This window comes from Corvus hawaiiensis, chromosome 14, assembly GCF_020740725.1.
Source record: "Corvus hawaiiensis isolate bCorHaw1 chromosome 14, bCorHaw1.pri.cur, whole genome shotgun sequence".
Classification (NCBI taxonomy): Eukaryota; Metazoa; Chordata; class Aves; order Passeriformes; family Corvidae; genus Corvus; species Corvus hawaiiensis.
The window spans coordinates 16,133,698-16,205,786 of NC_063226.1; the positions used below are offsets into that span (position 1 = coordinate 16,133,698).

Consider the following 72,089-nt stretch of genomic DNA (forward strand, 5'->3'; position numbering starts at 1 on the left):
TGGTGCCAAGGGCTCCGATAGCTTCTGAAATTCCAGGATCAGGCCCTAAAAATAACAACACATTTGACCCAACATAGCCAGCAGAGCCAGAGGAGATGATAGGCTGCACAGCATAGTTCTAAGCCAGCTTTCCTAAACTGCAAACCCATTAAATATTTAGGTGGCCATATGCAAATCATTTAAATTCTGTTTCTCAGAAGCACACCATGGTGTACAGATGTGCTTTGTGCTGAGATCCTCATCTGAAGCTTTCAGCAACTATTTATTTTAAACCAGTAAAGGACTTAATTAATGGCTAATTGTGAGCTACCTTTTTTAAAAGGGTATTTATTTATGAGGGAGGAGAGGGAGGAAGCAGAAATGCAAAGACCTGAGTTTCTGTCTGAACAAACTCACATAGAAGAAAACACACTTTTGTGACTGTACCAAAGAAAACCCCAGGATTGCTCAGATATTTGCAACCCCCTCCACGGGTACCAATTTGCTAATTCAACAAATAAACAGCCCTTTATGTAGGAGCTGTCTCATGGACACTGTGAACACTTTAGAGACCAGGGCCCCAGATCTTCTTTTCTTAATGTCACTGTGAATTTGCTTGTGGAAGTGTATGACACCATGCGCGGAGCGAACAGCTGAGCTCATGCTTCAGGCATTCTCCCAGGACCGAGGGGGAGGGGGCTCTCCGCCAGCTCTCGGCCGCCTCTCCCCTCGCATTTACACACACACAAATCATGTTATCATAGTGAAAATATGTAAGAATTCCAGGAAGCAGAGGAAGTTTGTGTGTTGACCTTAATTTATTTTTTTCCAGAGGAAGATCACTCCAAATGTTAAAAGGATGGTGGACTCTAGCTAAATTAGTTTGCAGATATTTTAATTTTCATTGCAACACTTTCTTCTGCTGTATTTTGTCTTCAAGGATTAATGCTGTTTGTATTTTATCTCATGTGGCTTTTTTGACTGAGAGAACTGAAATCACTTGGTGAGAGGTCTACAGGACCTATTTGGACTCTAAAAAAATTTGGTAAAGGAGGTCCCAGTGCATTCTGGTTCCTATTTTCCATTACAGTACAGTAAAATTGGGTGAGACTGTTTCTGGAGGGGAGGGAAGGAAAGGGTGGATGAAAGAGTGGGCTAACACATTAGGCTTTGGCACATGGAGGCCTGGGTTTATTTTGCTTTACAGTTCTGGGCTGGAACTCTTTAAAATGCTGATCAGTTTGGCCCCAAACTCAATTGCACTTCTAAAAACACACTTAACTTTAAACCTGCAAATGCCTTTGGAAGACGGTGGGACCTAAGAAGTTGCTGTAGTGGGAAGTGCAGTTACCTGCACTGGCTGGTGCACAGCACCTTGCAACATCCAGCCACTCCTCTCTCCATATTCTGTGGACAATGTGGTCACACAGAGACTTGTAAAATGGCAAAGATACCCCATACCTCTTAACTGGCCAACAAGGAACCCAAGTATGGAAAATACTTCTGTTTAATTGCAGGGGTCAGTTGTCCCTCAGCCTGGCAGCCTCCATGAGGAACACCAGCCCTGTGCCCCCAGCACACCTGAGCCTGGTGGTTATTCCTGAGGAACCCCACACCCTGCTGTGTGCTAGGGCTCTTTGGGTTTTGTAAAATTTGCTTTGACCAGCATGTTTAACTTGTAATATGACTGGGCATTAATCCTGGACACCTCTTGAAGAGTTTGGTTTGAGAATTTATCCGATTGCTTAAGATTTCTTTGCAAACTATTTCATTCCATATGTTACTCTGTTGCAAACTTAAGCTTGAAGCCTGATTCAATTTTAAATGAGCAAGCCTGTTCTTCTAGCTAGCAGGCAGCCTGTGATGTATATTTGGGCCAGGCATCCCCACCCAACAGCTCTGCTCAAACAAGTAGGGCCATCACAGCAGAATCTCCTGAGCAGCTCAGTGTTGGCAGCCTCCCTGAAATCAAGGGATATGTCACTGAAGCTGTCAGTGTAGGACTTGTCCCACAGAATTTATTGCTCTATTCAAGTTTTTCTTTATTCTTTTCTACAGGTTTTCTGAATGCACTTCTTTCTCTCTCCCTCCGCTTGCCCCCTGTTTTATTCTCTTGTCACATATTTCAAATGCACACCTGCCTTCCCTGCCACAGCTCTGGAGGGCTCAGGCAGAAGGTGGCAGGAAAAGTAGTATTTGAATTATATTTTGGTTTTCAGACTATTCAGACGTTGAAGTAGGCAATGCAAGCCTGCTACTTTGCATGTTGTGGTGCTGAGGCTTTCTTCTTTTTAAGCATACAACCCCCACCAGCTGCAGTCTAGATTTACACCATGGGGAAGAACACAGTAGAACCAGATTGGAGATTAATCAAAGCAAATTCTGGCCCACTGTTACATGTGTCTCAAAGATTTAAGAAGTAAAAATAAAAAACGAGGAGGTTTTTCTTTGGTAATAAACATTACAACAGAAAGGCACAACTTTCCCAAATATGCTGTGAAGAGAAGACAGATGCCTTCTAAGGCTTCTTGGTGTCTCTGGCCATTGCTGTGGATTCGAGGCTGTGTGCTGCCAAAACGGAGGCTGCTGGGACTGCCCAAGCCTGCTCCCAGCACATGGAGTGTCTGACCCCCCCACTGGGGCTGCCCCAGCAGGGTCCAGCATTCCTGGCTCCAGCACATGCTGTAAACATCCAGCACATTCTGGGGTGTCCAAGGCAGACCACAGAGCCCAGCTCACCTGCCTCCTGGTCACTGGGAAAATTAATGATCCAGAGGTTTTGGTCTAAGTTAACCACGCTGCCCAGGAGAGAGCCAAAAAACCCCCTGGGATCTTTTCTACACAGAAATCCCTTCTAGTCACTTGTTTGTTACTCTAAATTGTATAGATTGTGCATAATAAAAAAAAAAGGTCACATACAATGATAAACTATCAGTTATCTTGAAATGTGAGATATTCTTCAGCTTTTAGGGGTATTTTCATTCTACAGGAATTACAAGCAGGTGAAAGTTTTTAGTTAGCAATAAGCAGAGTAACTGCTAGTCTTCATTAAGAACATCTACTTAAACTTCTGGGCTACCACCCTCAGTTGGCATAAACTACCACAGCTCCATTTAAGTTAATGCAGCTCTACTTAGCTGCATCTTCTGGGGAGCCAGCTTTTGGTTTCTTGGGAAGAGAAAAAACTGAAGAATTAGTAGGGTGAATATTTTCTCTTTTTGAAAAATATATTCACAGGTGGCACAGGTAAATCATTGTATTTAGATGTAAGAACTGAGAAGATGCCAGGACTTGTGAAAACCATCTGTATCTAGAAGAAGGAAATGCTCCCATCCTTACTGGCCTGTATGAGATATTTTAAAGACATCACAAATGGTTTTAAGCATCTTCCTCAGCGAAGACATGGCTGAATTGGCCCATGTGTGTAATCAGGGCAGGGTTATACAGTAAGGCCCCGATTCAGCAAAGTGCTGGAGCACACCTTCAGCTTTTAGTGCATGAGTGGCTTCATTGAAGTCCTTAGTAATTACATGTTTTGCTGAATCAGGACCTGAATTTATTTGGGGCAGGAGCACCTTAATATCTTCCAAGGAATTATACTTATTAAAGTGGACAGTCTATAAATTAGTGTTTAAGTTAAAATCAATTTCTCGATAATACATATCCCTAAAAGACAGAATGTTAGTTTGTATGAGCTTTGTAACAAAACTTTAATTAAACCCTTTTTAAATAAAACCTGTCGTACATTATACTGCTAATTGACTTGACCTGGTACAAAGAGGACTCTGCCAGCTAGAGGAGACTAAAGGAGATTATTCTGTCTGGTGCTGCAGTGATTGTGTGTTAATAAAATTTATTTCTGCAGTCTTGCCCAACTCCCTATTGTGTATTCAAGAAATGTGTGGGCTCGCAGCCAGTCATCACAAAGCAAAAAGTAATAAAACCTCAAAAGCTGACTTTTTCTACCTCATTCTGCTGCTTTGCTGTAGCGCAGAGTACATGGTACAGTCTGCTTGCATGTACATCTCAGAGTTCTCTTTTAAAATTATTTTAATTCATTTTTTCAATTATGTTAAACTCTGCACCTTATTAATGTGAGCACAGTAACAAGCGAAGGACAATTAAAGGATCCAAAAAGCTTGGTGATGAAATAGTCTGGGTGTGGCAATTATATTTTATTGCCACTACACTGATTACATACAATATAACACATCTAGCAATTAGAGAAACATGTTAATCCTCCTGGCCCAGACCTATTTCACACAGAATTCATTTCAATGGGCCAAATTCTTCCTTTACCCTCATGTAAGTAAATCTGAAATAGCTTCTTGCCAATCAGTAGAATAATTTGGATTGACATTCATGTAAATGACAGCAAAATACGACCCGCTGACTTCACAGAGTTATTCCTGATAGATGCTGGGTGCAATCACAAAAAAGTAATCACAAGAACTTATGCACGAAATACATGGAATAAACAGGAGGACTTGGAAGTTTTAATACGTGCTCAAAATTATGAATTAATTGGCAGAAGAAACTTGTTGGGATAATTCACATGACTAGAATATTAATATATCTAGTGGAGCTAGAAGGAGTGGAGAAGGACGAAATGCTGTCCACAGACACATTCATCCCACAGTGTAAAACACGGGAAGAGATAACCAGTTGAAAATCCCTAGCTAATAATAACAGAGGGAGTGAACACAGGTGCTGTCACGATGTGGGGGTTGGGGTGTACAGAGTAAAGCCACAAAGAACAGATGGACAGAGCTCCTTCTTTTGGAGGGCAACAAGATGAATCATACACACATCCAGGCCACTGGGCTTGGAGACGATGGAGGCACTTGGCAGGAGGCTGATGGAGATGCCTGCTGGGACACAGGGACCACAGGACAAACTCCACACTGCCAGTGTCCTGCAGGAGACAAGGCTGGAGAAGCAACTGAAGGGAATGCTCTTTAGTCTTCATTTTAAGAGTCAGGAGAAACAGGTTTAAAAAATAAGCAAACAGAATGCAATTTGGTGACAGTTATCATGGAAGGAGAAAATCCACTGCTCCTGGAAGGGAAAATGAATAGCAAATAGAAGCAATAGACTTGAGAAAAGGCAGATTAAATAAAATCTGAGAATTTTAAGTATTATCTCATGGGGAATACACTGAGAGTAAGCTGATAGTTCCTTAAAATAGTTCTATTAACAGCATGAGTGCAAATTATCCCAAAGCAGCAAAACCATTTGAAGTGTTGCAAGAAACCACCTTAGCTAAATCATAGACTCCACTCTGACCTCAAACACCAGAAGGGCAGAGAAAGCTGAACCTAGGTCAGATTACTGAAGACCAAGATGAAAGAAAAGAGAGGGTGTAGGGCCCAAATCACGAAGGTCAAGTGAGAACACATTGGTCCAGAAAGGACAACAAGAAAATAGGATGCAATCATACTTCATAAGGAGAGGAAGATGAAGAAAATGTGTTGGCCTGCTATTGAACAAGGCAGGGAAAGTTATTGACAGGTGATGCTGAAGAGGCTGAGTGCTTGAAGGTTTTTTTTCTGCAATCTTTACCAAAAAAGTCAAATGACCTTAGGCAGGAAACACCAATAGTGACAAAGATCTAGAAACACAAGTGAAATCAGGGAAAGAACAGATTAAATAGTGGTTAGATAAATCAGATCTTTCAAATTGGTTGGGTCAGATACAATTCATCTTAAAGTATCCTACTGGACTACCCAAAGCAATCTCAGGGCCATGAGTCGTTTTCTTGGAGATCTTAGGGGATATGGGTGAAAATCCAGAAGACAGAAAAATAGGAGATAGTGTGTTTCCTTACAGGGAGAGAAAATATGGTAATGGGGAATTAAAGAGCAGTGGGTGAAGGTCAGTTTTTGGAAAAATACGGAAACAATCACATTATTTGTAACCACTCAGGAAATAACAAGGAGATGAGTAACAGCTAGCATGGCTTTGACAAAAACATAGATTTGTTAAACCAATTTCATTTCCTTCAGTGGGAATAGAGGAGAAGCAACAGATAAATCTCAACTTTATTAAAGCTTTCCAGGATCAGCCTCCTCATGGTCATGAGTGAGCTAGGAGAAATACAGTCTCCCTCCACCTACAAAATTCTCTCTCAAACTGGAGGTATGTTAAATACATTTCTGTAGGCATCTGCCCTGGATTTGCTTCTGTGAAATACTTCTACTCCAGTCTTGTGTGTTAGATCAGAATGACTTAGTTTCTGCAAATGGTAAAAGTGAGAAGGGCTGCACAGGTGATCAGGCCATTCTGAGGATGTTTGCTTACAATACAATGTGATTTTTCACAGCTGGAGCAGGGTAAGCAATCTGGGGCAAGTCCTTTCATCTTTAAAGAAGATACCAAACAGAAAAGATCTAGCAGAGAGCACTGAGAGTAGGCAGAGGCCCAGCAAACACAAGCTACAAGGAGAACTGGAAGGAAGGCTCTCATATAGCCTGCAGAAAAGGCTGAGGAGGACTACATGTGTAATATACATGTGCACTGAAAAAAAAAAGGAGTAAGTAGTCTTCTTTATCCAGTGTGGATAGGGTAAGAAGTATTGGGTTAAACAGGAGCACAGGAAATTTAGGTTAAACATTAGGAAACACTTGGTAATAATATGGCAAGTTAAGCACTGGAAAAGATTGCCTGGGGAGGTCACAGAGCCTTCCTCCTTGGAAGGTTTCAAAAGTATGCAAGATGTACATTATCAGAAATTATGCTTTTAAAGTTGTGGCAGACTTAGACAACCTCTAAAAACTCACTTCCCTTTTTGAGGGCTTCTATTCCCCCAGTTTGACAGGATAATTCACTCTAGGGATATGGCAGCCATGCCTGGATGCTGGAATGGCACATCACAGCAACCCCGGCCCTCTCTCGGCGTCAGCGGCTCAGCAGGTGCGTCAGCCGGTGCCTCAGCTCCAGCAGAGAGGTGATCCCTCCCACGGGCACCTCTGTACCTGGATGAACTTTTCAGCACTTTATTGAACCAGGAGCTCAGCTGGCAGCCTTTCCCCTGCCAAGGTGCAAACACAACTGCCCAAGTTTTTACCATCCACTGTTCACACCTGCGGCAGCGCTCAGCCGGGAATTGCTCCTGAAGGACACAGAGGGGCTTTACTCAATGCACAGTTCTGCTCCACGTTTCCAGAGAAAACTGAACTGCTGGGTGAAAACACAGCCTGCACTCCCTGCTCTAGCTAAGAATTCATTTCAGGGGGAAACAAAGAGAGAGTAGAACACTGAAGCCCAAGCTACAGTCTCGTGTAGCAGATCATGTCCTACCCACTGCACCTCCTGCCCTGCTCGGGAGCATCTGCACAACAACCTGTGGGTAACACACGTGCAGAGAAAAGACATTGGATCACTGGCCACTAGCCAAGAATTTATCCCTACAACAAATGTGTTTACACCCAGACCCAGCCATGTGTAGAATGCTCTGAATGACACAGTTGCTGAATATTTCCATTAAAATGGTAACTAGAATATCGATCACTAAGCTCACAGTCAGAAAGATATTCATGTTCCTACCACCCACAGTAGTCCCAGACAAACGTCATTCTATCTCTGCCCACTGAAGCCACAGTGCTGTAAGTCACAGCTCACAGAAAATGAGGAAGTTAGTTTAGATAAACTTACACAGTGATGAGATGACATCACTAAAATGATAATAAAATTGGGGGAGCTTGTCTCCTGATTGAAAAGGCAAAGTGTATAAGAATACTTGCATTCCCCCTACTGTACAAACACTGATCTCTATCTTAGGGTGTCAGTTGAAAAGGAGGTGTGATCTGTTACACAACACATTTCATTCAGTTAACAACACTTGTTAACAGCATGTATTAAGAATACATCAAATTAATTATTTAATCACAATTTCTTCCCCCATTCTCCTTAGCTTGGACTGGATTTGAGGCATAAAGAGGATTCATTAAATATTTCGCTGTTTCAGTAGGTTTTTCTGGCATACTGGGCCAAGTTTCTCAAACTGTAGGAGGAAGGAGAAAAGCCACAACACATGTGCATACTCACACACACGAACACAGAGCAGGGAATGAGGAGATGATGTAGCCACTGGCAGGATGTGTCTGCTCTTGATTTCACAGTGCCACCCAGCCCTTCCCTGGGTTACACAGTGGTTTTTTTTCCATGTTATTTTGTGTCTCAATGCCAGCACTGATTGTGGTGATTGATTGGCTGAGCTGGCGCTGCAGAATTCAAAACAACAACCCTGGTGGCAGCAGCTCACGGAAAAGCAGAGAACACTGGGTTAATCTAAGGAGAGAAGAAACAACGCTGGTGATCTGCCAGCTCTGAGCATCCTACAATAAATTAGGAATAGCTATATTCATTGTTTTAAAATGAAAGATGCAAGCAGAGCCTGGCAGAAGCATTCTAAACACTCTGTGCTGGGCTTTAGCCTGTGGGCACCCAGAGAAAAAGCCCTTTTTCCTTCACATTGAGCTCTTCCTCACACATCTCATCCTACCAGTCTCAGCACGTGGGCTCACAAAAGCCATTCCCTCCCTGTTCTTGGGGTGCAGGGGCTTTCCACCTGCCTGTCCCTGATGTGACCATTTACTGTTATTTGCCTACACTGAAATGGAAGAGGTGCTCCTCACACAGCACCTCCCTCCCTCTTGGCAGCAGTGTCCCTTTCCCCGGGGTCTCCCCCCTCCTCGCTAAGGATCAATGAAACCCCCTCAGACTTCACTCCTGCTCCACCTACCAGGGTAAAGGAGGTGGAGATTCTTTTCCAGAAGCAATGTTTCTCCTTGGGAAAAAACCCCCAGAGAATTCAAAGACGATCCTTGAGCTTTTTGCTTTTGTTACTTTTCCCCACCACCCCTTTATCTCCTGTGATCTCCTGTCCCTGCTCACTCCACTGCTGCTGCCTCTTAGTTAAACATTTTGACACTGACCCTATTTTCATTTTATCTAACTCCCCTCTCACTTCCTTCAGCAGAGTCCCACCGATGTGGTCCCCATTCTGTTTCTCCTCCCACTCAGCTTATAGTAGTAGCTACTTGTCTGTTTTCCTGATAGTAATTCAGCCTTCCCCTGGCTGCATTATGAAGATAAGCTGCTCCTACTGACAAAGGAATGGCTAATGGACGTGCCTGCTTTCCCATCCCAGGGACAGCGGCTGCTGCTATCAGGAACTTTCTCCCTAGCACAAGTAGTTTTCCAGCATGCCCTGTAAAACAGACCACATTTATGATTGCTGGCATACTCACAGGGTTACCAGGCAGCTTTTTTCAGGACAGACTTTACAACTTGCATATAGATGTACCCAGACATGGCTCCAGATAGAGACAATGGGAGATTTACTATTGCATGTTTTTGCACCATGATTTGGTGGCTTTGTATGAACAAAATAGAAACAGAAAATAATTATTTGTTTGCCAACCCACTGAATGTAGGGAAGAAGCACAAAGTTTTATTCATCTGCAAGCTCAGCAGATGTCAGTGTATGAATGGCCTGATTTCAGTCTCGTTTTTGGACTAATGAAGATTTAATATAGCTAACAGAACCATGAGGTAATTCTGGGTTTGGACAAAAAGTGATTCCATATCATCCCATAACTTGTCACAATTTAACTAACCCCATGAATTTTGTTGGTGGTGTTTTGTTAGAACAGCTTCTGAGGGGAGTGATAGCTCAGTCATTATTTGAATGTCTGCTATAGCAGAGTCTATCACCACTGAAAGCCCAGAATAATGGCCTGTGTTATTCTTTTGCATCTTTTTCTATACAGCTTTTGAGGGAGCTGTAATTGAAGAGAAATGAAAGGGCAGCCAACCAAGAGACAATACTGCAAGGATCAGTACTGGAATGTGAGACAACATACTTTTAAAGCTGAAACTTTAAAACTCCTGCAACGTGTGTACTTTTGAAAAGGGTAACATCAATAGCAAAAAAAGAAACCCCGGCTATTTTCTCCCAATTAAGAAATAATCAAACTCATTTTTTAAAATTTTTTGTTTATAATCTGGTGGCCTCCTATGAGGGCATGAAAAATAGGATTAATGCCTTCACTGGGCACCTATTTTTTACTGCTGTTCTCTTTAGAAAATGTGATTAACTAAAAAGGTGAAAAAGACACCCATGGAATAGAGATATGAGAATACCAAGGCAGGATGTTAAGAAGCAGCGACCCTACAGCAGTTTACAAAAAGCTTGCAAAATATGAACTGCTTCTTAACACCAAGTCCTGTGTCAGCTGGGTCTCCAGTGATGTCAGTGCTGTACCCCCTGCTGAAAGCATTCCTGGCACTTAAGAGCTGAAACACCACAGACAGCATTTTCCATACTTAAGTTTCAAACTCCAGTACTTAGAGGATTGCAAGAGGATCACCACTGTGCACTGACTGATGCACCAAGCTTAAATTTTCCTCCTGTTTCTACAAATATAAGTAGAAGCTCTCTAAGGACCTGGTATAAAGCTACTGAAGCCATTTGAAAGCCACTAAAGTCAGTGAAAATCTTTACATCTTGTCTCTTGCACTCTTGGATTCTCCAAATACTTATGTGTGTACTTAATGTTCACATGAACAATCCCACCGGAGAAATTGTTTGTCTTAAGCTCAGAAAATGGCCAAGTTTAAGATGGCTTTAGCTAAATGTGGCCAGGCTAAGCCCAGACATAAGCCTTTCTCTATCTAAGACAATTCAGCAATACTCTCAATTTCTGAAATTATCTGTGCATCTGAAGATATTTGGGATATGTTTGTGATCAAGACTTAAAATGATACAGTAAAGGATTGAGCTTGTTCAAAATAAGCTGGATCCCAAACATAGGAGTCACTGGATCATAAACATAAGAATAAGTGAGGCTATTTCAGGCTGCAATAAGCAATGTTTCCTCCAGTGTACACGCTAAAAAGATTAAGTTTATGTTGCTTTTAATGATGGAGAGTTTAACAAAGCATAATTTGGAACCAATTTTCAGTACTCCTGCCAAACTTTGAGTAAAACATCATTTACCTCCTAAGTGAACATTTTTTCTGGCAGTTTTGTATGAATTAAACATTTTGGTCATTTAAAGGAAAAATGTTTAAAATCTGGAGTGTTCTTAAAATAGCAGATCAGTATACTTGAAATATCTTTTCTGATTTTAGGGAACTCCCCCATGCATGTAACGTGCTATGAAAACCAGAGCTATTTTGCACTAATTTCAGAGCAAGCTTATGAAAATAGTATAATGAGGCAAAGTGCTCAGCAATGCCAGAGCATGGGGACCACAATGCTGTAATAGATGATATCAGGATGATGGCAAAATAATGTCACTGCAGTCACTGGAGACTACATTACTATGTCAAGATGATGGTAAAATGATTTTGACGCAAGTCTATTGAAACTCTGCTAAAATATCCAGATGATTGCAACGTATCAGGCAAATGCCCCAGAGGCAGTCACTGATAAATTTGTGTTAAAGTATTTCAAATGCACCACTATAACCAATGTTACATGGGCAAGATCCTGGTCTGCTAATGCTTTAGCCTGACCAACACTGGCCAAGGCTCTCAAAAGGAAGCTTTGCCTTTTGGTGCAAAGTTCTGATGATCCCAGGCATTCCAGGACACAGAGTTGATTTGGTCTTCTGTGCATGCACAGCTATAGTTTGAGATTGCCATAGGTGACAAAACAAGTCCACTTCAAATGTGGCCTCATCTGAGGTGAGCAGTTCTAGGAGTTTATGCTGTGGAGAGGCAAACTGTACCCTGGTGCTGCAGATGTGGAAATATCAGCTGGTAAGTGAGAATCACAGCCAAAACAAGGAGTAAGCTTTCCCATTGTGGAGAATGGTAAACATGTAAACAGGTAGCAGACAGCTAAGGAAGCTTTAGCATCTTCTCCCCATATAAAGTGATGAGTTAATCAGAAAGGGATGCTGTTTCAGATGAACTCACCATTTACCTAAGGGGGATAATTTTTTTGCAGCAGTAAGAGGCTGTTCCTGAGAGTCACAGCAGAGCTCATGGACATTGACAGAAGTTAGCTGTGGAGAGCCTGATGGAGGCTGAGCAGATTACACTGGAGTTTAGCTGAGCAGATTACACCGAAGAACTGTATCAATAACAAGTAATAATGTCTTTTATGCAAGAAAAACTTGCAGAACATCAGCCAGCACTGCTCCATGCTCTGCCAGGGCTGACAGTCCCTTAGTTTTAAGAGCAGCATGCTCAGCAGGAATGGTATGTACTGACTGCAGGACTGAGCCCTCGGAAGATTGTTACAGCAATTAGTGCAGAAGCAGCAACATTCCTGCTATCAGAACTAACGAGAAGCTGCAAGAGCTATTTTCAACAGAAATAGTCAAGGCTGCTCTAATTATATGTTCCTTGCATAGGCTGGTGAGTACGATGATTTTAGAAACTGGGTTATTCAAGCTTCTGAGGTTACAAATGCTGCTGTGCCAGCTCCACCCACTAAGTAAAAGGTTGCACGCTGCAGTCAGCTCTGGCTGCTCCAGTGCAGCCACAACCATGGGCAGCTTGGAAGGGAAAATAAAGCTGTTTAAAGGACAGCCAGGCGTTTTTAGGAGGTGGCCTTGCTGGACTTTCGGTTCTACTGCAGGTATATTTCAACAGTGGTGAAAAGTTTTTTGCCATTTTCTAGTGAAAGAAGCCTTTACTGCTTGTTTTCTAATCTTGCTGCACTGACCCACTTGTTCCTCACCTCCAGCTGACAATGCTGGGCTGGCCATTGCATTCAGCTGTGCCCTGGATCTTGGGCTCATCATGTCTATCGTGAACAGATGGAGCTTGGGGTTCCTGCAAATCCCATCTGCTCCTGCAGCAGCCAATATTAGTAGTCCTTTAAGAAGAAGCCTAGGTCCCTCCAGAAATCATCTTTCTTCCTTTGCACTGTTACTTACTGGGGCAGATGGACCAGTGAAAGATGGCAGGAGGTGTCAGCAGCACCCCAGAACTGGGCACACCTCGTCCTTCCATTTCCAAAGGAATATGAGCAAGATCCTTAAGGCCTTGCTCTGAAAATGTGGACCTGTGGCCACCTCTGCCAGAAAGCTGCCTCACCACAGTGCAAATCCAGCTGGAGGAGCCTGTACCTTACGGGTTACATGTGCAAAAGAGGCTGATGAAAATACAGGGTTTTGCACAACAGTTCACAGCCTTAGCTGACCCCTGTATAATTTTTTGGCTCAGATTTAAAGACCTAATCCTAATTTACAGAACTTTTATTGTTCCAGGGCTAAGTTACATGAAGACCTACATTCAGGCACACCTCTCCACGCAGCTACGCTCACAAGAGAAACCACATCCAGGAATTCTGCCACTCCTGAAACTCCAAGAAAGAGGAGCACAAGTACCCTGTGGGAGATGAGACTCAGCTAGAACTTGGCCTGCTTCAGCTCAGCGCTTCTGCTCAGAAGAGAGGTGAGAGATGAAGGGAGAGAAGGGGAGCACAAAGAGCAGGAGTTCCTTTGCATGCAGCTCTTCAGCAGAGAGGTTTGCCCATGCTTATGCCACAGGCTCAGGCTCAGCTGGAAGATACAGGTGCACATTCCCATTTCAGTTTCCCACCTCAGCTGTCTTGCTAGCCCCTGTCAAGGGAGACCCAGCCACCCACCACCATCCCTCCTGATTTCCCAGGAAGGAGCCTGGCTGCCCGGGCACCAGGGAACTGATTTGCACACCCAGGGATCTTGGACCCACTGGGAACTCTCCTAAACCATTGAGTCTACATGCAGCCCCCATACAGGTGAATTACAAATCCCCAGTTAGAATGCCTGATCCTGTATAAGCGGCACAAAGGAACAGATTTTGCTTTCTGTGACCAGAAGAAAACCCTCCCTCACTACAGGGATAAAGCCAAGTGGAAGTGATTTCTGTGCCTTTCCAATCTCATTAGGGATTTTAACTGGGAACAAAGGGGTATTTGGGATGCTTTGCTTCAGTGATCTTGCATTTCATGTAAACTCCATTCTAGTAGTGGAGAATGGAGTGATCTCGTGATCATTTTTTAAGTCATCCAGGGTCTGTCAGTATATATTGATCAGCATATAGGAGGCTATAGTTGCACCTTTGACATCTTCCCCATTCTCTAGTGCTGAGCACAATTGTCCTTTTGCATAGAATCTGGTACAGATTTTTTTGTTTCCTATCAAGACAAAACCCTGCTTCCAGTAGCTCTAGCTGAATACATAACAATGCCATTAAATTCACGTTGATGGCTATTAAATTTTTTGGTCCTCAAACATGCTAGTTAGTGGTTGAAATACAGGCATCTCTCCTGGAGTCACTGTGACACTTAGTAGCAGCAAGCAAATGGATTGTGAACACTGTTCTTTTAGCATGAAACTAGCTGTTGTAGCTCAATTATTTCCTTTATTTTTCTACCATCACTAATATAAATCAATACTTTTCCATCTGCTGCCATTTCTAGACTTGAACCATGTATCGTCTTCCTAACCATTATGCAACCTCTTGACAGAAACCCATTATAAACCTTTCAATTTATTCTGCAGCACAGCTCTGCTAGTGATATTTACATCTATAACACACACATCTCATAGTCTTTTCTTTCTTGAAGCCTCTTTTATTGCACCACACTTGCACACTGTACTCACTTCAGCCTCTAGCCAAGGCAAACACAGACAAAAGTATACTTCTTAAACATATTTCCGTTTTAACTGCAGACTTCAGTATTTCCAGTGAGAGGATCATAAAGAGCTGTCAACAGAAAAGGGAGTTGATTTCAATTTTTAGTGCCTTCATGGTACAGGAGACTTATTAAAGATCACAGCACTGTGGTGGATGTTGAGCCATTCCACTCAGTGTATAAAGCTGCCCCTTAGATGTGCAAGACACAGGCACCCACCCCAGCTGCTGATCCCCTACTTGTGCAAATCAGACACTCTCTTTTCCTACAAACACATCCATACATTAGTTTCACAGCATAGAAGCAGCAGCCTGACAGGACCTCTGTCTTTGGTGGCAGGACCCAACAGGTTTCACTGCTGATCTAACAGGACCATACTTGTTCAAAGTCACACCTGTCTTCCTGCCAGTCCTACTCACAGTTTCTGCTGGTCTTGAAGTAAGGCAGGTGGTAACTACAGAATCAAGACTCTGCCAAAGTAGAGCATGAAGTAATTTCCCTATATATTTTTTTTAATTTTTTTTTTCCCAGGCTAACTGTAATCTTGTCTTGAAATTACACTCTGCATAGCCCACAGCCCAGTCTTCAATAGCAACACACTTGTATGAGAACACTCCTTGCTGGACCAGTCACTGGCTAGTTGGGTGTAACATCCGATCAACAATCAATTCACAGCAATTTTGGAAGTGTTTTTAACACGGTTACCTGTGAAGGAGATTAAAATGATGAAAAACAAGTAGAACCCCCCCCCACAGCCTTGGTGAAACCCCCAAATGGGCTATACATCTGCAGTAGGCATGGCTCCAAGAGAACAGAGATTGTCAGCCACAGCCATTACCTTGCAGGAAGATGGGAGCTGCCATCCTGGGTCACAGCTGCTGTCCCTGTAGTCTGGTATCACGGACTAGAGGAACTGTGCCTGTAATGGTTGATTATGGAAAAGCTTGCCCCAGAGGGAAATATTTCCTTAAGTCTCATCAGTCAGTACTTACATATGCTGTGAATCATAAGCATTTAAATCTCTTAAGATTTTTATCCTAGTTAACATCAGTGTAGATAAGCTCATGACCTGTTTCTGAACATTTAATTGTCCTTTCTTGAATACTAGTAAGGTCTCAATATTTTATTTCTCACACAGGCAGAAAAACAATACTTTCTTTGTGAGTATGAAGTCTGAGTAACTTTACTCACTGGTGATGTCTTGTGCAAGCAAGACCCAGCATTGCAGGCAGATGGAGAAGCTCTCAGGCCTCTGAATAGGAACAGCATGCCAGAAAAGAAAGGAAAAAAAAATCCGTATCTTGAAAGAAAATTATCTTTCTATGTCTTGCATGGCTTTTGGCTTTGTTACTATGAAAGATGTCTTGAGAATTCCCTGATGCACCTTTTGTCTTACATTCATTGTTTTACATATCACTATTCTGTCAGACGTAATTTGCCCATTTCCTAAAGTGTTCTAAAAATTGGTTTTCCTCAGATATTTCCATGTGTTCTTAATGAGAGGAAGCTTCATTTTTAAACAAAGTACAGCCTCACTCACTGAACCCACTGCTGCTCAGTGGTTCAGCCACAGCTACACCCTTAGCTAACTTGTCAGTGTTAGTCAGGACCTAGCCAAGAACAGCCTCCCCTCCTGTGTGCTCTGCAGCATTGTTCCACTTGCGATCACTGAAGGGCTTAAGAACTTGCTCTGGCACATTTGACCAGTTTATAAGAGGGAAGCTGGACTCGCCACTTATTACTGTGTTACTTAGGGGGGTGTTTCTTTGCCTCTTTGATCTCCCTCAATATTTTAGTCACAACATTTTCTTAGGCCAAAGAAATAAATATGACTTTATTTATGTAACAGTATTCTCATTGACTTGGGATTTTTCTCTCGTGTTTATAGCATAGTTCAGTTCACACAAAAATGTAACCCGTACACAAACCCCTGGCTATGGCACCAGTTGCTGTGCTGATGAGCTAGTCTGCTCTTCATATGCACTTTGGCACCACAGCTTGGCACTGGGTCGTATTTCAGTGCTGTGTCCAGAAAGGAAATAGGACTGTACATAAAAAGATATCAGAGCTACCCAAAGAGTATTAGGGATGAGGTATCTAGTTGCAAGCAGGAACACGACTAAAAAATGAAATAATAATTTTGGTGTAGATGTGACTGTGCTGATAATCACACAGAACTACTGAGAGCATCTCGTGTCTACCAAAAAGGTGAAATCCTGGTTCTACTGGCGTAAAACTTCAGAAGTTTCCAAACACCAGAGTAAAATCAGCCACAGCTGACTGCTCATGCACTTAATAGGTAGTGTGCCTTCTCTCCTGAAAAACCTGCCTCTCAAGTATTTATAAAACATTACATGGTGTCAGAAGTTATCTTGAGCCAAAGATGGAGCAATTACTTCCCTCAAGTCTGCTGGATTTATGAGGAAAGTGTGCAGAAAAATGGTGTCAGCTTAGCAACATTTTGAAATATTCTCTGCCACAGGGGCTGCACGGGAATCAGCTGAAGGGCAAGTGGTGACACTGCTTGGGGTATGGGGTGGTCAGCAGCCCCCGAAGTACACGGTGTATTGGGAAGGGAGAAAAAGAATTTAACATCGTATTAGGTGCTAAATAAAAACCTTACAGTGATTGGGAAGAGCAGTCAGATAAACTTGAAGTCCCAAAGCAGAAGGATCAGCTTCAGAATCAGTGGGATGTGCTGGGGTGTGCCACCCATACATAAGCATCACAGAAGTACATGCAAGGAAAGGAATCACATACACACTAATTTCAAAAATTTCAATCCTTCTACTGCCAAAATACAGTGCCAGAACAGCAAACATATAAGACGAGGTTTTCAGTCACAATCTGGATTCTTTGTGCCTTTACTCTAAGAAAGAGGGGCTGCAGCAGCTGGTGTAACCCAATAGGCAGCAGGTTTACCTAGCTCTGCTTTGGATAGAGCTGACACGTTTGGCTCTGCCTCCTTCCTGAAGTTTTTACTCGTCATATTTCCCCAGCCAAATGCGTCCCACTCGCTCCTGTTGACAGTGACCCGCAGATACTCCCAGCTTGGCTGGAGCCGCGATGAACTTTCTGCTTCTCCTCCCTGGGTGTGCCCTGTCCTGCTGGGGATAAAACGGCGCATTCAGCTGGTGCTCACCACAAGGAATAAATAAAGCCAGGAAGGAACTGGAGGCTGGCGGGAGAGCCGTCGGTAGCGGTGACGTGCGCGGTGTTTGGCCCCGCTCCCCGCGCGTTGCTGGCGCATCAGCCCCGGGCGGCCCCTGCGCGGCTGCACAAGCGGGGCCGCGCTCCACCTCTGCCCGGGCACACGGCGGCGGCCCCTCGCCACCTCTGCCCGGGCACACGGCGGCGGCCCCTCGTCACCTCTGCCCGGGCACACGCCGTGTGTCCCGCGGCCCCTCGCCACCTCTGCCCGGGCACACGGCGGCGGCCCCTCGTCACCTCTGCCCGGGCACAGGCCGTGTGTCCCGCGGCCCCTCGCCGCCTCTGCCCGGGCACACGCCGTGTGTCCCGCGGCCCCTCGTCACCTCTGCCCGGGCACACGGCGGCGGCCCCTCGTCACCTCTGCCCGGGCACACGCCGTGTGTCCCGCGGCCCCTCGTCACCTCTGCCCGGGCACAGGCCGTGTGTCCCGCGGCCCCTCGCCGCCTCTGCCCGGGCACACCGCCGGCCCCGCCGGCCGGCTGCGGTAACTGCTGGCGGAGCCCCTTGGGAGGAGGGCTCCCAGCTCCCCCCTGCCTCGGAAGCAGCTGTGCCACTGTGGTGCCACATCGCTGCTGTGCCACCAGCTAATCCAGATCTGTGGAACCACAGCAGGAGAGCCCAGAAGAATTTTTTTTTTTTCAAGAGGAGAAAAAAAAAACAAGGAGAGTTTCCCAGAGCCAGGCTAGCAAGACAGCACTATATTCCTGAATTAGCACCACTGGAGCAGAGCAATTCCCAGTATCAGCTGGGAAAGGGCAGGAACAAGTGAGCGAAGCAGGCAGAGGGGAACATTTAATACAGAGCCTGTCTAAATAAGTACCTTGTGCTACTGCCAGCAGCCCCAGCTGTCAGCACCACCTTTCACCTGAGCCCGCCGCCTCCCGAGCCAGCTGGAGGAGGATGTGTGTAGGCAGTTTCTGATGACATTCAGGGAGCCGAGGACCATGAGCTGCTGCCTCCCACAAAGTGCTCAGTGGCTGGGAGGTAACAAAGGATGGGGCTGAGGAGGAAAGGTGCTGGTATCAGGGATCTGCAGTGGCTGTCATGCAGACTGCTTCACCTCTGATCCACCTGAAGTGTCAGCTGAGGTAAGGGACAGTGAACACCGAGCTCAGCTTACTGGCCACAGGTGCTTTTGATAGCTCAAGGCTGCCTGTGCTCAGCCCAGCTGTGCCCTGTGTGGGCACAGCCAGAGGTTCCTCACATTGCTGGGGCACAGCCCAGCAGTGAAGGCACAGAGCAGACACAGCTACAAAACCACCCTGGTGAGGCACGTCTGTCCCATTTCTTTGAGGCTGGACAGATTTCAGAATGACTCAATAAAAGTTACAACTCACAGTATTGAAAAAGATGCTTTAAGGAAGGCACTTTGAGATAATCCAACCTGAGACCATACTGGCCTTCCCTGGAAAAAAAAAAAAGAAATCGCTATGGAGGAAAATGAATATGTTAAAAACATGTTTTGCCAGCCAAATTGAGGAAGGAATTGATCACTAATACCTGGATTCAGGACCTGATTTCCTACTTGATAATTTCTAGATTTCATCATGTCCTTAAACAAGTGCCTAACTCTGATTCAGTATTCTAGTTTGCATTCCAAAAAAACCCACAAAACAAGATATTATGTGAAACAACTTATGTTTATATGTACTTCCAGGCCTTAAAAAAATTTGGCACACACTTTTCTGTGACATAGTTCAAAGCAGTGTTTTATATAATCGCTGTATTTCAAAGGCATATGAAACTGAAAACTTGATAAGAAAATGAGAAGTGGAATGTTTAACTTCAAAGAGAAATAAAACCTCACTTCCTACTTCTGCCCCACTGTTCTACGTTGCAATTAAATGAGAAGTTTCATACACAATATTGTGATTTATCACTAGGCAGGATGTAGAAGCTAGCTTGTACTTTAATAAAGACTGCCCAGCTTGTGGAATTGTGATGCCCAACTGAATGTATTTTACTAATAAATTACATCCACTCAAGAAAAAGACATGAATGAAGCTTCAAGATGAAAATAAGGACCAGGCATTAAGAAATAGAAGGTTAAAATAGAAGCCCAAGACTTACATCAAACTTCCATTTTTTTTTTTGTTAATTTCTTAAAATACTAAACCAAAGAGTGAAAGTAAAACTCCAAGGCTAGAGCAAAGGCATCAGTAGGGAAACCACATCAGTAATCACCAATATAGAAAGTATTCTACGGGGTTAAATTAGTATCTTCAGCAATCCACATCCCATACACTCATCTGTTTCAAGCTGCCAAAAAAGAAATCACAGACAACCAAACAAAATCACCAAAAACTCTTCATATCAGAAAAATAATCTTTTTTGTCCCTGCTGCCTGAGCCCCACCAAGGACTAGAGGGAAGCAAGACAATGCTCAGAGCACCCAGAGAGCTCAGCTAAGCCAGAAGGGGATCACCAGGGTCTGTTACCCAGCCAGTGGGAATTCCACAGAGGAGCGAGCGGGAGCAGGAACCCAGCTGGGATCTGGATTCCCTGACTCCTTCAGTGTGTGCTGCCTTTCATCCAGGGCTTGTGGCAACTCCACAATTAAGAGCTTAATGCACGTAAGATATACTTTGCAAGCAAAACATTATTCATTAACAAATCTGATTAAACTGCTAATGCAGTGAGCACTAGCACAAGTTCAGAAAGACAAATAGTCTCAGTGGTGCAGTGTTTGTGAGGAACATTACCCGTAAATGGATTTTAACTATTTAAATTTGCTTCTGTTCAGGAACTATGAAAAGACACAATGCAGCACAGAACACTTCATTTAGCCTACTGAGCTTAATGTGAGGAGGAAAAAACCCTACAGATTAAGGTTTCTGACTTCAGAACAGTAATATGTGTAATTTTGCAAAGATACCTGTGTGGTAATCCTGGACTTAAAAAAAAATTTCCCCCAGCAGCACTCCACTGATTATTAAAGATTTGTTGGTAAATGGTGTTTCTTACTGTGTGTAGAACATTTTAAACCCCTTCCATATAGACTAAAGCACGTTCAAATCCTGGATTCCACAAATGTACACTGTGCTTTGCTGCTGTACTGGTAAAGCTGTTCAGCTTTCATCCCTTTACAAGCCTTGTGATATTTCAGATCATGGAGGCAAGTTGCTACAGGAGAATTTTAGCTTTTATCTTTTTACTGAAGGTATATTTTCATCATTTTGGCAGGACTAAAAAAAGTTCCCACTGGCCACGACAGATATCTGATAGCTTTCCCTCCTTTCACATGCCTACTTTTCCTATTTTTTTCAGAAGCCTGGTATCAAATCCTGTAAGCAAGTAACTCGGGCTGATACATGCAAATAAACTGTAATAGCTATTCCTGCTTGGTTGTGCCCCTGCTAAATACAGGTCCATTCTGAGCCCTTTAGGAAGAACGTATTTCATGGCAGGCAGACACCAAGCCCTTATCTCCAGCTGCTCTGTGCTGTGAGCAGCCGGGGCAGGGTGTGGGAGCCCGAGGTGTGGGATGTCTCAGAAGGATTCCCGGCGCTGTGTTTTATTGCCTTCCTTTGATCCCTCTCTGAGAGGTGGTAGGTGCACAGCTTTGACCTACTGAACTGAGCTGTGCTAATATGGCCAGAACACTGCAGTAATTATTTCATTGTATGACCGAGAGCTCCAATTGCTTCTGTACAATGCCAGCCCACCAAAATGCATATTCCTGTGTAACCTGAAAAATGAATAGTTTAAAAAACTCTAGGTGGGTTTTTTTTTTGCTCTTCCCATTGATCTTTTATTTCATTCTCTAAAACTCAAGATAAGCCTCAACCCAAAAGATCTGAGATCAATAGAAGTTTTGACTAAATCAGAGCTATAAGATTTGGCCCACAGTTTCTAGAACTATTCCTGCAGCCTGAGAAACATTGCTAGTCAAATCTCCCAGTGATAACAAGCTGTGTACACACACTGTTTACAGTGGCCTGATATAAACTTTACATTATAAACTCAGCACCTTTTCCTCTTACAGCAGCCTGTTTCATATGTTCAAATCTTGTTTGATGGCAGTCACAAAACCAAGCAGTTTGGAATTTCTGAAACATCTAGGGAGATAGAAATCAAATGGTGCTCAAGCTAGTTAATTAAAACATTTCAGAATCTTTCACCTGCAGAGTCAAGCTGTTTTGTTAAGCGAAGAATTGAGAGACTAACAGAGCAGGTGCTGCTGCAAGCACAGATTGCCAGAGAAAATCACTTTATAGAAGCCCAACAGAAGTAGTCTGACTACAGGATCTAATAGAGAGGGCAGCGTATGCTCATTGCTTCTCATTACCTGATTGTGAAATCTTTCGTTTAGGAGAGTTCTCATTGAAGTCAATAGGGATTTTCCCAGAGTCAGACTGCAGGATTGGGACCACACTGTGCCATTATGGTAGATATCACAAAGACCAGGCTGCCTATATTAGAGTTTTCAATGGCAGCATCTGATCTGAAGCCAAATGAATTTAATAGAACACTTTCCATTGATTTCCTTGCAGACTGGACCAAGGAAAGAGTCACCTAATGGCTGAAATAGTAGAACGAAGCATCCTTGAAGTTGTTTAACAGGTTGTGAAAAAAAAAAAATATATATATATGTACATGTATTCTCTCCCTCAAGGAAAAAACAAAAGAACAGTTATTAAGGACTATGAAATGTTAGCACAGAAAGGAAAAACACCTAAGCTGCAATCAGCTGGAATGATGTGCATCCTGCTTGGTATTTCAGGGCATCATTTATTGAGTTTTAATGGAAAAGAATGTTAAAAGGTCAGAAGCAAACATCTGCACTCCACTGCACATCTGAGCAGTGCCAATGAAGTCAATGATGCTTGATCCATTTGTGCAGAAAGACTAAGGCCAATGCTTACAATACAAGTTGTCCAAGACCTGTCCTGCTGGGAGGTCTCTTGAGCCCTGGCTCTGGAGGACCCCCTTGAAATCATTGCCAGTGTATGTGAGCAAGAGTATTTGCCTCAGTCAGCAATTTCCAGGACACTAGCCTTAATCTGTATGATTGTTGGGGCAGAGGGGGTAATGTATCCGCATTTATATGGATACCCCAGTCCTACCTAGGACTACAGGTAGCAGCACAAACAAAGCACACCGCTTCTTTCCAGGTAAACTAAGAGAAGGGAAACCAGATAATATTTTAAAGGACTTTTCTGAAAACATTTACTTCAGGAAGAAACCTTCCCAAACCCTTGTATACCCACTAGGCTCTTAAAATGCAATCCCACTTTTCTACTCACCCCAATAAAAGTTGCAACCCAGATAAAGCATTTTTATTGGGTTTAACCTTGTTTTTCCCAGTGAACTAACCTCCTTCTGGAAGTTCATCTTTGCTAGGACAGATGTGCTACCGCTTTTCCATTGGTGCACCTTTGTGTTAGCAGTTACCTTTGTGTTGCCCCAGAAGGCAAGAACATGGACTTTACACGGGCTAGAAAAGAGAGACACAGACAGAACGAGTAGCAGAAAGATGGATGTGCAGTAATGAAGCTTCTTCCAGCTTATCTCTCTGTTCCCTCTCATGAGTGAGCCAAAACCAGTAGTGTTCTTCAAGTCTCAAGTGTACTGCTTGATATACATGTGTTAATCAAAGCAGGTAAAACTACAACTTACAAGAGCTGCCTTCTAACATATAGGATCTTTTTTTTTAATATCATGAAAAGATAATTCTATTGTAATACATATTCTATGTTTGCAAATGCACTATTGTTTGCTATGTGTTACCTTCCCAGGGTTCCTAGCATGCATTACTGCCAGTTACCATCTCTCTCGAATGAGCACACCAGTCAAGATGAGATTGTACAAATGAACTTTATTTTTCAGAGGCAATCTGTCCTTCTGGTGCCCCCTCCCCTTCTTGGATGTTCTTTCAGAGATGAAAAGAGCCTTTCTAAGCAGTTGCTTCCTTTCAATCCCTGTTCTTTTCTAATAGGCGATGGCTCAGTTGTAGAAGACTTGAGGAAGGGTACTGAACTGGAGTCAAAGTTGAGATTCCCCGTGCATCTATTTCTTCACTTGCCAACTATTGTAACACTAAATCATCTTCCAGGTTAAACTCATTACTCTCTGTTCATTATATGGAAGTCTTTCTATGAAAAGTGGTACATATTATTATGGTATCAATGTCATTTTATGACAACTCTTAGTGCAAAATTTTATTCCCTGCCCTGAAGGAGGAATGAATAAATATAACCTCCCTTCTAGGTGCATTTTCCTCAGGAAGCAGACCTAGACTTTCTGCACCAAAATACCTAAGCACCACTATCTCATATGAGAGGGCCAAAGGGATGAGGTGGATGAGAAGCAATAGCATATTGAAGCCTCTGTGCACATATAATTGGGACAAAGAGCCATACGAGTCAGGATTACACATGCGTGCATAATTATATGTTACCCAGCAATTATGTGGAGAAAGCACTGCCCATCTAGATCTGCAACAGCTACTGTGCCTGCACACAAAGCATCTACACGCTGCCTTATTGAGGAACAGGAATGGAACAACTTTTTTTTTTTAAAAAAAAACACCAAAGAGGACAAAAAAAAGCATATGTTAAGGTATGATTGACAGCCGCCATAATGGACTGTCATGTCAAAAGAACTGCCTTGCTAATTCTCTTACATAATGAGCTAGATGCTAGGCTCTCCTTGCAAGTTTGATTGTGCACCCTTCCATCAATCTTACCGACATCTTGGCATCTAAAATACAGCAAAACCACTTAACAAGGGCTCTTTAAACAGGCAAGAGGAGGGATGTCTCTGCGTATTAAATGTGATGTGGAGGTTGCTATGGTAAATTTGAGCATGTGAACATTGCAGTGCAAAATTCCATACTGGTGGCTAGAGCTGAGGCTAACCATGCCTCCAGGTTCTTTAAGTATACTTGGATTGCATTATTCAATGAGTGGAAAAAATATGGTTCTGGTGCCACTTTCATGGTAAGGAAAAAAACCCCTGCCTTTGTCTAATCCTTTTCTTTGTGTGTGTCTGTAGATCCCCAGGGTATTGATGAGCAGTATCCAAAATGGGTTGTAGTATATTCTCTCTGCAGCTTTCAAATATGGGGCTCCATCCCCCAGACTCCTTCAGTAACTAGGAAAGGAAATATATATGCATTTCTCTCTCTTTTTTTTCCACTTCGTCTGGTTGTCACAGTTACATAATGCTGCCAGTTGTAATCGCAGCTCAGTGGTGTTGTTAGGCAACTCTGCTACTTTAGTTATTGAATTGAAAATTGCCATATAGGTGTCTACTATCTGCCCTGCAGTTCTGGTGATTATAGCTTTAACTATAGTTATACTAACACTTCTCTCATTACCAGTTCTCCGAGTTCCCATTTTGCTTGCCAGATTTATAATCCACAGAGCCCCTTCAACTGTGAACTGCTCCCACCCAAGCAATTGGAGATTAATTGCCAGCTCTACTCCAGGGCCCTGTAGCAGGGGGGACTGAGCTGCTCATCAGAGTGAAGTTTCGTGTATAAACATTTACTAGGATTTACTGTTCTCTGGGTTGTTTCAAGTTTCCCTTTCAGAAGAAATTCCATGGGAAATCTACTGATTTCCCAGCTCCATAGTGACACTTGTTAGAATGTTTTTGTTGTTTCTATGCATTTATTATTGCAGAAGTACCAAAATGAGTAACAGACTACAAGGTCACTGGTATCTCTGCCATGGCCCATAGCCACAGGAGCTCCCACCACCATTATGCCTATTTTACCTGGTGACTTTGGAGCTATTTATTCAGGGATATTATTGTTTCTGCTTGTTCCATTTATCTGTTTCTTCCTATCTTTTCTTGCTCACATTTTTAAGTTTTAAACATCAGTTTAGCCTGTGCTCCCAATGTCTGCCTTTTCCTTTTGGTCAAGAAACATTCCCCTCCACAAAGCATCATTTTTTGCATGCGCGATTCCATTGTTCTCCCTTTGCAAAAATCAAACTCTCTGGCAGACAAGTCCTGGGCTGACTGAGCACAAATGCTGATCTGACTATTCAGTATGATCCTCACAACTGCAGTTATTTTCAAATCCCTCAAACTTCCCTCTTTCCAGCACTTGGTTGGTTTCAACTTCCAGGGGTTTTGTGCAATTGCTAACAACGTTAGAGCCTTCTCTGTGCTTTTGTTTAAACACATTTAACAGGACTCTTAACTTTCTTCAACTCAAAAACATTCTCCTAAGGCACATCCCATAGCTCCAGAAATAAATCTCATTCTAGGTACAGCACCTCTGACAACAGCAGCACCAATTCTCTCTCACCCAGTCAACCTCTACAATTTCCACAGTCAAATACCAGCCACAGAGAAACAAACTTCATACCTGAAGCACCATTTCTCAAGCAACTGTCAGTACAACACTTGTTTTGCTGCAATTTTTTACTCACCTCATGCTCCCATCTCTCCTCATTGTGGTTCCAGGCTCCTCCAGCACTCTGGATTGCTTCCAGCCCATCAGTGCTCCCTCTTATTCAGCCTTTCCCCCTCATCATTGCAGACCTGCAGCTTCTTTCTCAGCAGCACCCAGGAAGCATCAAAAGCTTTGCCTCCCTTCAGGACTCTCCCTTATTTGCCACAGCTGTTACCAAATTACTGCCATAACTGTTCAATTGTTAGAACTGCACCAAGGTATTTAAAAGCTTGTGGCTGTACCTTGTAAGTTCATGGGGGTAGAGGTGACTTTATGAAAGCATGAACAGCTATGGGGAAGTTACCAAGTCCATTTTATTAATTTTAAATTTAATTGCTGTCCCTTATTTCCTTATCACTTATGATTAACCTTCCCCCAGTATTTCTGTGTGTATTTTTTAAAGCTATATGTCTGTTTTGGCCACATATTTGTTCTGTTTGCTTATGAACACCTTGGTAACAAATTCATCCTCTGGGTTCCTGAATCCTGCTCCAGCCAATCCTATTTAAATAGAAGTCTTGTCCATTCTGCATGCATCAGTTTAATGTGAGTGAGATATTTCCATAGGCACTAGGAGTAAAATTTGGGGTGGGAAGAATACTTATGTGATGAAATCACGTGTTACAGACTCTGTTCAGCTCCTGATTCTACCTCTCATAGGCTTCTTGGTGATCTTGGATACTGCTTTACTCCTTTATGACTCAACTTCCTACTGTAAGATAGTGAGGATAATCTGTTTGGAATGACCAGTGCTCATGAAGTTGTGGGGAAAGAGCTACTAGGCAGGAAAGTAAATAGAAAGATAAAAAGATCTTTTGCTCTCATCTGTTGGAGTAAGTTTTTTTTTTTCCACCTAGCCCTCTTCAGAATACTTGTAAGTGAAAAAAGAATTGTGTTTCTCAGTAGGCTAGATAGTCTCAGTGAGAGCATTTCTCCATTTTTTAAAAGTGTCTCTCATTTCAATTGTCATTCAGGGAATCTGTTTTGTTTGGGGATTTTTTTTCCCCACTTGTGTATCTGTTCTACTTCTAGCTTTGTTATCCTGAGTTCAAAAACATTTCCACTCTTCCTATTCAGATGGTTTTTGTTCAAAACTCCAGACATCAGCACTATATGACTTGTAACACGATATTTAATATTTTTTCAAGTGCATGTTTCTCTATGGGGCTTTTAAAATTGCTTCTAGTAAGGGCAATCTCTTAAGAGAAAAAAACATATTTCATGGCCATCTTGCTTTGCGTTGACATGTAAAAATCACCTTTCTACTTTTTGCATTTTTGTGGTTTCTTCTATGACAGTACAGATTAATGGATGCACGTTTTGTTTCTCAGAGAAATCTAATCATAGCATGGTAAGAGAAGAGAAGCCAGTGAGAATCCTCTGATCAGCCAACTCTCCCTAGATCAAATGCTCTGTGTTTGGGAACATCTGCCTTAAAAGATACCACCTGTTCATTAAAAAATACCAATAATAAAGTGCTCATATGTCAAATATTGCAAGGAATGTTTAAAAGCTTATAATAATCATTCCTTTTAAAGTAACTAGGTTATACATTTAAGCTGAAAATAATATTGAAAAACCAAAGCAAGTACATCTGCCTCTGTGGTTGGTATGACAGGATGGTGCATGTAGAGCCATGAGCACATTATAACATTTGATATTTTTAATCACATCCCATTTTAAGATGTGATGTGTGTTACTCCACTAAAGGTCATTTTAGTTACAGCAGCATTAAGGGTTTTCAATAAAACATTTTAAATGCCTGTTATATAACTGCTTTTAAAACATTTAACAGCCACATTGGTTACATGACCTGAGATAAAGGATATTTTCTCAGCACTTTGATATATTGTGGCTAGATTATCCTTATGGGAATGTTCAGTTCCATAACGGCCACAGGTCATCCCATAATACGTGGTATAGGATTTTTTTTCACCAAAACCAATAATTGCTAATGAAGCCAATGGTGATGGAAGTTCAATGACATGGCAGAGGATGGAGACTGCAGTCAATAATAGCAGCAGACACTGGCCAGTACAAGAAGTTCATCAGCATTATCCAAGGACAAGGAGATGTAGCAATGAGGGATGAACACACACAGATCTGGGTCTCAGCACTGCATGGATGTTACAAAAAAATAACTCGAGGAAACAGAAGTTTTTTCCTCCCCTGCATTTACAAGAGTTTTGCACCATTAAAATATGCTAGAATATGAGATATATAAAATATAATATAGGATATGTAGGGTATATTTTCAGGACTTCATACCCAGGAGTACCTGGGCACATATAGAGATACACCACTCCATACCTCTCCTTTAATTTTGAGACAAGGGGATGCTGTGAGATGAACAAGTTCCATGTGATGTACAGGAGACTCATGCCAGATCTTATTATTGAGGGTAGACAGCTATTTCCTGTTAGGTTCTCTGCAGAAAAATATCACTGGAGCAGCATTTTCAGCTGTGGCATCTCCCCTGCCAACTCTCAGATGCTGGATCTCTCTCCCAGACCCAGCAACCTTTTTGATTCACAATCCACGTGGCAGATGATGAGCCAGTCAACAGGACACATTCTGTTTCTTTAATTTTTTTTTCTTACTTATCTCTTTGGGTTTTGGATTATTGTGGTTAAAGCCACCAATTCCTATGCAGTCCTGGACTGTGGAGCATGGATGTGGTTGGCAGCGGGTTCTAGCCATGCTTGTAGACTTCTGTCCCCTCAAAGCAAAGCAAGTGGATTTTTTTTTCTAAATAAAAAGAAAATATCTGTTGCAAAAATGAAATAAAAATAATGTATTGTTATTTTCTCCTGCTCTGAGCAGGAGTTATTTGATGACCTTCTGAGGGCCTGTCCAGCATGAATTATTCTAAGAAAATGTGTATATTTGTTGAAAAGCAATATAAGCAAAACCAACACTGGCAATCCTTTTTCACTGCTCTTAGGCATCATGTCTTTCTCAGTGACTTCAGGTCATAATGAAATTAAGAAGTTCCTGTGTTTCAGAATTATATCTTCCACAGCCAATTTTATCACGAGCCAATGAAATAAATGTTTCCAAAGTGAACAGCTGGCATCTCTTTTCATAAAAGATTCCCTTTTAGAACACTATTTCCAAACAATGTTACAGTGGTTCCATTCACATGGCTATAGTTAAGACTGTGTCAATACTTCTCTTATAAACCTTGTTTTTCAAGGGTTTTTAACTTTACAGCTGAGCCATAATTAGCTGAGATTTGAGTTAAGGCACAAGAGTTCAGTCTGTCTGTGAGGACATTTTTGCTAATATTAAAATCAGTTTTAAATCATGCAAGACTAAAACACAGTAATTTATAACCATAAAATGGATTCTTGAACATTCAACAGCTTTGATTTTAAAAAAGGAATTTTGACAAGTGATTTAACTATACTATGATCTTCGTATTTTTTGCCTTTTTAAAAGAAAAAGAGCAAAAAATCACTTTAGAAACTCAGTTTGACAAACATGGAAATTCAAAATCAAAGTGGATGGTCTCTCCTTAATTTATGTTGTTATGAAGAACGGTCTCATTAAAAGGCACAGAATCAAGCTCATATTCTGTGGCTTTACTCAGTTCTTGCTGGCATGTAAGCAGAGCTTTTAATACTTGATATCATTTTGTTTGAGTATTTTATGACAATACCAGTTTGCAACCTGCCTGTTGTTTTATGGTCACTCCAGTCTCAGCTAATAGCCCATCTTTCTGCATCCCCTGTTTCCAAACCCGTTCTTCATTACAGTGCAAAACCAGCACCTCCTGTTTCCCATTCCAGTCATCCTCAGCTGGGCTCCACTGCCAGCCTAACTCACCCTTTTAGCAGAGTCCACTCTGGTTTCTGTTGCTGGGGCTCTCCTGGCTGCATCAGGACTGCATGGCAAGGAGAGCCAGGTTTGGCTCACTCACTGTGCATCTTACTGCCAGTGCCTACTTGCTGTCTCCAGAGAGCAAACAAACAGTGAGAAATCCTTCCAGTGGCTTACAGGATGGGTACAGCCAAGGACCTCGTTCACAGACATTCAGAGTGGACCTCTGCATTAATACAAGCACATGACACCCCTTCCCCTTCTTCTCTGTGTAGGCACTGTCAGTGTTTTCCTCCTTCTTCCCTTAACAGTCAGTTCTTCACACACCCCGAGTTTGGTAACATAATCTTGGTTAAGATAGGAGACTTTTTTCCAAACAGAAGGATAATTGGGGTGATTTGGAAATACACCTATTTTAGCCTAGTATGTTATCTCCAGTGATGCTGAACAAGGCAAAAGGGATAGACTTTCACCTCAGCGTTACAACACTGTGGAAACAAACACAAACCTTTAACATTAGAGAGCAAACAGCAGCCACAGAGCTCGCCTTGTTATCACTGCTGACTGATCTGTTTGGGAATTGCAGGCTAGGATGACTGCATCCCTCTCAGGCCACAGTTAACACAGTCAGAAGCCTTCCTGAACTCTGTGGCCATCACCCTCCACAAAAACATGACGTTAAAATTGTTTCTTTGAATTCAAATGGAGTCAATACTTCCTAGGAGACAGATGGGCTTTTCTTTTCTACACTGAAAAAGAATCAGTGTCTGGAGTTGTGGGTTTAAAGTTTCCATTCAACTACAGGACAACACCAGGAAAAATCAGCAGAGATCGGGTACCTGCTTTTTTTCCTTCATCAGCCCTGAATCTTAGAATTTGGTATTTTATATAAAGGGAGCTTGCTGTTGCTCTTGCATGCAGCTTTTTAAAGTACACAGTCTGGCTCAGGAAAGAAGGCCATGTTTATTCTTTTTGGGAGCTTCTCATTTTTACTTGTAGCTGAATCCTCTAGGTCAATTGTATCTGCAGGGGTGGGAGAGGAATTTAATTGCTTTTACTTCCTACCTTCATCTCAGGGTGACCAGTCCATTAATAATGCACAGGAAGCAACTAGGAAATGCATGGTAGATTAGGGATTAATTGATATTTGGAAAGATTTCAATCCACATTTGAAGGAAAAGGTTATGCACTGTAGTCCAGCTCTAGTTACTATGTGCATTTGATTATTACTTCGTACAGCCCTGCTTCTTCTGGTTTTAGATCTGTTTCCCCCTCTCCTTGGCCAACAAGGCTTTTACAAAAATTTCGTTTGTTTCTTGCTAGAGGTATTTGCTATGTTTCTGATGCACACCATTCAATATCAAATAAATACATATATTCCTCTGTATTTTCCAGTAACTATGAGTTTTTTCTGCACTGACACCACCCACAGTTCCGTTATGAACAATTTGACTTTCCAAAATGTTATTGATTTCTCTGCTTGGAAGGCACAAGATTAATAGCTTTAGAAGCAAAAGTCCTTCAATCCTTTCACTGAATAGGTACTGCAAGCTTGCTTCAATGCCTGCTGATGTGCTTCAGCACATCACTTTTAGTTAGAAACATGAGAGAGGCACTCCTCAAGTCAACAAGGCACTAAAATACAGGAAACAGATGGGTAATTCCAGTGATGTCAGGGCAGGAAGGTATGATTAAGTTGGTTTGAAAAGGATGAGCCTGACACCTCGACTTGCTTTGCCATAGAAATGATAATGACTTCAGTAACTTCTTTAGCCATTTTAGAGGCTTCAGAACAGCTTCTACTGACACCCATAAAACCAGTAACTACTGGTAGCAGAACTTGACTCTAGCTGTCAGGGGTAAGGGAGGAGTGTAAAGAATAGAAGACTCAATAGAAATGATATATTAGATTCTTTTAAGACCTTGAGAAATTCACCATCTTTTCCCAATGCTAGTTACATTAAAAATAGACTAAAATAAGGAATGAAACATAAATGTCCAGTTACAAGCACTTTGATAATGTTAGGTGAATTGGGCAAAGACCTTTTGAGGACCCCTGGTGTTACAGCAGCTTTTATGATGGTATTTGAATTTGAGAGTAACGGATTCTTCTAAGCAGCTAAAGCCAGACAATTTGGAAGAGTTTCAAGGCTGCTAAATGCACACTGCAGAGAATGTAAAATTTGAGTGGCCACCTCAATTTAGGATTAAAGTGTCAAAGGAGAGGTAGACCTGTGTTTCATATGTGGTACCATGAAGTATTTGGAATGCTAATCATGGAAACACTTAAGTACTTTTGTAATAAACTGCCCCTTTGGGAGCAGAGCTAGACTAGTTATAAAAGTCTGTCAAGATACAATAAGTGAGTAAAGAAACAGTGATGATGACTGTCCTTTGCTGTAATTGGTTGGGATTGGAGAAGTTCATCTCCTGAGCCAGTAAAGGTCACATCACAAGTGGCTTTCGTAGTCTATTGGTGAGTGTTTTGCACTCCCAATGCAGTTCTGTTTTAATTCCCTCTTTGAAAGACCAAGAGAAAAGGAGCCATTGAAATATAAGAAGTATCTCAAGAAGATGCCCTGGAGGAATCTTTGCTCACCTCACCACATCACGTGGTCATAACAGCTCTGAAAATGCCACCTTTTTTCCATTGCAGGATATCTCAATCTAGGCCTGATTATTATTCAAATACCCCCTTTCTAATAGGTATGAACAGTAAGCAGCATATCGTATATTACAGTATTAAATTAAAAAATATGCTATTTACAACTTGTTAAAAGCAGTTTTCAAATCCTTTTAGTATTTTTCATCTATAGAGGCATTTGTGGGATATTGCTAGTTCTGGTTTTATTAACATATTTGGTGAAGGTTATCTGAGTTTCATCTCTTTATCTAGGAGATTTGCAAGCACTGATTTATCTGCTTTGATTCATTAAATAAATGAGGAAAGAATTGTAAACTGTAGTGGTGTCACAATGGGGTAGTTATGCTTTATTTTAATTAAAATCAGGATCTAAAAAATATTTTATTCAGCGGTTATCTACCTGGCTGTGCTTGGCCTAGTTTCTTCAAGTACCTAGAGATTCTGCTGAAGTCTTCGTTTGCTCATTCTGCCAAATCCACAGAGCTGAATTCTGTGTACAGCTCAGGCTGCAGGCACATTTTCAGCCAAAAAAATCTGAATACTCTGGTCACAAGCATTTGCATAAAGCCTGTTGCTTTTATACAAATCTGCTCCACTTTTCACAACTTCCAGGCTCTGCACCTTGCTGTGGTTGCAAGCTTCCTCTTAACACTTGAGGAAAGAAGACTCCACCACCTTCCATCTCTATTTTACTTTCCACCCAATTGCTGCAGGAGCCCAGAGATTGTCATGGGCAAATCTCTTGCTCCAGTGAGTTTGCTGACCAAGAATCACAAAAAAATAATGAAACTTGCGAAATCATCACAGCACAAAGGAATACAAGTTCTCTCAAACAGAGGAACCAAAACCTAAAGAGAGTTTCCTTACCTTTGGTGAAACTCCCAGCTATGTGGTTTATGGCTGTGCCTCTGTTCTTAGTCATGCCAAACATATCCTGAGTTCTGCTGGAGAAAGTGATTATAATTACCAATCAAATAAATATGAATTTCCATCACACCTTATTTTTCATTTTAGTTGGCAATGATCTCATCTCTCTCAAAACTAGTTACATATTGCCTTGGAGACCACAGGTTACCTGGATGTTGCTAGGATGCACCATTTGCCTGATTCTCTCTCCTCAGCTACATTGCCCACTGTCTGTGCTGTTAATCCATTTGGATATTGCCGTTCTGTACCCCTATGCTGGGAAGTTCCTAAGTGGTCATGTTGCTTACCTTCCTTCTCACTGCACTGTGCTTATCTTGAAACACTGAGCAGATAATATTTGCATGTGCATTTATTTTTCCTAGATGGGCTGTGTCGGCCTTTTGTGGGAAATGTTGCAAACAGACCACAAATGAAGTTGATGTGAAACTGAGAAAAGCAGGTGGATAGGGTTATATATGGATAAATTGAGAGGGGATGTGGAAGACAGAAAAATCTAAACTTCTGTACAATCAGTGCAGTTTATCTGATTGACCTGTGTTACCATTGGCAGCAAAAAGCTCCAGTTGGGCAGCCCTTTTTGGTACTGACAGCAAAGGGAAATGGAGTGAAGAAACCTGAATGAACTGAGTTGAAAAAATAAGTAGCCCAACTTCCTTTTCCTTCCTAATCGTCGTGTTTTAATACAACAGAATAAAGTGGCATATAAAAGGCTAATGTGCATTTTCTTCAAGGACTTGTTGAAACCCATAATACAGTATCTTTCTAATTTACTGGTAATATGTACACAATATAAAGGATCAGGAGCAGAGTACTATCACTATATTTAGAGATAATGCTGCTTTTCTTTCATAGGCTTGATATAAACTTTGATTACATAGCATTTCTTTAATTTGCTGCTATTCAAGAAAACCCTTAGAGCACTGCAGCAAGCAATGCCTCTCTTTTACATTTGCATTTTTTAATTTGCATTTTTTAATTTCCCAGACTGCAGCTCCACACCTACACAGGCTTCCCCTGTGGGAGGGAAGAGAATATATTTCAGTATGAATGATACTGTTTTTCTTCTCAAATAGCTGTAATTATTAATTCCAGAGATTTACAAAAAAATCACTTTGCTACTGTTTCACTTAAGTGTGTAGGGTTTTTTTCCTAACTAACATCAGATGCCAATCTATTGCTCCACTGGTACCCATTTTAAATAGGGCAGCCAAGCAAAAAGTTCAGACTGCTCAAATGACTGGCTGCTGCTCTCAGCAGCCTGCTCGTGCATTCCTTGCATACCCCAAAATGACACTGAGTGCAAGAGGAGTTTGGTGCTTTTAAAGGAAGAGCCATTATGTCCATAATATGTTAAGCCCCCTGTGGCACACTAATGGCAAGAATCTAGACCACGTTACTCAGCACAGCAGACTATTTACTAACCAGCAGGGACCAGTTTAGTCAATACCTTTAAACATGTACTAAACCCTATGTTGTAGGAGCTGGGGTATGTGCCTGTGGCCTGGGTGATCCACATTTTAACCCCCACTGTACCTCTCTTGGACCTCAGCCTGGATCTCCTCCATCTCTTAAGAGTGTCAGGCTCTTCTGAAACATTCAGAAATGTTATGACAGGAATATCCTATAAAACAATGGTTGTATCACTCACATGGTGGGTGACAAAGTTAGGACATCTCATCAAGTAATTCAACCACTGGTATTTCACTGCATAAAACACAAACTGTAGTAGTGACACTGGAAGACGCTGAGAGAGCTCACAGCACTCAAAAAGCCTGGCGGGCAGAGCCCTTCCGAGACCTAAATTTAATTCTATATGCCAGATTTAGCAGAGGGACATTTAGCTTTCCATTTCCCAGAAGATGTCCACTAGCAGAAAAAAAAAGAAATGGTCTTTCTCTCACTCTGTTTGGTAGGAAAGGGTCAACTTCCTTTGAGTACTAACCCTCAAGAGAAATTTCAGAATCCCAGGTGACACCTATGCACTCAGAGGCCAGAGAGCTGTCCTTCTCTGGGGCATCTGCTCCTGCCTCACCCACCAGTTCCCCTTTCAATGTGGTGGCTCCTGGGACTGTCATTTTTAACTTCCCCACCTGGTCCTGCTTTGCAGGCAGAATCAGTGCCTAAACTGGATTTATGTATCTCACACAGAGTCCTGCCCCTGAAAAGCCTGTGATGCTAAATTTGAGGCATGACATAAAGAGAGAAGGCAAAAAGCAAAATTAGACCTGGAAAAGAGATGGCAGCAGCAGGGTGATGGCTTTGCTCAGGAATTTAGCCAAGTACTAATGCCTGTCTTTTGGAGAGTATCTGTCTCCAGAACAACTCCATCCACAGGCCAAGGCAACAAAAGGAATTATTTATTTGACTTTCTCTATCCAGGATCTTGCAAAAGAAAATTTATGAGCACAGTGGGTCTTCCTCCCAAGACTGAACGTTTGCTCACATAATAAGGCGGGAAAAAAAAGAACTTGTAAGACTTTATATAACAGTACCATCTCACAACACCTGCCATAACAATATTTTATTTGTCAGTCTTTTCTTATCCCATGTCTCTTGAAGTTGGCTAGGTTACTGCATCAAAGGGCCGGAGTAATAGTATCATTTCAGATAAAAGAAGAAGAGAGAAATGTCCTGTACACAATCTGCCCATCACATCACCTCACAGTTCCATTAACCAAACAGGCACCCCATCTATGAAGAGTTTACAGACGTGGCAATCCGTGTCAACTGCAGCTTCTTCTCAGCTATGGGAAAAAAAGCTCCTCCCTTACATGGTACCTATAATTCAAAATGGTGCACACATTAATTAATGGAATGGTTTTTATGCACATCAATACACTGAGTCAGAGAAAGATTAAATAAATGACAAAGCACAAAATTTAATAGACACAGGAAGTAGCAGAGCTATAAATAACACTGAACTCCTGGATTTCAGAAAAAAAACCAACCCTATTCTAATGCAACTATTTCATTTCCCTTTCTTAAAGTATATGTTTCAGACAGCAAATTCAGCTGTGCACAGCATTGAGCACATCATCAGCTCTTTGCAAGTACTGAACTGAATAAATAATACTATCTATAATCCCAGTACCATGTCCTAAACCACTAAACCTATTGCAATTTGAAACCTTTGTATTTAACTACTTTGGTAAAGATAATTCTGAAAGCTGCACTATCTTGGTACGACTAATTAATATGTAATAATAATGATAATCATGAACAATAATACTACTTTAATAAGGATTTAATCCTACAGATCATTTAATCAAAGCACTTTGATAACAATGATTATTTATTCTTACAGTGCGTTTTTCATGCTAGCAACTTCAAGTACCATGATGATTAATAAAGCTAAAGAAATAAAGAGATAGAAAAAATAGCAAGCATATGAGAATGCTAATATGCCCATCTTATTTAATAAACCTTACCAAATATAAAACTGTAAGGCAGATTCTCTTGGGAGAGGGGGAAAAAACCCCCAAACATAAAACCCCTTGAGGCTATGTCAGCAGGATTGAATTGACCTGTGTATCACTGTCATTTCCATTGTCACTCTAGCAAACAAAATAAAATAATAAATAGCATTTAGGGCACTGTGGGCTAGGCTGTCAGCTGGTGTAAAGAGGTGCATTGGCATTAATCTAAAGGAGCTGTGCATCTGGCCCACCATTTTCAATGGGCTGCATAAGAAAATACCTAATATGACTTGTCCATGATGACTTCAACACCCAGCAGAGGAAGGATATGTACTGTCAATGCTCACATCCTCTGATGACAGTGAATATACTTAGCTACTTAGCTGGATTTGGCATACTGAAATCTGTAAGGGGCTTTTTTGGCTGCAATAGAAGTGCCTCTTGCCTTCCTTCTCTTGTGTTCCCACTCCTGCAGCTAAACCAAAGGCTGTGGTATGACCCAAGTTAGATTTTCATAGATATTCATACCAGGCCAATAGAAAAATTCACCTGGTCCAAAAAAGTCCTCCATAAGGGATCCTTTTAGCCTACAAAGCATTGCATAGGCAGCATTTTGCCAAAATAGCTTAGAAAGGAATTCACCTGAGCTGGCACAATTTATAGCAGCAAAAGAAATCTTCTGCAGGATGGTTTATATAATTAGTCTGGTTAGCAATACAGGCAGTTTTTATACACAGTACTTGATCCTTATCAAGAAGCTTATACTGGTTTGACTTCCCTGGCAAAGTCTTGGTAGTAGAGATCAATTTTAAGAGATCTATTCATCAGCAAAGATCTCTCCTGGAAGGTGAAATTACTTGAGTTGAGTAACTTTCTACTTAAAAGAGTTCCCTGAATTTTCTCCTATCTGGCACAGATTGCTCCAGTTAGCAATGTGAAACCAGGAAGAAATGGGATATGGGATGCACAAGAGAGAAGAGGAGACCCCAGGGAGAGGTTTACTGAGACATGAGATACAAATGGAAATCATTCACAGTGATTTGCTCATGGGCTCCACAGCAACGTCCACATGCTGGAGCCAGGGAAGTGGAGAAGGGAGTATCCAACCTCAGGTGTGAGATAGGGAGGCAGGAGCAAGTCTTTGGAAGAAAAGCTGAAGGAACCATTGCAAGGAAATTCTGCAGTTCTTTGTCTTCATAATCATATGTACTCCAGCAGTTTAGGAAATGATTGCACAGAGAAAGATACAAAAGAACAAAAAGAGATGCCAGGTAAACAGAAGCCCTCTAATAAAAGAGAAGCCCAGCCCATGGTCAGAGAAACTACATGATGGTAAGAAATAGCTGGCATGTTTTGAATACACTATATAAACACTGTCTGAGGTTTATGGAAGTACTGAATGGAACCAACTATCTCTTTGTTAAGGGGATGAACAATATTTCATTCCAAATAACTATCAAGAGTAGCCTCCAGCCACAGAAAGCAAATCTGAATAGGAAGAGATCTTAGCAGATCCAATACAGGCTTTCTACACTACCGGTCGATCCTTCTCCAAACTAATTTGTGAACAAAGAGAACAAAGGGCTGGATGTTTCTCTGGGGACAGTCATATTTTCTAACTGAAGAGTAAATTATGTTGAATGAGAATACAAAGTCATAAAACATAATCAGGCTATTAGCTAGGTAAGAATTGTGGGGAAGATGCAGTGCTCCACACTGCATTCCTTGTGTTACATATGGTAAGTAGAGACAATAGAAATCAGTGGGAAAAATTGGCATGCAGTGATTTCCTTCCCTGGGCCTCCTGCAATTTGCAGAACTCTGCAGAATTTCTTGGGCTGCTTGGTCAGCTTTCTCTTTTGCTGAAATATACTTGGATTTCAATCCTAACTACCACTGCTACAAAAGGAGGGTAGTTATAAAAGGTTGATTTGCAAAAATATTTATAAATTCTGCAGCTTTCTATTTTTAGGTGTTCAATTTAAGGCTTCTGGTGGCTGCAGACATCTGTCTTGTCAGAGATTTCTCTGTGGTGCTAACAGAAGTGAAGACTTAGGTTCATCATGAAATGGGAACTGGGACTTTGATTCTACAGAAAATAGAACCCAGAGGAGAATCATAAACACACACACATTTTCTTCGCATATAAATGTTTCTATTATTGCCAGGATTGTTCAGCAATGGAAATAAATAAGAATTTTGTTGGGGATTTCCAGTGGGATCAAGATGGAGCCTGGCTGTATTCAGTAACAGCTTTCAGCACACCAACAAGCCTAGAACTATAGAATCTTTTTGTATGGAAAAGACCTCTAAGATCACCAAGTCTAACAGTTAACCCAACACTTCCAAGTCTACCACTAAACCATGCCCCTAAGTGCCACATCTACACATCTCCTAAATACCTTCAGGGATGTTAACTCAATCACTTTTCTGGGCTGCCTGTTCCAGTGTTTGACAACCTATTCAGTGAAGCAATTTTTCCCAATCTCAAATCTAAAGCTCCTCTAGCACAACTTGAGGCCAATTCCCTTTGTCCTGTGGCTTGTTATGTGGCAGAAGAGACTGACCCCCACCTGGCTACACCCTCCTTTCAGGCAGTTGTTACAGAGTGATAAGGTTCCCCCTGAGCCTCCTTTTCTCCAGGATAAACATCCCCTGCTCCCTCAGCTGCTCCTCATCAGACTTGTGCTCCAGATCCTTCCTCAGCTCTGTTCCCTTCTCTGGACACACTGCAGCCCCTCAGTGTCCTTCTTGTTGTGAGGCACCCAAAACTGAACACAGGATTTGAGGTGTGGCCTGACCAGTGCCCAGCACAGGGGGACAGTCACTGCCTTGGTCCTTCCTCCCACCCAACTTGATGCCATCCACATCTGAGGATACCCTCAGTCCCCTTGTTCAGATCATTAATCAAGATATGATAAGAGAACTGGCCCCAGTACCCAGCCCTGGTGCACCACTGGTGACAGCCCCAGCTGGATGTAACTCCATTCCCCACCACTCTCTGGGCCCAGCCATCCATCCAGTTTTTTATCCAGTGAACAGTGCACCCATCCAAGCCATGAGCAGCCAGTTTCTCCAGGAAAATGCTGTGGGAGACAGTGTCAAAACTTTGGCCCTTCTGATTTTCTCCCTGCATAACCTCATGACATCCTTGTAGTCTTCCTGAGTTGTGTGCCCCTTCTTCCAAAGGTCATAAACTCTCCTTTTGTTCCTGAGTTACAGCCAAATCTCTGTTCAGCCAGGACGGTCTTCCTCACCGACTCGTCTTTTGATACATGGGGACAGCCTGCTCCTGTGCTTTTAAGATTTCCTTCTTAAAGTATGTCCAGCTTTCCTGGACTCCTTTTCCCTTCAGGACTGCCTCCCAAGGGACTCTGTCAACCAGTCTCCTAAGCAGGACAAAGTCTGCCCTCTGGAAATCCAAGCGTGTCTGTTTGCTGGACTCAGTTGTTGCTGTTCAGCCTGATGTGAACTCCTGAGGTTTGTGTTCCCTTTTACTTAGTCTGTGTTTCAGCAACACACAGCTTAATATCTGTGCTTAACCATGTACTCTTGGTTAATGGTTCCCTATGCAGTCTGTCGATGCTCTCCTCAGTTATTTTGCATTTCTACATAATTCAGAATATCATCTGAAGTAAAATTAAAGTTATCAGAAGCTCATTTGCTCTGTGTTTGTGCTAGGAGACCAAAGCCCAAGACTTGAAAGGGAAACTTTTTCCTTAAAGGATTATCCCAAATAACATCTTCACAAAGGCTGGAGAGTGTATCATGCACAGAGAAAAGATCATGTGTCTTGGGACAAGACTTCTCCTGGAGTCTCATCAACACCATATTTGAACAACAAAAATGCAAAAGAGGGAGGAAAAACTTGCATGCATATCAGTGGGCTGATCAACATGGAGCATGTGATTGGTGTGTGGTGTGTTATGAAAATTCTACTAGCTAGGAGAAGGCTTTAGAACAGCAGAGTCTAAAAATGTGATTATTCAGACTATAAAGAATAGGAGGTGCTGGAATGTTCTGGAGTACATGGAAAGAATATTAAAGCCCAACAACTAGGAAAACTTTTTGGAAAAATCACCCTGCTTAAGGGACTAAACTCAGGCATGCTTCACGAGGCAAGCAGTGTGCTTCTGCCATCAGCAAGGTACAGGGGATGGAAGACAAAATTAAGCTCGAGAATGAGTTGGTAAAAACGGGGAGAACACCTTCTCGTCTTGGATCCAATCATGTGGTTAATGACACGGATGGTTTTGATCAATTTGATTTGCATGCTGCAGCTTCTGTTACAAAATCCATCACAGGATATAAAATACTTTGTTTGTTCTTAAGATTTCCATTTTTCCTTTCCTGTAAGGTTCAAAAGAATCTTTTGCTTGTGCTATTTTGCTTATACCATACTTGAAAGCACAAAAATGTGAACTGTTTGTTTATCCTCAGGGCAGGTGCTCTGTAGATTATCACAGTCAAGCTTTGTTGTTCTGCACTACAAAGTCTTCAACCTTGACCTGAGAGGTTGTTTTTTCCCATTTCCCCACCCTCTGAGAAAAGGAAAAATGAAGTGGAAATGGAGATATCATTCTGTATTCTTAGCTAGTGCTCTGTCTTGCTTTATTGAAGCCTTTGTTGTACATAAACATATAAAAGTTTTGTAGTTACCTGTATCTGGTGTTACTCAATACTGAAGCTAGTCTGGGGCTGGAATCACTGTCTTAGTGTGGGTAGAAAATCAGAAGTGCAGATTCTTGTGGGGAATTCAGCAATGTTAATTGTATGACTTGGCAATACTCAGGGGCAACCTTCCAGGTGACATGTAAGGAAATAACACACATATATCTTACTTCAATATGAAGGAAACCAGAATGCTCATCTCCATGCACAGTCTGTTGACAACTTTACCCTTACACTGAATGATGACACACAGGTGGAATTATCTTGTTCCATTAAGGATCCTTTAGAAAAACACATATAACAACAGAAGTCTGCAAAGATTTTCTCCTCCCAGACAAATATTGTACAAATCCTAAATTCTGGAGTTATTTCAAAAGAGTAAATCTGTAAAAAATACAAAATGTTTTCTATTTATTGGTGTGTAGGGAAAAGTAATACGGCAAATTACTGCTGCAATCCCATCCCCCAGCATGATCTGTGATACACGATAAAAAAGCAGAATGCAGCTCAAAACAGGAGGTGCAAAGGTGACTTTTGAAATCCCCTGATCCCAACCTAATTGCTAGACAGTCCCAAAGCATAAGTTAGAGCAGCTTCAAGCATCAGCATCTAAACATGCCTTTTGTTCCAGTCCAAAGCCCATCAGGAACCAAGCCCCAATACCACAGGAGTATTCTCTGGGAAAAGAATTAATAGGTTCCAGAGCCATTTGCTTCATCAGTCTGGAGAAAAAGCCCTATTTAACTCTTTACATCACTTCAGTATTGATAGTTTTGGCCATATCTTGGGAGAATATACCACAGTGGCTGCTATTCATAATTTAACAACATTTCTATAGTATCTTGTTAAAATATCCTCCTGATAATCCATGAGTGACCTCTTTCATTATCTGAGTCTGTGAAAGTTTCTGCTTTTTTGTTCTTCTGCAGAAATTGAAAGGCTTTAAACAGCCATTAATCTCAGGTCTATAGACTTCAGACTATATCTAATAATCTTGGAAAAATTTTCTCAGGCCCAGATGGACAGTGCCTTGAAACGTCTGACCAGATTGGTTCAATGGCTAAAGCATAAATATATCCCAGATGTTACCATGGATGTTTGTCTTGACTAGTCATTAAACTTTGATATGCACAGACACTTGGCATCAAATTACATTTTCTTAAAATTCCTACCAGTGGAAATTTCATAGTTATGAAACCCCTTTTTCCTATGAATGCTGAAACGTGGCAATTATCAGTACATAGGGCCACTGGGTTTACACAGGACATTCACATATGAACAACAGAAATATTTATTTATCATGAGAGACAGAAATATTTGCCTGATTTCTTGCAGTGGCAGAAGGGCAGATGGGAGCAATGGGTTGGATTCTGATCACATGAGGTCACAGCTTGCAGGAATGAGTACATGGGTGTAAAAATGACATAGGGCTAAAAGCAGTCTGCAATGGATCTTGTTCTAAAATAAGACTTTTGTTGACCCTTGTATTTCAAAATGAGTCAAAGATAGTTGGAAACTGTACTAGTACAAAATGTAGAAGTTAAATTGTTTCATGCTTGTAGGTTCCTTTGGTAAAAGGAACTCTCCTAGCTGCAACAAAACCCCCTAAACCAACCCTATCTCTACTTATGCTTTGCCTATTCCATGTCCTTCTCCAGGAGGACCAATACTCCAGCACCACATAATCAGGTGGCTGGCAGCTGGACACCACCGTGCTCAATATTCAAACCCATCAGATGTGAAAAAAAGAAACTGTGTCAAGGATATCTCCATCAGCTGTGCCCTGTATCTTAAAACTAGAAGCCTCAAAGTGTATTGCTTTTGAATTCTTGCAGGGTTACATGCCTCCAAAATAAATCAACCCTGCCAATTGTGAAACACGCTAGAGCACGCATTGGAAATAACCACTGTCTTTTAAAGTGACAGATTAAAATCTCTAGTAACAAAATTCTGCTCCTTTCCTTAATCAATCTGTAAGCAATTCCACTCCGTCTTGAAGCGAAGGATTTGGGTGTTCTTCTGAATATCTTCCAGCAAGCCTCACCAGCCTGCTTCAGACTGATTCTGATCTTGCACCAGCAAAAAATAAATGTAAGTATACTGTATCAGAGGTACTTTGGTGCATGTCCAAAATTAGGCTCCAGCTGCAGACCTGTGTATTTTTATGCCAAGAAATCCTAAGCTGGGCATGCAGAAGAGCTGTGCTGGAGGGGGCCGGGGAAGAGTCATATTTGGGTACAGTAACTCAGCCACACAATCCAGTTTCTACTGACCCTTCTACTTATGCCTCTTATGTTTGTCTCAATGCTGGCAGCACGCCAAGGCAGTGTTGGGGACACAAAATCAGGAGTGCAAAGGCAACTGCCATGTCTCATTAAGCCATCTATGAATGAGTGTAGATACCTGCTTCCAAAAAAGTTGAGATCTCTATAGACAGAGCTGCCTCTTTGTGTGGTTGAGTCCTCTGTGTGAGTGAAAGGTCCTTCTTGGCTGTAAACAGTGTATGAGACCATACTAGACATGGCCCGAGAGAAAATTTCCAATTATTTCTGGTACTCTCTGCAAAAAACACCTAGAGAAAAATCCTCAGTAGCTGCAGTGGCCACAGGCCCAGCCATGTGTGCACTGTCCTTACCCCAAACAAAAAACATGGCTCATGCCTGTGGTACTGGCCCAGCACCAAACTGCTCAAAGAATGGAAGAACAAATCTGGGTGAAATTATTCTTCAGTATAATTTCAGTTGAAAGAAAATATTTCTCGAACTGGGCAAACAGTAACTTACAATCAGGACTTGAAGACACCATGATTAATTCTGTCCTTCTGAGTTTGCAAACAACTGCTCCAGGAAGTACAAACGACTTTCTTATTTGTAATGGACTACCTCTGAAACCTAATGATGGCAGTAAAAAAAGTGTCGTATTTCATTGCCTGATAACACTAGCAAAATATTTAGCCCAATATATCTATTCATAAGCCCCATACAGTCTCCTTCCATGTGTGAAATCCATGTGCCACAGACCTCAACTCTGCTCTCCACTGACTTTGTACATGACATTTTGTATGACACAATTATGCATTTTCAACCCCAAATATCAGTTAGATTTGCAGTACAATGCTGCAGATGGAAAATGGAGACGTGGACAAGACATTATGAGATACACTGAATATCATAGTAGAAGAAAAACCATGGTGTGGCCCCTGTTCTGAGTACATTATTCATTTTCATATTTAATTCATAAAAAACTTCGTCTAATTTCCACAAGGTTTCCAGCCTCTTGCAAAAAAAATACATCCCCAGAATCTTGACATCCTCCTGCAAAATTCTGGTTGAGCTGGGTACTTAAAAGTAAAAATATTAATTTTAAAGACAAAGCCCAAAGCCCTGCTCACACAAGGGCTTTAATGTTTAAGCTATTGTAAACAATTTTGGACAACAGTTTTGAAAAAGAAAGTGCCTGTCTTTTCTACCAACATCTTTTGAAAAGCACCAGGTTTTGACCGATATGTAAGACTAATGTAAATCAGAGGCAATCTCCTTGAAGTTAATAGAGATCAGATTCCAGGCTTATAAGCTTTTGCACACTGAATTTAACTATCTGTCATGCCTGCGAGGTTACAGACCTAAAAGAAGGTATGGTGTAAGATCAATGTTAAGGAAAGAGTTTCATTTATAAGACCATCTTTTCCCATCAGACATGATAGGAGATTTATTATTCCAATATTATTGTTGAAACTAGAAGAGAGAGAAAAAATAAACAGGAACATATATTTTCATTTTATGACTGCGAACAACATTTCATACTGTAAACATATCTTGGTCTATAACATTTACCCACAAAAAAAATAATTTCAATACAGTCCTTATTGCTAGCTCGGCAGAGCCTCTCCAGAACATTGTGTTAATGATTAATATGAAGTCAGTGGAATTCCACAGTTGCTGAGAGTCTTGTGCCCAAGAATGAACTGCATTGCTAAATCAGCAAAGACAGTTGTCAAGGTAACCTCTATGTAATCTATTTAACTGGCTCCCAAAACACCAATCAAGGTCAGATAACGCACTCAAGCACCATATGAACACACTCATACGGCATAAAGCTTTGTATCAAGACAGCAGGGAGGAAAAAACCTCATTAGGAAGCAGGGGGAAAAAAATAAATTCAGTTTTGAGAAGTGTTAATTGGGATTGCAGTTAGCTTTGTGGGGAAAGCATGCCGCTCATCTGAATATGTTTTATCTATACTAGAAGTAATTTCACTCCAGTTCAGTTTGAATGGAAATATCCTTCTACTAGTGTTAAAAAAAAGAGACAAAAACAACCCACCCAAAAAGTAAAAACAGCCACAGATAAATTATTAATTTCATTTATTGTTTTATTAATGCACGTCTGGCATCTACACTCTGATACAAAGTTCTTATTTTGTTTTCTCTGCAATAGATTATTGTGTTACTTAACACCAAATAAAATGCCAGCAGCATCTCAGGGCTGGGGATACAGCTCCCCATACAACACAATTCCACACGTCCTGCTCCCCTGAGGCCTCTCTCCTCCAGCGGAAAGTTCCCAGTCAGTTCTGCAAAGGAGAAGGATCTATTTGGAGTTACAATCTGATGGGTATCCTGAATTTTAAGTTGTATTTACTTTATGTGAATTCAGATCTCTATAGCCATAACAAGGGCTGGCAAGGGTCACTGGGGTCTGAACTGAGTTTTATTCCAACAATTGCTGTGCATACAAATCAACATCCTTTGCTTGGTATTTATTGCTTTGCTCAACATTTACTGCTTTGCTCATCCTGGAAGCAAATGACAGTAAGCATTATGAGAATTAAACAGGTTGTCTGTTTTCCTTGGAGCCTCCATACCCTTGTTTTCTGCTGGGAAGCTACAGTACACCACAACTTCTTACAGCCTCTATTCCTCAATGAATCTCAACAAATATCCCTATGCTGCTTAAAGTAAAAGCACATACCAGGGGAGCTATTTCCTTCCTTCAGTTATACAATGTCAGTATCACGGAGCTGTGCTAATTCAGGACACTGCTCCTGTTCCACAAAGATGCCAAAAGGTCTTGCTGTGGAAATGAAGAGCTAAAATTAGCAGCTCCAAAACTGCAGAAAGCAATCACAGTAAAGACTATATAACATCTGTGTGCTTAGACAATATCTTTGGCCAATGCCATTCATACAAAATAAAAATTCTTCTTTAGGGGCAAAAGGACTGCATGCATCATATTTCAATGAAAGAAGAGATGTGATCCTGAGAACCAAGAGTCACGAGCAACTCTGCTTAAGTTCTAGACATTTAGCATTTCTCAGGGTTTCCTCCTTTGTAACAGCATGTGAGATCTGTATGCCTGTCTGGGATCAGCGCGGGATCCAAGGGCTATAAAATCATGTACTAGATTAGGAAACAAGGAAGACAACTGCACATTCTAGTCATCCCCAGTGTGGGAGGGTGCGATGGTGCTACAAGCTGCTGCTTATCATGTTGCTGCTGAAGGCAGCCATGTAGGCAGAACCCACAGCCTTCACAGAACTACCCCAGGACTGCTCCAGATCCACTAGGCTGGGAATAACAAAGCTGCTAAGCTGCCTCCAACTTACTTGAGAAAGTTAAGCTTCAGGAGAAGACAAACTGTGTTGCCTGTCACACATCTGCCCCACACCTTACAGATGTAGGGCAGATGTGCACCCACAGGCACCCACATGGTGCACCCACATGGTGCACCCACACACACCACACTTCATGGTTGGATTCTAACACATGCTCTGGAGTTTCCATCTCGGGGAGACAAGACTAAGGGCTGGGAAGAACCTAAATCTTGTCTGGTTGTGGAGTCAGGATAGATGAAAAGTGAACAATTTCATATGAACACCTTAAGGATCCAAATATTATTCATGATATTTTTTGTTAAAATAACCATCCCCATGAAACCTGAACACATTACCAATACTCAGGAATTCACCACAGACCTATTAGATACAAAAAGCTACAGGCTCCGTTGTTAGATGAAGAAGCTGATGAGGATGTGGACTAAGTGACTTGCTCCCTGTCAACAGGATGCACATGGCAGAGTCACAGGTGGATGCCAAGAAACCCACAAACCCCAGCCCAGCTGAAGCACTGTGGTCTCTGTCTTTAAAAAAAAACCACATGAGAGCTCTGAGAACCCACAAAACCTGTTGATTTCAGATTTCATCCAGAGGTGAGAGCATTTGGCACTTGTTAGGTGTGTCAGCATAAAAGGAAGGAGCCTGTGTATCTTTTCAAGCTCCAGAGACTGTGGCTGCTTTCAACAAGAAATTAGTAGGTTGTCTCTGGGTTTTGACATGTCAGATGCAGAGACACTGACAGCTAATGAAGCTCTGAGACAATTACAGTGAATCTCCCATGATGAAGCGAAATCCACCCCTGCATTGCTGGGCACCAGTGTACTGGAAGTTGGACTGTTCATAGCATATTCCCTTTTGTGCTGCTACAAACACCGATCTGACAGTGCAAATAAAGAGGAAAGAGGATGAAAATTGAATGCTCGTTTCTAAGACAGACTATGTCAGAGACGCTGTACACAGTCAATCAATGGAAGAGTGTTTCTTGTGTGGGCAAATACGTGATAAGCCAAAGTTTCAAACTAACAGGACTGTAAATATAAATATTTACTGCCATGCCTGAAGTAACTTGATATTTCAGCTCTCAGAAAGTGGTTCTGGATTCACAATGACTTCTGCTCTTACATGCCTTTGAATGTGGATCTAGGTTACTTTTGAGTTAATTTTGTTACATGAACAAAAGTAATTTAATTTCAATCAATACTCTGCCACTGTACCTTTTGTGTGTGTGTGTAGGCTATGTGTTTTCTTTATTAATCCCAATTAGAATTGTAAACATGGACTGTACCAAAACCACTCTTCTTTGCATCCATAAAATTGCTCTTCTATTTCTAGGAAGTTTAATACAGGCATGGACAGCAGATAACATCACTTGCTCTGTGAGGGTGTAGCACAGCCAGTGTAGGCAATGCTGGCAGGAGATACCATGCAGTTCCTACTCAGAGACAAGATAATACATTTCTTGTGGACGGCCAAATATAAATATACATATGAAATATAAAGCAGGATGGTCCTACACTATAGCCACAAAAGTAATTTTAAAAGCCATGGGTAAATGTATGTTACTGCACCATCTCTATTTTGCAAGTTATTACAGTAAGTTAATAATTACAATCATTTCAGTCAGCACTCCCTCTATGGAAGTAGTTTCTGGAGATCACAACCTGAAAGCATGTTTATATCTCAGGAAAAAACACCATGCTTGCAGGTTTTTGAGACTTTAAAAAACCCTCAAAACAAACAAACCCCCTCCCCCCCCCCCCCCAATATAAAAACTATCTTAAACAATACTATTTGTTGACTTGATTAAACCAAGTTTTTAAAATGGATTTCTCATTTTTTTCTATTAACTTTGAAATACTAAATTTAAAGAATTAATTTGCTTATTCCTAATCCCAACACATACAATGGAAAGCTCTGAAGTAGTTCAAAATTGCAGGTGTGATTTTCATGCGTCTCCCACTCACCCATGTGTTCATACACTTCAAATGTACTGTTAGAGCTGTGTTTAAAACCTTGAAATCTGGAGGGGAAGGGATCCCTACAGACCTGGCCCCATGTATGGCATCAGGATCAGCACTGCAGATTCTCACATCTCCAAAGGAACATGAACTAATCCACACAGTAAGACAGGATTTACAAGACAGACTGTAACAGCTCCTAAGATAGCTGTTACTGCCTCTGTGTTGTTAATGTGTTTGCAAGATTAGTATTAATTACCCAATAAGGGATATATCTGTTTTGAGAGCTTGTAATAAGTCCTTACTTAATATTAAGCAAATCACATGCAAATGAAATAACATATTGTATAAGCAAGAAAGTATTTAATTATTTGTATGTATTCTAGGGGTTTATAATAAATAAATCTGTCTTTGCAGGATCTATTATACATATATATTTATATACCTATGAACAGTGACTGTATAAAGGATATATTCAATACAGACATTCAAGCTTACATAAGCAATGGAAAGGTGATATGAACTAATGATTACCAATACATGCAAAATTAAGATACCTTTGATTGTAGCTGTTTATCCTTTACACAAAGAATGGTGAGTACCTGCTTGCCCACCCACCCCTCACTTCCACCAACTTTATCGTTCTTGGCTTAGGATCGCGTTCTGAACCTCTTAATACATGATAATTGCAACATTTTTCTTAGGTAAACAAGAGAGAAAAAAAATAACCGATAGAAGAAATCCAGTGTAAAGGAGCATCATTTCACTGCAGCCCACGAAGCAATCCTGACTTTTACCAGCTGGGACCCCAGCTAGAGACTCTGACCCCCCAGTCAGGCACCTGATAACAAACTGCCAATCCACCGACCAGCAGGAAAGACGCTGCTTCTCCTCCTACCACTGATCACATTCCCCAGCTCCTCTCCAGCAGCGGGAGGGGGTGTGGGAGCAGGGGATGCCCGGCTTGGCTCGGCCCCGGCAGAGCCAGGCGCAGGTCCTGGCGCAGGTGCGGAGCCGCTGCCAGCGCTGCCGCCTGTGACTAATCGGCCCCCACAAGGCTCAGGCTTGTTTATTCCACTTAGATTCTTCTGCTCCATATCAAAACACAACAGCCAGTGATACTAATTCATCTTCATTTTCTCAAATAAAAAAACCAACATGGCAACTCAGGCAAATGTTTATATAAAAAAGCGTTTTTTATCTCTTGATACCTCTGTGACTGAATTTTCCTTCAAGAATAACAGATGGCTTAACTGTACCAGGTAAAGACTTTGTATGAGTTGGTGACAAAAAAAGGGTTGTACAGTGGGTTTTTTATAACATAAATCTCCCCCAAACCCACTCCTGTAAACAGTAATAAGAACATGCAGGGCTTTTTAATTGAACATTAAACTCAGAAGCCCCATTACATTCACAGTACAGTATCCAGTTAATATATCCTTTGGGGTTTTTTTTTTCCCTTTGTCCCACCCACAGAGATGTTACAAATTGGATTTAAATTAAATTTCATTCTAAACACATATATTCAATCATAACAAAACAGTGACAAATTAGCTTATTCCATTTAAACTCATTGTATGTTGAGGCTGAGTGCCTCCTGCTCCAACCCAGGGCCTATTTCCCAAAGGTTGGGTATTTAAAGAACTGACACACAAATGTGTGTGCAGCTATTAGCAGGGGAATTGGTTTGATTATTACGTGAAATATCAGGTTGAACTGCAGTGTGTATTTTAAAGTGTGAATATGGAAAAGGGTTGTTTTTATTATTGCATGAGTAAAGGGGTATAAAGGGATGGGTACAGAGTGCTGCAGAGGTAGGTGCAGCTATTCTAGAAATGCCTACATTTACTTTTCCCTCTTCTTAAATATAATCTGATATAAAAAGAAACCTGACTGGTAACTTCCCTTTTAACATAGTCTGTTGTAAATCCATTGAAACACTGTTCCCCATTAGCCACCTTTCCTGTACAGGAATAACAAATAGGGAGATTTTCTTGCATGGTTGTGGGTTTTTTCCCATCACGGCTGGGCCCTTGCTAGTTTTTGAATTTAAAGGAAGCCAGAATGGGTCAGGTGTGGAGAGAAGAGAACAAATTTGATACCACTCCTGAGAGAACTTGGATAGATTCCAAATCAATCTGTCTCAGGGGGTGGAGGGGAGGGCAGAAAAGCAACAGGCATGAAAAAAAGATCCTGAGTGTTACCATGGCTGAACATGAACTGTGTTAGATCAAACACTTGTGAAGCAAAGGATATTGAAACCGTTATTTGTAAAGGAAAAAAGCCATCATTTCATCATATGGTGGAATGTGTTTAGAAAATAAACATTCTCAATTTGCCCTAAAATTTGTTAGGAGTAAAGAAACTCACTGCTGTTACCACGTTTATGCAGTCTTAGTACACTGTGGATATTTTGGAGATAATTCAGGACTCATTGTTAGAAATTTCCGTAACAGGTAGGACTGTGGCGTCCCTACATGGGGATGTGCTTTAGCTGTCTATTGGCCTAGGGTAGTTAGTCACAACTGCTAACAAACAGGAAAAAAGAAACAATTAAAATTCTAATTGGTTTGAAACTTTAAATCCCATCCCAGCATGCACACTCATTCCTCTACATACTACCTAAATCCTAACAAACCCTCTTACCTTCTCTCTGAGGGCCACCATGCACAAATTTGCCGCTTCCAAAATTCAAACTCCAAATTTAACTCTGGATTTAATCCCGCCAGATACCCAGAAGCTATGACCTTCTCTGAACATGCTAACATCCTCCTAAGAAGGGCTCAGTACCTCATGGAATTGGCTGTGAAGAAACACTTCATAGAATTGCTTAGGCTGGAAAAACCTCTAAGATGAGCAAGTCCAACCATTAGCCCAGCACTGCCAAATCACCACAACACCATGTCCCCAAGTGCAACATCTACAGTCTTCTAAATACCTTCAGGGATGGTGAATTAACGCTTCCCTGGGGAGCCTGCTCCAATGCTTGACAACCCTTCCAGTGAAGGAATTTTTCCTAATATCCAACCTAAATTCTTTCTGCCACAACTTGAACCAGAACTCTGGTCCTATTGTTACGTGGGAGAAGAGACCAACCCCCAGCTCACTACACCCTCCTTTCAGGCAGTTGTAGGGAGCGATGAGGTCCTTCCTCAGCCTCCTTTGCTCCAGGCTAAACACCCCCAGCTCCCTCAGCTGCTCCTCATCAGACTTGTGCTCCAGATCCTTCCTCAGCTCTGTTCCTTTCTCTGGACACGCTGCAGCCCCTCAGTGTCTTTTGTGTCATGACGGGCCCAGAATTGGCCACAGGATTTGAGGTGCGGCCTGACCAGAGCCCAGGTGCCATTGGCCTTCTTGGCCACCTGGGCAGAGCTGGCTCCTGTTCAGCTACTCTCAACCAGCACCCTCAGGTCTTTTCCCTCAGGCACCTTCCAGCCCCTCTGCCCTGACCCTGGAGCACTGCAGGGGTCACTGTGTGTGCAGGACATGATTTGTGGTAGCTGTCAGCTGAATTTGTTCCCCAGCTGAATTTGATGTTACTTTCATGTGGATTTACATGCCAATGGATGTGAATACTGTGAAGTTATTTCGTACCTTCACAGCTGTACCAGACTCACTGCCCAAGTGTAACAACTCCTGGCACCAGCAGTTTTTCCTTTGCCACATGAAGGAGAGCTACAGAAGTGCAGATTACACCTTCACCAATAACTGTTACAATAGCTACAGGATCTCAAAACATGTTCCCCGTTCTGCACAAGGTCTACTGAGCAGTGTTTGAGGCTGTACCATCTGCACGAAAAAGACTTCCGCATTATTGCACCCTATAAATCAAATACAACTGCAGGAAAGCAGGTGGCCATAAACTAACAGAAAAATCAGACCTATAGTGCACATATATTAGACTAGATCCACTCATCATGTTGCCCAGTGGTTGAATGCAGACAACAGGCCAATTTATTTAGGTTATCTGTGTCTGACAGGAAAGAAGCATGCATGAGGTGCTAAGAGAGCGTGCACATGTCCTGGATAACAAGACTTGCATGTTCTGACTGGTCTGACAGGGAAATACCTTCCCTCTGTCCTCACTGCTACTTGCCCACTGGGGGTCCCAGAAAAAATAAAAACAATGAATGGAAGGATACCCAGGAGGACGAACACTTATCTTAGGAAAGAGTGAAGTGGGGCACCTGGGATAGGTAATGATGCTTAGGTAGGCAAGCAACTGCAGTCAGAGACTAGGGGAAGGGATGTCTCAAAGAGTAAAGGAATTGATGTGGGTGGGAATTGCAAGTGGGGCAGAAGGGATTAGAGTGGAGTGGAAAAGTTGATCGTAGCATTGATAAGCTAGAACCTTCAATATCCCCTCCACTGTTTGACACCGGGTGTGCTGAAGAAATATCAGCCTCAGTGAGAACTCTTCCTGAGCAAGGATCTCAAGCTGAGACCTGCAGTAAGGCGTCTGTTTTTTCAGTTGCTTGAGGTTTTTTTGTTGGGTTGTTTGTTTGTTTGTTTTTATAATCAAGGAGCTTGAGCACCACCAGCAAGATAAGGACAGAGACAGTTGCACACCCTCTGGAACAGCAAATGGTGCCCACAGCACAGGATGGTGCTGAGCACCAGGGCACAGTCCCATGGCATGTGAGCCCAGTAAGCAGAGCAGAAGCAGTGGGTCTTGGGGACAGCTCAGGGAGCCACAAGTGGACAGTAGGTTACACATCGACTTCAAGGCCCATTGAAATCCAGGTTGCATTCCAGGATCAGGGCTGGGGCCATGCACACCTACACTGCAGGGACTGAAACCCCAGGGCTGAGCTGCAGAGGCGTTCCTGGGCCATGCACAGGCTGCCAGGGGGCCGGGCAGGGCTGCTGGGGATTGTTAGTGCAGGCAGATTGTTAGTACCCCCGACAACCATCGAGGGGTATCTGTCAGATCTACCAGCAGACACAGGAGCAGCTCAGTGCAGCAGCAGTGCCATATCCTAACGCTGAAATAAGGGCAAAGCTTAATAGGCACAAGTGACCCTCATTCCAAACCACTGGAACTGCTCCGGTGAGTGCAGGTTACACCAGTCAGAGCCAGTGAGATCCAGCCTCTCTTGAGTCTGAGGTCAGATCCAGGCACATTTTAATTAAAGGACAGAAAAGGAAGCAGAATGGTATGAGTTAAAACCTACTGCCAGCAAAAGCCTCATCTTTTAAATATTCTTTAAGACTACTTAAGTATTCCTGCCCCAAGGAAGCAAATGAGATTATTCATGTAAGTAAAAACCACTTACACAAGCTATGGTTTGCAAGATACTTTACCAATTACAGAGACAGATTCCAGCAACAAAGTCTTACAAAACACACAAGACCATTTTTCTCTACTCTCAAAATAATAAAAATCACTGACTATCCAAAATTGCAAATTGGAGGGAAGAAAGGGAAAACTGCAACAATAACCCCTCTGCCAATGGTGTTGTTTAAAAATTCGTTTCCTTTAAAATACCCTATATTTCCTCTTTACTTTCAATTATTAGAGTATGATTTCAAATAAAAAGGGGCACTTGAAATAAGCACCAGGAGCTGCTTGGACACACAGAAATGTGTGTGATCACAAAATTGCTTACAATGTTAATGATAAAACCCTTCCTGTTTGTCATGGCCACAAAAACCACCCTGTTTTTTGAAAGGATAAGGTCCTTTATGATGTTGATAAAGCACTCCTCTTGCAGAAGCATAGGGTACCATCAATCAATAACATTTGTCTCTGGCTTCTTTCGTTGACATCCCAATATTGCAATAGCAAATCATAATCCTAGCAAAGTAAACAGGCTCTGGGGAAAAGCAGCTATAAATTGGGCCTGCTTGGATCAAATGAACTCTATCATGAAGGTCTGTTAAGCACTGAGTGTTTTACTTTCTAGCAGAACATTCAAATTGAAAAGAAATAGGTGAATTGAAAGTAAGAAGCAGAGTTAGAAACTAGACGGCCAACATAATTTGGTTCTTCAGTTAATTAGCAGCAGATCACCCTGATAATCACTGTTATGCCTTGTTTTTCTTTAGCAGTTATTGATTTCAGTTTACCTCAATATTTTCACATTTATTCCTCCTCAGTTTGGAAGATTTCCTTAGGTGCAAAGCTCAGGCTCGATCTGAGCAGATATCACTGCATTGCTTTAATGAGCACTAAGGGCCTGTCGACGTCAAAAGGCTGCTCCAGGTTAAACACAGCCTGTTACATAAAACATCTGAGCTGCACGGCTTTCAAGGGCGTTCATCGGGGCTTAGCACCACGCACCAGCCTAAATGGAACCCAAAGTCTTCCCTGGCACAGAAAAAGACAGGCAAAGAGAATCTTGCATCAAAATACGCACGTTCAACTGCATATTTTGAAACTTTGTCCCAAAGGTAAGTGTGAGCTCTTTTTGTTGACCCTTCAGTATATAAGTACCAGCCCACTTAAACAACTCCAGTTTTCATAAACAGATTTAATGGTGTTTTGTTATCATAAGAAATTATCATTACAATTATTCCCCTTCAGTACCCTGGAGCATGCTGTGTAGTGTGGTGTCAAGGTTCAGTTTTGATCTGGGTCACACATGCATCAGGCCATGAGAAGGAACAAACTTGGGTACATTAGTATTGAGCTGTTACTTTCACCTAAGACAAGTGCACAAGCAATCTGTCAATACATGGCAGGTAGCAAGACCTCGAGCCAGGGAGGGAGCTCACCTCAGAGCAGATTTTACTGAGGTTCACTGATGCCAACACTGTGCAGGAGGTCCAGCTGAACCCCAGGACACAATCTAGACCTTGACTGTAGGTAAAATGCAATGATGAAAAGGGAGAAAAGTAATTAAAAAGGGCTAGTGCAGCCACTCTGACATGCTGCATAGATGATTTGAGGGTGATGTCTCTCCACAGTTCTAGAACACAAAATTCTGCTGCCTGCATACTCTCACAGATCCATGCTTGATTTTCATGTTCAATTTGGTACACACAGATAGTATATTCAAAATCCAACTTCAAATCACAATTATTATTATCAATTATTATTATCAATTCCAGGTAAAGTAAAAAAATACTCCTGTGGACTGTGGAGATGTATTTCTGACACAGTGAGCAGGATCTAAAAGCAGATAGCTTACCTTCTGACTCAAGTCTTTACACTATTTACAATTGCTTCCCCAACTGCACAGGTGTCAAAAAAAAAGCAAACTGTATTGTGCAGAAAAAGTAACTTTGACAGGTCTAATTTACTGAGACTGATTCATGTGACAGCATAAACAAATCATTCTTGTCAAAGTCTATACTGAAAATGGAGTAAATTGATCGTGGAGTCAAGTGCACTAGTAATTTCAGGGAGTATTGTGATTTCATTTGTAAAACTATTGCAAAGAGGGGAAAAACCTGTCTTTCAGAGCTGGCTTCAATTTTTGCACTAGTCAGAGCAGTAGAGGAATATGCTGGTTGAGAGCATACTGCTACTAACAGCACTTTTCCTGTGCAATCCTGTTACTGTGTATTCAGGGAAGTAACATGAGAAATCCCCTGAGAGCTTTTGTACAAATATACAGTGGAGATCAACAAGAAATCCTCCGAGTGAACAAAACATTCTGTATGTGTTTTCTTACTGCTTCTGCAGGGGCAGAATGTTGTGACTGATTAGAACACCAGCATAACGTGCAGTTTCTTACTGGAATTGGTTTTTATGCTTAGGAGGAATTAGAGAAACAACATTATAAGAATAATGTTTTTTAACATGGGTTCAAATTATATAATCTCTGAAGTCATTGTTTTCTTGCTCTGCAGGGAAGAGGGCGCGTTCCTGAGAGTACTCGCTAACTGACAGCGCCTGAGCTTCTTATCTGGGAATGAAAACCAGGGAGATGTAAACTTTGTGAAGATAAGCAATAGCAAAACTCGTGTGTAATGTATCCAGTGAAGCTAAGGATCCTCCAGGCAGAGAAAGTGAAGCCAATAAGTTATGCTAGACAGGCACTTACAGAGGTCTTTTGGGGTCATGTTTACTAATCTCTCTCTCTCACTCTGTCAGAGTGCAATGAAGGAGCACAAAGCATGCAAACTACAAGGTAGATAAACAGTGAATTATTCAAAACAATACCTTCACACTTTATATAAAAATAACAAATGTTAAACCAAGAATGCATTTAACCAAAGAAAATATTTTAATAGCCCAGATCTTCAGTATGCCAAGATCACAACAACAACTGGGATGTGTCTTGCAAGAACGGTTTTGTCCATTTTGCAACAAATGGATTTAATAACATGCCCTGTGTTTTCTCCAATCCCTTAACTTGGTACAGCCCTTTGACTTAAGTTCCAGCTGACCCCCTCTCCTTCCTTTTTTTTTAATTTTCCCTTCCATATACAAAATCTATTGTTCGTATTTCCAGGGGAAAACCAATTCTGTCTCAAGAATATTCACCTTTTGTGTTCATCTTTAAGCTTCATAAGGTCAACACAAAATAGGGAAACAGAGCATTAAATTTCTAAAATCAATAGCATGTACATAAATTGACATTCATTACTTTACAGCGATTTCCAGTTTCTCCTTGATTGATTAAAGCCAGGGGTTGAAAATAAGTGCTTTTCCCCTGCCTGGAGAAATTCCCAATTGTCCATGCTGTGAACCTTCCATTATGAGACATGAGACAGCGGTAGCAGTACATGGTTCATTTCACACCACCACAAAATAGACTTGTCATTCCACAATCGAAAGTAAGGAACCTGATGGAAGAGCAATGTGTCAAAAACTTGTCAAAAGCGGCCCGTGCTTAATGACAACTGAGAACAAGGAAACCATATCCTGAGGTTTTCACTGGCCAGATCTCACATGAGGGGAGCAGAGCAGAAAAATTATCCTGTTAATTTATTATATGTTTAAATGTGATAGTGAATGGCAAATTATATTTTTTAAACTAATTAATTTTGATTCTACATTAATTTAGAGAAGATAAATATTTACAGTACAATTATATTAGTTAATTTACAAAAGCAGAGGGGCAAAACTATTTAAATAAGGGCTGCTTAAATTAATTCTAAGAAAAAAGAGATGTTTTCTCTACACTAAAAATGCTGGAAAGCTAATGCTGCATTAAATGTCCTGTTATTAATGGTTCTCTATACTAACATGATAAGTATAACAAATTGATCTTTTGTATGAATTATGTTAGACCCTGAGAAATGATAATGTCAAATTCTGCAGCACAGTGGAGCTGAACCAATTAGATGAGTAGATAATTTGGCCCTTCACACTAATAACACATTGTTAGTAGGAATATCTTCAAAGAAAAACATGTATCTGGGGGATACTTTGCAACTAGGTGATGCTTTAAAAATGTTTATACAATGGAGATGGGGATCTGATTTCTTAAATCTCAAATACTAGGCAGGCAATTCCATAAGGTGGGGATTTATAACCGTATAGAGATGACAATATTGCTGGGTTTATTAACAGTTACATGTGCATATGGTGTGTATGTCTGGAATATTTTTTCATGGATGGGCTGATTAATGATGGGCAAAGCTTCAAAGACTCACAAGAATTCATGAGGATTCACAAGTTTGTCTGCTTATATCTGAAGTTCTTCCACTAAAAATGTCAGGCTAGAAATGCCACTTAAAAAGGACTTTATGTTAGATTTACAGTGCATCTTGGTATAGCACAGACTGAAAATTGTGGAGGACTGTCTTTCCTCACAGAGTGTTTTTGCATTTATTCTGCTGCCTGAGCACGTGGACAACTTTTCACTAGTTTTTATTAGACCCTCAAAAAGGCTTAAGTTCACTTCCTCAAAGCAAAGTTTAGAGGAAATGATACTCATGCCAAATCACTTGACCCTGCAGGAACCTGCACAGACAGCAAGTCAGGCTGCCTTGAGAGACCTCCTCATGTCACAAATGCCAGAACAGTTTTGTTCAGTGAGGATCCAGGGAGGTTTCCACCTGTGTCCTCTTTGATCATGAACTTCTGGGTGGCTGCAATTTCCCCGAATTACGTGTGTTACAAGAGCTGTAATAGCATCTAAAACAAATTCTTCCAGGTAACTCACATAAAACTTGTACAATTCCATTTTTTGACCAAGAGAGACTCAAAGGCAGACATTCACTGAGGCATAGGGCATCACAGACACGTGTAGTGCAGCACCACTGCTGGGGACATGGACAGGGCAGATTTCTGAGTCCCCTGAGGTTTATTCTGTCCATGCACTTCATGATCCTTCAGCAGCAAAGGAAGGATTAATAAATGAGTACAGTAGATAAGGAACTTCTTGGAGATCCCTTCACTCCTAGGAGTACTGGGGTATTTGCTTACCAGAACAGTCTAATTACCTTCCTTGGTCTCCCACAGAGCTCGTCATGGAGTTAGGTTTCCACTGGCCATTTACAGCCTGTGGACTTTGCCACACTTTCGTGGAGCTCAGAAGGTGAAGGGCAGAAATCAATACTATTCCTAGTGACTCAGTTACTGGGGTGTGGGGGAGTGTTCACAAAAACCTTCAGGGGAGTTTCCTGTGTTCATGGGGAAGTAGAGAGTTTGTGTGGAAGGAACATCTTTGGCAGGAAAGGCAGTATATTGTCAATTCTGAAACCAGCCAGCTCTAAACTTTGTTCAAATGTGGAAGGATGAATAAGGTTTACATATAAACAACTCTTAGTCCACAACAGTACTTTGGGGGGGAAAAAAAAAATCAGATCAGTGTTAACATAACAGGTAACCTGAAACTGCTCTCTGAAGTGATTTTCTAAGGTTCAAGGTGAACCAAATCCAAAACCCAAGGCCAAAAGAGGTCTTGGACTAAAGCAAGCAAGCACACCATGCTTTGTTACACTCTCTCCAGGCTCTTTCTGGAAAGGATTTTCCCACCTCCCATCTGAGTTAGGTTACTATTAGCCTTCAACATGGAGATCTACTGTGAATACACCACAAGATGGTTGCTAGTAACAGAGTACCATGGGATTTGAAAGGAAAACCTAAGCACACTGGTTTGAAAGAAAAAACATAGAAAATGTAACATACAGGAATTTAGGAAAGCAGTTGTTTAATTCTGGGCCTCTTCCGCAAACTAAAAATCTCAGAAACAAGACTCAACAAGAAAATTTGAACTTTGAGGCAAAATTATAATTTAATTTCAGTAATATTAGCAAACACCTTGACTCCCCTACTCCACACTGAAGGAACTGTGGCTGTGGAGTGATATGAGAGTGTGTGTGCTTGTGCCTGCCAGACGGGAGGGCAGCACTGATATTCCCCCTCAGTCTCACCCTCCCCGGAGCATTTACTCTGTTCTTGTTCTCAGAGCCATCTCTGCCTTTTCTCCTCCTGCTGCAGACACTAAACAGCATATTAGGTAAAAAAACAAAAAAACCAAAAAAACCCCAAAAAAACCAAAACAAAAAATCCTTCCATATTTAAAGGACAATAGGACAATTTGCTAATTGAATAAACTGATTATTTTAAGGGCATTTACAAATACATTCAAAAACCATTCAGCCCATCAAGAAAAAAAATTCCTATTGGTGTCGGGAGTTGTCCTCAGGGATACACCACTCTAAGCCTCTCAGCACTGCACTGCCAGTGTCTTTGTTCTTGACCTGACCTAAAAAAGTGCTCTCTTTATGAGTCACAGAGGATTTATTTTCTGCCTTAGCTTAGCCCCAGCTTCTTTTAGGTAGAAAATGACAGTTTTGCTCAGTTGTGGCAAATGACCTGCACTTTTTATGATGTAGATGATTGTCCAGCAGGATCTACGCTGAAGCCACCAGTGTAATTGAATTTAAGAGCACAACTGCCTGGAAATATTTGCTAGAAACACCACTCTTGGGGGCGGCAGTAGGTTTTGGAATTCTCTCCTATTTTCCTAGAGATATTTAAGCCTAAAAGTGCAATTTATCAGAATATTTTACAAGATACTCTTTTATTGTGCAATGAAATATTTAAAGTGTGAATTAGATCCTTAGTTCACGCAAGTCCCTAAGAAATGTACAGGTTTATCTTAATTTACACCGAGGGTCTGGTTGTATGAAAACTCTCTCCTTTCCCCAGTTTTATATATTAATTTGTCCCTTGAATCAGCTCAGAACAAAACCCTACAGTCTATATACTCAGTTCTGAAACTTGTTAGAGATTTTTGTACAACTGCAGGGAAACATTTTATAATATAGGCATTAAAGCTTCTTGATATGTGCTTTATGGCTTATAGAAAACTCTGAAAATATGTTTCAGGATAGTGTTTACTTGGATTTAAAATAAAACTTGTGCAGAAAGGAGTCATAAGCACTACCTACTCCTACAAATTCAAATCAGCTACTTAAGAATTGTCTCTCCCACATTACCTAAGGGGACTCTTTCCTTAAATGATTCCTCTTTGAAGCCTGAGTCCAGGTTATAGTCCTGCTTTAAGGCATGGCAGCTTGGTCAGTGACAGCTCCTTTCAGCAGCTCAGAGTAGGGATGGCCACATGGACAGAGGGCCTGACCACAGCCCCTGCAGTGACACCAGTGTCACTTCACATGGAACACAGTTATTCCAGGTGTGAGCAGTGTGCTCCAGAGAGACAAAGTCCTTATGCTGGTCCTAATAACAGACTGCAATTTTCCTTCTGCAAAGCAGAAATAGAGTTCAAATTCTTTCACTGGACCAAGACAGGCTGCTGATCCCTGGGCCAGAACTCTTCAGCTAATGAAAGTTTTGCTGGTCTGAGGTAGTTTACATAGTTTACATCACTGAGCAACTGGGCCTAGGTTTTTCAGGCTTGTTGAAGACTGCTCTCACCCTTCCTTTGATTTGCTGAGTATTTTTATTCATATTTTTACTTCATTCTTGCCCTGTAAATTTTAATTTCCAGATCTCAGGTCTTTGTACTCAAGTCAAAACTTCATTATCTATGTAGTATTGGTAACGCTCAAAATCTGTAACCCTAATCCCACAGTACTGTAGGGGGTGATTTTAATTATTTTTCCTTTAAAATTCTGATCACATTCAAGAGCTTCTAGTGAAAAAAAATCCTGAAAATAAGAGAAAACTATCTCAGAATAATCAAAAGCTAGAAGAATAAAAATTGAAGTATATTATTTTAAAATCCTCATTAATTTTAAGACAACTTTCAATCTGAGGAGGCTGAGCAATTGATTTTGTAGATATGACTAGTTATTTACATCTCTTCCCATAACTAGAAGAGTCTAGAATTCTAACAAGGTTTTACAGGGCTGTGTTCTGTACACTATGTAAACAATGCAGTGCTAATACTTCTTCCTCCTGTTTCAACCTTCCCATTGGTTTTACATCCTGACATTTAAAAAAATGTAAATGTTAAAGGTTACCTACTTTTATAAGGAAGTCATTTACTGTACCATTCAGGGTAAAGGCACACCATTTCCATCAGAAATATTAAATCACTTTCCAATTCACACCATGTGGGAGTTTTGTAGAGCAAAAGGATTTCTAACTGATTGCCACTGTTACTTTCAAAAAAAAAGTGCATATGATGAGTGGAAAACCGGCCTGGGGACCCTGCAGTGCAGTGAGAGGGTTGGCACTTCAGTCCTGCAGATGCAGTTGTTGTCTGCCGCACATGTCCACCAAAAGGGGAAAAGATAAAGTTTAGCATGGTGGGACTGGAGCTGTGCACATTGTCACTCACGTTGCTGGCTCACAGCCCAGCTGTGCCCACCTTCCCTGTCCTTCAGGATCACTGACAGCAGGAGGTCAGTGCTGCTGGACAGGCTGTAGGTAGCACACGGTGCCTCCTCTGGATCCAGCCCATCCTGACAGACCCATGGAGCTTCATCCTCCGTGGGGAACTGAGCATGGTTGGGCTGCTGCCCTTGGGTGTGCTCTGGAGCTTTGCCTAAATCCACACTTCAGCACAGACTTGTGCATAAACAACACTGCTGATGAACAAGCTGGGACTTGAGAATCACCTCAGATCTACAGTTAAGCAGTGCTGTGGATGCCACATGCTCAGCTCAAGAATTCCATTTCACCTTGTCTGGAGCAAGGGGAGTGCACAGGCACACATGGGACTCCAGGGACTCCAGAACCCACAGCCTCACTGAAGTCAACAGAGACTTTGGATGTTAAGTTGTTTCTGTTCCAGAACTGCTGGAGTTTTTGAGATACACAAACCAGAGAAGCTCACCAACTATCCATAAACAGGTATGAGAAAGCTACAATACTTCTCTAACCACATCTTACACATTCTGTGTATTACTGCAGGACACGGAGTCCCACTGGATGTTATTTATTTCTAAGAGAATTTCCATAGACTTCCCTGACTTAAGAAGTCGGTATGCCCAGATGCAAAAGCAAACATTGCTCTTTGTGGGTAATGTTTGCTGAACTGGGCTCTAACCAGATGTCTGCCTCCTTTTTTGTTCTCATTTTGTTCCCTTACAAGTGTACGCAGTGTCAGACGTCATCTAGTCTTTGTACATTTCTACAAAAACCACATAAAATCTCTTTGTTGATTACCTTTGCTTAATATGACATATACCAAAGCTCTACAAAGTCAGCTCTTTCTTAGATTTATTGTCCCTTCAGAAAAAGTTCATCAATACCCATGAGATGTTACTTTCATGTGGATTTGTGCGTTGGGAAACTGATGTCTGATAACTTAAGCATAAAGTAAATCCTCCTTAGCTAACAACATCAGAAACAATTCCCAACAAAAGCTTCGAGGAAATATTCAATTCACTGTGCAAGGCTTCATTTTTATCTCTGTATTATACCACTGATGTGCCAAACGGGAGCAGAATTGTCTGCACTGATAGAATAATATGCTCTCCCCTTCTATGCTAGCCATTTGCTCTTTTTTTCTTTCGTGCTCTCTGGGCAGATAAAGGGCATGATATTAAACTGTTCTGCCATCTCGTCATACTTTGTTGGTTACTGTTTAAAATATAGCAGATGTAGCTTCAAAGTGATATGAGAATGCAGTCTAGTACCTAAGCACAACACACGTACCTTACTGAAGGCTGTTTACTGAGGAGAAAACATTTCACACATTTGTGTGTTATACAGAAGATGCTTTAATAAGATTATTGTATTTGCCTGTCATATTGTACTAGCTTTGCACTGGAAATAGTCTTATTAAAGAGAAAGACTGTCTTTTCTATGACCAGGGTCTTGATATTTAGAGAAAGATAAAACAAAAAGAACAAACTGCTCGAGCATTTCTTTGACATTCTGACACACTATTTCCTAGGCTGATGCTCTTGAGGTGAAAGCTAAGAAAAGCAGAGAATGAAATGCTTTGCCTTTTCTACTCCCTAGCCAGTAATAAGCCCTTTCATAATCAGCAATAGTCAAAGATATTCCACTCCATCAAAACCAAACACAAGTCATCCCCTGTGGAGCCAACAAGAATTTTCAATTTTCCACCCTTTTAGTACAGGTGCTTTTTATGAGCAACTTAGAAGAAGACTACTCAGTGCTCAGCCATCTGGTCATATCCAAACCCCCAGATACTTTGTCTCAAAGGCTATTAGAGAATAGTTTTAAGGCAAATGAAAAAAGAAAAAAAATTAGGTGCAGCATTCTTTATTGTGAACTGTACTGTGACATGCTGCTCTCTCACTAATTCAGGTACGTCCCCTCTTGAATTCTAAAGTGAGTTTCATCCAAGTCCTTCATTTTCCAGGACAGTGGCCACCAAGGGAATGAAGCAAAAAAATGTGAGGATCTTCAAGGCACCATTAGCAGCTCCATTTTCTGTTCATACACATGCACATACCACCACAGGAAAAGAGATTTTTACTGGAAAAGACATTCTTTCCTATATTCAAAATGAAGCCTCTTGCAAAAAGTGGTTGTAGTTGTTCCACCTTGGATTAATGTTCCATTTCCTCCAATATATCTCTGCATTCACTGTTCTTATCTGTCCCCAGTTAATTCTATTTTCACGGTTTTCTCCTCATTTTCTTTTTTACCGTCTTCCTCATTTTTAAAACATCTTTTACTATTGATTTTCAGCCCTAATTACAACCACAACTGTGCATTTTATTTTCTCTCACACAGCAGGTGAAATTTCATCACTGACTACAGTGAACTTGCACTGATGACAAACACAATGGACTACAACTGACAGCAGCTCATTTATCAGCTGGTGCCATCAACCCATTTGAAATAAATATAAATGCATGAGAGTGAAACAAGTGAAAAGTTCATAGAGCAAGTTGATAATAACTTCCATCCTGAGCACTAGTCTCTCTGGGTCTTATTTTCTGTTAGCCAAGAAAAAACACTATGGTGTCTCTCATGCTTCTGACCAATCATTAGGATTTGAAAGCAAGCACCTGACAGCACCTTTTCTCATGCTTATACTTTTGTCATCTTTCAGCTGTGGAGTTGGGTCTAACTTCTGCTTCAAGCTGACCTTTCTGATGAACTTTTCTTCCAAATAATTCCTTTTATTTTTATGGTTGGTTTTTGTACATGGGTTGTTTTTGTGCTTGGTTTGTTGTTTGTTTGTTAGTGTTTTTTTTAAGTAGAGAAAAGGTAACAAGAATGGCAACAATGCTGCATAGAGGTATAGAATAACCTTTTTACACAGAGAGAATCAAGATTTTTCAGAATGGAAAAGTGATAACAATGAATGGATAAGGTGGAGGGCTATAAAACAAAGAAACTGCCTATGAACCATTTTTTTCCTCATATTCCAATAATTTGTTGGTGTACCCATTAATTAAGTAGGAAGCTTAAAACAAAGAACAAAGAGAAGTACTTTTTCACCCAGTACACAGTTGAATTGCAGAGGCTTGCTTTCACAGACTGCTGTAGATGTAATGTGCAAAGAGTGACAAAGTCACAGAGTAACTCCATGGCTGCTCTGAGCACAATGGTTCAAATCCTACCTCTACTCACGAGAAATGCAAACTGGTGTTCGCAGCCCTGTCTCTATCTGTCCTCACTCTTAAGTATCAGACACTAACTACTATTCTAGAAAGAAAATAAGATTAAATGGACCTTTAGTGGGACCCGAGTCTCTTCTTGTGTTAACAATAAAGCTGCAATGTAAACGTTTTCATTTGACATTGTTTACTGGGGAGTGGGAGGAAGATGTTTTCCCACATTCTGCACTGGCCTTACACGATCCAGATCCACCCCCACTGCTGTACCTAGAGTCACTTGCACATGAATCTGCCTTGTGAATCATGCCTCAAAAGCATACACCACTTGCTTTGCACTGAAGCGTACAGATAGAAAATGTCTTTGGGGGCTGGGTTTTTTCTTCTTCATTTTTTTTTTCTTTTTTTCCCCTAAGTCCGTGAGTGGATGCTTCAGTTGTTTGCAGAGATCAGGCACACAGCAGAAGTGTTTCCTCTCTTAATGGTTTGGTATCTTTAGAATATGACTAAGTTTCTAATTTTTTTTCCCACCCACTTGCATAGCTCAATACAGCTGAGCAATACTGTAGACGTAGCAATGAAGATAAAAGACATACTGAAAAGATTTTTTTACTTTAAAACTGACAGAAATGACATATAAATGTCTGATCCCAAAGTCACTATCACAGATCTATTTGTCTTGGCTGTTGAAACCAAACTTCAAATAACAAAAATGCATAAATTCCCTTTCTTGAAAACATTTGCAATGAGATTTCATGTACACCATGGTAAAAAACATAATGTAATAACAAATTACACAGTTATCCACGTTAAACTAACCTATATATTGCACTGAGTTTCTCTGTCAGGTACAGAGACATGCCTGTTCTTTCCAAATTGTGATCCAGTCCAGCCTCATTTCAGCAGCTGTCTCTTGCACCTGCACAATACAGAAACCTTCTTCTAGAGACTCCAATGTATGAGGAAATGAAGTTTAATCATGCTTAAGATACAACGCTTACTCTTTGAGACATCTTTTTCTCATACAGAAATAGGTTTAAGTCAAACACTTGTTACTCTGGACTCACAATTTTATAAGCACTGCAAAGTACATTCACAAACATGAGGGACATACAGGGAAGATTCTGAAAAGCTGTAAAAAATTATGTGTTATCTCAGATGGGCTAAGCAGAAACATATCCTATTAGCTTAATATCTATACACATATGCACAGAAAAGAGCAGCTTTTCTTTGAAAAACATACATTTTAAGGTGCTCTGCAAGTGACTGCCTATCTAATAATAAGACAGGTTATGAAGTACCCTTATTTTATGATCGTCATTTATCCTATGTTTTGCACTGCACACTTGTAGACACATGCTTCAATTAGTGTGAGACAAATGGCATAATTCCAGATCCACTAAACCTCGGAGACCTATATTGTCATGCACACACAGCATGCACTTTACTACTACCTAGGAAGCTGTATCTCTTCACCTCCTCCTCTTTCTCAAAAGAAGCCACTTCTAAATAAATGGGATAAATAACCCCCAGGCAGATACTTAGAAATCACAGCTAAAACAGGCCCTCGTTTATCTGTAGGCAGCCTCAGTGAGATGAGTGCAGAGCAAACCTGGTCTCACACAGCACGAGGCAGCTGAACAGCGTGTGGACCTCCCCACTGTGGTGCTCATGCTAGGGAGAGACTCCCTCCTCCCACAGGTTTAGGAGACAAGGGTGAAAGAGACTTTCCAAACTGATCAATATCAAGCAACATCTAAAACAATCACACCCCACAGAAATGCTCTGCAGTAACTTGGGAAGCTCCAGAAGCAGCATATTCTGCACTAACTCCGTCCTGCCAGGCTTCACTCCAGCCTGGGGTTTTTTTAGGTTTGTTTTTTCATTTTGTTTTTTTTCCGGCTGTTTTTTTTTTTTTTTTTTTAAAAAGTGCTTATTCCACTTCTGACCAGGACTGCAAAATCTCCTCACAGTACAGTGATCCTCTGCAGTACCCATGTGCCCATAAACATGCTCATAACATGTATGACACACACCTACATGATGGGACACTGCCTCTTCTGTGTCCAGCAAGTGAGGCCAACTACTGCTTCATCAGGGGGCATTTCTGCACCATGCTCAGCCTAGATCCATGTAGGAACTGCTCTGGAAAAGTAATGAATTCCCTTTATCAGCTGAAGGCATGCTACAGACATCCACACCAGCAGCAGTCCCACTGCAGTAACTGCCCACAGAGCATCCTGTTCACTGTGCCCTCACAAAGAGAAGACAACATTTTCTCCAGTCATGCTAAAATCACTTTCAGGCTGCAGTACATTTGACAAGAGCAGTTGCAAGGAGCTTAATGGCTGATATTTTGGAGCAGCAGCATCCTAAATAATAGCTGCAAGGATCAGATGTGAAATCTTCAGGATCCTCAAGCCACTGAAGACTGCATACAGCAGAACCCTGCTTTGTCCTACTGCAGGATCTGGGAAGGGGCAGCTGGGTACTGCCAGGTATGATTGGAGAACTCTGTCCTGCAGGAAGAACTCACTGGTCTCCATGTTAGGGCCACCATATCTAAGCTGACCAAAGAACCCAGCCCTGGATAAAAGAAATATTGAAAAAGTGTGAAGTTTTCAAACAACGTCTTTAAAGCTCACTATGATGCTGACATTTACATCCTAAACAATGTGGCATGTGTTTCAATATTAAAATTTGCTTGGTGAGATGGAGAAAGGGAACAAAAAAAGAGGAGTGCTAAATAAAGTGATCTGTAGAAGATGAGCACTGAATAAATCCTGCGTGTTGTCAATTAACTGGCAGTTTTACAATTAAAGTATTTGATTTTCATAAATCTGTTGCAGCATGTCAAAGGAGAAGAGGAAGAGAAGGTTTGGGGGTGGAAAGTCACAGAAGGAGGCACGATACTTCCCCCTGCAGAAGTCTAACATTCATTTTACAATTGATTCATTGAACAGAAGCATCTTGCCACAGCAGCCACCCACCTAATGGTGACAAAGCACGGCAAGCGCAGGGATGATGGCACAGCACAGTCAGGCAAGACACCTCACATTAGCCATGGGTGGCTAATGCCACTACCCCGACTCCCACACTCTACCCACCCTCTTGCCAGATGATAACAAGTTACTTCAAACCTCAAGGCAAGGAATACAATAAATAAATATGCATTCAAACAGGAGGTCTATGTCCCCTTATGGATTCCCTTAGGAATATGCTTCCTGACACATGGCAAGGTGTGTTATGCAAAGAGAAAACACTGACATTTCATATAAAATAGTCAATCAGGACTGTATCATAAATATATATTTTCATTCTCTAAAAACACCCTAAAATGACTGACATTATTCCAAGGAATTAATCTTGAGGAAATTGTTCTGCTTTCCCGTCACTTGTGAAGGATGCAAGTGGTTAGTTTTATTTAGGACAGAGATGAACGTGTCTAGCCATAGCACAGGGTGAGCTGGAAGGAAACATTAATGCACTAACTCTAACGTGTTTTTATATCATGAATCTCTCTCCCCAGACCCCTCCCCCAAGTATGTAAATTGGCAGTAAATGACTGGCATTCACAAACGTGCCTCCAAGCAGGTTAGGGATAATTAGTAAAGCATGTAGACACCCTGTCCTAAGAGCCAATTGTGACAAATCCACAAAATAATGAATCTCTATTAATAGTTAATGATGTATGTCAAGAAGAGCCCAGACTTTGGGCTCTTCCCCTTTAAGCCTGTGTGGTATTCCCTTGTGTTTCAGCTGGTCCAGCTGAATGCCTCCCTCCCCGTGTGCCGGCCTGCTTTGAATCCCAGCCAAGATGAAGTAATTGAAAACTGCCAGCCCGAATACTTCAAAAGTCTGTCGTGGAACAAGATTCAACAAGCCTCTTCTCAATTTGTAAATATGTTGGAATATAAGTAGTAAAAAGGCTCTGATGTCGAACAAGTTTAAGCATTAGCCGTGTTCCTTTATGAGTGCTACAGCAGTGCTTAATGCTTCATATATTAAACCCTATTAACACTGCTAAGTTACTTCATCCCTGTGTTCCTCATGCTGTTTTGCTCATAGATTTTTTTGATTTTTTTTTAATCATTCAGAGCATTCAGTTACTGCAGTGATGTATACGTACTGATAGTTTTAAAGTCATATTTAGAGGTCTAGGTTGACAAAACATTGTATGATTTTGCTTGACACGAAAGAAAAGTAGTTTTAGAAAGAACTTGAGTTTTGTATATTTTGTTTCTAACAAGGTAAGTTACATATTTTGGGTATATACATATTCATGACCCACTTCTGGGTTGTTGGAACATATTAAAATACTAAAGTAAAATGTAAACAAAACATAAACCTTTGCCATGTGGAGAGAGACCAAGAGTAACAGTGAGAATTGAGATTACATTACAATTTTATATTGAATGTTTTTAAGTCCTCCTGGTTGTTTGCAACTTACTGGCTCTTGATGCCCAACCATTACTGACAGGCCATGTGCTGTTAACTGGACTGAAAAAATGACTTGCTCCAAAATTCATCACTCTTAATAGCTTAGCCTCTTTGTTGTCTTCACAATTAATCTTCTTACTACCAGAAAAGCTGAAAGAGTTAACTCTACACACTGTGGGTCGTCAGCAGTGGTGTTACAAATTTGAACCAAAAAAATTTTAACCCAAACTTCTGAGACGTGTTGATCCAGATCAAACAGTGTCAGCTTACGTCCCTCCCTAATTATTTAAAAGAACAGCTGGCCCAGCATTTGTAATACTTGATTCCTTATGGCATACGTAGGAATCATGGGTTTTAATTTGATCTCACAGAAAAGGCAGAGTTTTAAAAGAGAATTCAGGTGATTTACTGTAATCAGTGGAAGAGCAGTGCAGCCAGCAGTGATAAAGAAGAACTTTCATATTATCAGATTTTAACATGACAGGGTCCCTCTTAGAAGCTTTTACACCCTCTGTTTAAAAAGAATAAGAAGCCTATAAAACCTACACAAATATTTCTGAGTACAGCCCCTACCTTTGTGAGACAAGGTTAGTGAATCCCCATCCTTTATTTGCCTTTCTTTGTTGTCTCTTCAGAGACACATCACTGCAAGTCATCGAACCCTATGGAACCACCAGAGGTAAAGAGCAGCTGAGGGTTTGAAAAGTGCCAGAGCATTAATTAGCTCAGAATTCCTGAATCTCCACTGATACAATGAAAGTTACTCAATCACAGGATGATGTGGAAAGTCTAATAGCAGCTTTATAGTTAAAGCACAGGAGTGGGAAGCAAGAAGTGCAGGTTCTATTCTTACTGCCAGCACCTGTGTGCAACCTTCAACAGACCATCCGTTTTCATTGCTCATTTTCTCTGTATGCAAAATGGAAATAATTGTGCTCACAGGACTCTTCTTAGGCTAACTTCACCTCCATCTGAGAAGCACTTTGGGATCTTCAGGTTAGAGAAACCACTGGACCGTAAAATATAATTTAAAATATGTATTTTACTGGATGTGCTTAAAATAAGAATTCCCTGTGCCAGTGTAAAGAGGATTTTTGAGTGTGGGATACCAAGTCTAGATAATTTAACTGTTACCTTGAAATGTAAAAACGTTGTTTGCAAAGCATTTCCAATTCAGCAGATGACTGTAAAGCAGCACTTCAAACAGCTTTGCCCAGAATATCTATTATTAGTAAACAACTGTGCCTTACAGGATTATTTTGCAACACTTTGCATTAGGTACACTTGAAGTAGGCTTCTGAAAATAGAGTTTCAAACATGTTAAAAGATAATATGTGTGTACACGAATAAACTTCTATGTTTTCTACAAACTTGCATTTCTGTTCTAACAGAAACAAAAGTAATTTCAGAAATGACATTCAATATCTGACTCACTTCTATGCTCAGTAAAGGTGACACATTGCAGAAGAACAAAGCACAGAGCTGGCCTGGCTTTGGCTAT

At 41.3% G+C, this 72,089-nt stretch overlaps 1 long non-coding RNA gene across 2 annotated transcripts; it reads left to right on the forward strand.

Moving 5' to 3' along the window:
- The first annotated feature begins 24,659 nt into the window (after positions 1 to 24,659).
- On the forward strand, positions 24,660 to 50,716 carry LOC125333044. 2 transcript variants are annotated; one of them, XR_007206740.1, is made up of 4 exons: positions 24,660 to 24,771; positions 30,649 to 30,897; positions 43,720 to 43,811; positions 46,928 to 50,716. It is a non-coding gene; the product is annotated as an uncharacterized LOC125333044 (long non-coding RNA). The 2 variants fall into 2 exon arrangements; XR_007206741.1 differs by lacking the exon at positions 30,649 to 30,897.
- The last annotated feature ends 21,373 nt before the right edge of the window (positions 50,717 to 72,089 follow it).